Here is a 59,148-nt window from a genome sequence, read left to right as displayed (position 1 = left end):
GGAGCAGCAGGGGTGGAGGGTGATGGCCACCTTAGACCTCTGGCATGGACTGCAGACATCTGGTGGCTCCTGGCAGCCGGAGATGAACCCAGTGACCCCAGACTCCAGAAGAACTTGAGCGCAGCTACTCTAAGTCTTGGTGAGTTCTGTTCAGTTGCTTTAAAATGATTTTTTGGCTTTATCAAAGTAATTCCTGAATAGAATTTAAGTAAGTAAATGGTTCTCAAAAAGGCTTAAAACAAAAATAGTTTGTCTCCCCAACTCCATCCCATACTATACAGCCAATGACTTTGAATTATTTTAGCACTTTCTTCTGCATTTATCTCTACGTGTCTAAATAGTATTCTTACACTGCTGTCTTATTCCGTTTTGGAGTCTGGACTTATTATCAATAAGGATTTTAGTTCATTTATACTCTCTTCTCCCTAATTGATATCCACCAAATAGTTGTAAAATGTGTAGTTTGATCTAGAGGTTGGCAAACTTTCTATTAAGTAGATTGTAAAAATATATATATTTATATTAGATATATAAAATCTATATTTACATATAGATTTACATATATATATATATTTACTCCAGCTTTTGTCTAGGCTGGAGTGCAGTGGATCATAGCTTACTGTAACCTCAAACTCCTAGGCTCAACTGATCCTCCTACTGCTGCCTCCCATGTAGCTGGGACTGCAGGTGTGAGCCACCACATTCAGCTAATTTTTTTTTGTTTTTGTAGAGACGGTCTTGCCATCTTGTCAGGCTAGTGTTGAACTTCTGGCTTTAAGTGAGCCTCTTGGCCTCCCAGCATGCTGGGATTACAGGTGTGAGCCACTGCCTCTGGCTGCCAGATAGTAAATATTTCAGGCTCTACAGGTAACACCATCTCTGTTGTGACTACTCAGCCTTCTGTCATAGTGCAAAAGTAGCCATCAGTGGGGCCAGGCGCAATGGCTCACGCCTATAATCCCAGCACTTTGGGAGGCCAAAGTGGGTGGATCACCAGAGGACAGGAGTTCCAGACCAGCCTGGCCAACATGGTGAAACCCCTTTTCTACTAAAAATACAAACAACAACAACAACAAAAAACTAGCCAGGTGTGGTGGGTGCCTGTAATCCCAGCTACTCGGGAGGCTGAGACGGGAATCTCTTAAATCCAGGAGGCAGAGATTGCAGTGACCTGAGATCGTGCCATTACACTCTAGCCTGGATGACAAGAGTGAAACTCCGTCTCAAAAACAAGACAAAAATTAGCTGGGCATGGTTGTGGGTGCCTGTAATTCCAGCTAGGCAGGAGAATTGCTTGAACCCAGGAGGCGGAGGTTGCAGTGAGCCGAGATCACGCCATTGCATTCCAGCCTGGGCGACCAGCAAAACTTAAAAAAAAAAAAAAAAAAAAAGTAGCCACCAATGATATGTAAGCAGATGAGCATGGATATATTCCAGTAAAACTTCATTTATGGCCAGGCATGGTGGCTCATGTCTACAATCCCAGCACTTTGGGAGGCTGAGGCGGGTGGATCACCAGAGGTCAGGAGTTCGAGACCAGCCTGGGCAAGATGGTGAAACCCCGTCTTTACAAAAAAAATACAAAAAATTAGCTGGGCTGCCGGGTGCGTTGGCTCACACCTGTAATCCCAGCACTTTGGGAGGCTTAGGCGGCTGGATCACGAGGTCAGGAGATCGAGGCCATCCTGGCTAACATGGTGAAACCCCGTCTCTACTAAAATACAAAAAATTAGCTGGGGGTGGTGGCACGCCTCTGTAGTCCCAGCTCCTTAGGAGGCTGAGGCAGGGGAATCGCTTGAACCTGGGAGGCAGAGGTTGCAGTGGGCCGAGATTGTGCCACTGCACTCCAGCCTGGGCGACGGAGCGAGCCTCCGTCTCAAAAAAAAAAACTTGCTTCTTGGCCAAGCGTGATGGCTCACACCTGTAATCACAGCACTATGGGAGGCCCGAGGTGGGCTGATCACCTGAGGTCAGGAGTTCAAGACTAGCCTGGTCAACATGGCGAAACCCTGTCTCTATTAAAAATACAGAAAGCAGCCAGGCATTGTGGTGGGCACCTGTAATCCCAGCTACTCGGGAGGCTGAGGCAGGAGAATTACTTGAACCCGGGAGGCAGAGGTTGCAGTGAGCCAAGATCGCGCCACTGCACTCCAGCCTGGGCAACAGAGTGAGACACCTGTCTCAAAACAAAAACAAAAACCAGCTTTTCAGCCAGGTGAGGTGAATGCATCTATAGTCCCAGCTACTCAGGAGGCGGAGGCAGAAAGCTCCCTTGAGCCCCAGGAGTTTGAGGCTGCAGTGAGCCATGACTGCATTACTGCATTCCAGCCCGGGCAACAGAGTGAGACTCTATCTTTTTTTTTTTTTTTTTGAGACAGAGTCTCGCTCTGTCACCCAGGCTGGAGTGCAGTGGCACGATCTCAGCTCACTGCAAGCTCTGCCCCCCAGGTTCATGCCATTCTTCTGCCTCAGCCTCCCAAGTAGCTGGGACTACAGGCGCCTGCCAGCACGCCCGGCTAATTTTTTTGTATTTTTAGTAGAGACGGGGTTTCACTGTGTTTGCCAGGATGGTCTCGATCTCCTGACCTCGTGATCCACCCACCTCGGCCTCCCGAAGTGCTGGGATTACAGGCATGAGCCACTGCTCCCAGCCAAGACTCTATCTTTAAAAGAAAAAAAAATAAGTCGTTTTCCAAAAGCCATTTGAGGTGGATTGCAGTAAAAGTCTTCTATGGAGTGGAGAATGTTTGACACAGTAAAAGAACAGGAGTAGGAGAAAGCTGCCATGCTTTCCAGGGGGCTAAAATGTGTGGCTGAGCATCCTATTTGGCTCTGCGTGCCCAAGGTGTCCCTCTGCCCTGCTCCCAAAAAGAGGAGGGATGTGAAAAAGCAAAGGTCGGGAAGTGGGAATTGGAGGTGGTTTTCATCTTAGTACAAAAGGAAGTGTCCCCATGCTAAATATTCCAAGAAATGTTTCCCACAGGACTTACTTTTTTTTCTTTTTTTCCGAGACTGACTATCACTCTGTTGCCCAGGCTGGAGTGCAGTGGCGCAATCTTGGCTCACTGCAACCTCCGCCTCCCAGGTTCAAGCAATTCTCCTGCCTCAGCCTCCCGACTACCTGGGACTACAGGTGCGTGCCACCATGCCCAGCTAATTTTTGTATTTTTAGTGGAGACGGGGTTTCACCACATTGGCCAGGCTGGTCTCGAACTCCTGACTTCAGGATTTGCCGACCTCAGCTTCCGAAAGTGCTGAGATTACAGGCGTGAGCCACCGTGCCCAGCCTCCAATAGGACTTTGTAAAGGACATTCACTAAGTTGCACAGCAAATGTAGAAGGAAGCTTGTGAAAGGCTTTTTCTCGAAATGACCTGGGTAAAATCAGACTGTGTCATTAAAGGTCCCTGGTGTTGTGCTGTAAAATGTTACTTTTGCCAGTGGCAGGATGCTGCCCCTGCCTCCACCGTGCTGTAAGGTAGCGTGCAGCATCCATACTGATCACCTTTCCACAATCGCATAAGAGTGTGTGGACACGTGTAAGCCCTAGGCTTGGGTGGCTGGGACTTGGTCTTGCAGCCCCCTGGCCTGGGCCACATTCATCTGTCCACCCACGCGGCACAGGCCGGACTTACTCTTTCCACTGCTCCAGGCTGGGGCGGAAAGAGCCAACGGGGAGGTGGCAGGAAGCCCCCCACAGAGCAGGAAGCTGCACGGACCCCATGCTGAAGGAAGAAGTCATCGAGGGGCCACATGGGGACCAGGGTTGGGAAAGGCAGGCAGGGCTGCAGGCTCCCTAGGAGGCCAGAACTGGCCAGGGGTGCAGCAGCCGAGGCCTCTCCCTGCAGTGCCAGGCTGCGTCCTTTCCCACGCAAAGGCTAGCCTCTGTGCTGTGGAGACCAGACGGGAGGCTGGAGGGCCTTGGTGGCAGTGTAAGAGGCTGGGCCACCAGCAGGGCCCAGGTGTCTTTCTCAGTGCGCCTGGTGCTACCGAGAACCGTGCCCTGGGCAGATGGCTGAGGAGCGCTCACCTGTCCCTGTGCCCAGACACTTTCTGAGCCAGGTGGCTTCCCCTAATGCCGCTGACCAGTGGATTTAAGAAAATGTCGGCCCCTATGGCCAGGTGCAGTGGCTCATATCTGTAATCCCAGCACTTTGGGAGGCCGAGTTGGGCAGATCACTTGAGGTCAGGAGTTCAAGACCAGCCTGGCCAACATGGCGAAACCCCATCTCTACTTAAAATACAAAAAATTAGCCAGGCATGGTGTCAGGCACCTGTAATCCCAGCTACTTGGGAGGCTGAGGCAGGAGAATTGCTTGAACCCAGGTGGCAGAAGTTGCAGTGAGCTGAGATTGCGCCACTGCACTCCACCCTGGGCGACATGGCAAGACTCCATGTCAAAAAAAAACAAAAAACAAAAAAACAAAAAAACTCAGTCCCCAGCGATTTTGGGATTTGGAATTTTTGCCTATTCATGTTCAGCTCCTCTTTCTGGCCAAGGTAACAATGAGTTGCCTCCTGCAGGGTCCCTGCTGTGAAATCAGGCCATCCCGTGCTTCTTGATCAGCAGGCTGCACCTCCAGGTCAGCTGAAAGGAGCCCAGAGTATTTGAATCCCAGCCCCAACTGGCAGCGGCCTTTGCCTTGGACAGATGCCATGTCTCTGAGGTGCAGATGGGCTGGCTCTCCATTCAGGTGTCAGAGCATTTGAGTGTGTGTGGTTTTCCAAGCCCTGGGTTTGTCAATGGAGGGAAAGGTGCACAAGATGTGGTCCGTGAGCTCTTGGATCCTAGAATGCTTGGGGAAGACAGGCCAGCCTCGGAGGCTCAGCCTGTGGTCCCAGCTACCTGGGGAGGCTGAAGTGGGAGGATTGCTTGAGCCTGGGAGGTGGAGGCTGCAGTGAGCTAGGATTATGCTACTGCACTCCAACCTGGATGACAGAGTGAGACCCTATCTCAAAAAAATAAATAAATAAATGAAAGCATCCTTGGTAGTGCTGAGTGCTGTGGGGACACTGTTGCAATTGGGGATGAGTGGCCTGGGAAGGCTTCCCAAGAAATAGCATTAGGGTGAGGCCATAGGAAGTGAGGGAGGGGCTAGGCAGAGGAATGAGCAGGCACAGAGGCCTGTAGCAGCAGACTGCACAGCGGCAGGAGCGGTCCTGGCGGCGCCGGGCCTAGGAGCCATGTTGGGGTTTGGACTTGTGCTCTCTGAAGGTCTGAGAGGCCCTACTGGCTGCTGGAGGAAGACAAGGTGGGGGCAGCCAGGCTCCTTAGGAGCTCTCGGAATGGTGCAGTCCAGAGCCATAGTGTTGAAGGTGGTAAGCAGGGGTCAGAACTTGGAGGTTCGCATTTTATTTAAAGCTGTTTAGTGAGCACTTGTGAGTCACTGACACTTTGTAAACATCAGCTCGTTTACTCTGTGTGGCAATCAGGCTGAGGTGGACAGCATCTCCTGAGGAAGTAAGGTGCAGATGGGCCAGCAGTTTGCAATGGAAGAGCCCGAGGGCTTGGGGACAGGCTGGAGGAAGGGTGTGAGGCGGAGGGGAGGTAAGGAGAGCGTCAGGGTTTCTACGCCTACACGGAAGAGTGGGAGAAGAGCAGGACTCACCCAGGGAGCCGTGGGGGTGCCGCCTTGAAGAGGAATGGCTGCGAGGCCAGAGGGGACAGTGTCCAGGAGCGCAAGGGTCACTTGGCTGAGTGTGGCAAGTGGGCAAGTCAGGGACAGCTGACCCCCAATAATGCTAAAACAAAAATCAATAAGTGCGTAAATAAAACACAGTTCATTCTGGCTGTAGTGGGAGAATGGCTGGGGTCTGTGAGGCTGGCAGGGCCCAAAGGCTGGAGGACTTTGACTGCCCTAGGCAAGGATTTTGGATTTTATTATTATTTTTTTTACTGTTTTTTTTCTTTTCTTTTTTTTTTTTTTTTTGAGATGGAGTCTTGCTCTGTCTCCCAGGCTGGAGTGCAGTGGTGCCATCTTGGCTCACTGCAAGCTCCACCCCCCGCGTTCACGCCATTCTCCTGCCTCAGCCTCCCGAGTAGCTGGGACTACAGGCGCCCACCACCATGCCCAGCTACTTTTTTTTGTAGTTTTAGTAGAGACGGGGTTTCACCGTGTTAGCCAGGATGGTCTCGATCTCCTGACTTCGTGATCCACCTGCCTCAGCCTCCCAAAGTGTTGGGATTACAGGCGTGAGCCACCGCACCTGGTGTTTTGTTGTTGTTTTTTTTTTTGAGACGGAGTCTCCCTCTATCACCCAGGCTGGAGTGCAGTGGCACGATCCTGGCTCACTACAACCTCTGCCTCCCGGGTTCAAGCGATTCTCCTGCCTCAGCCTCCCAAGTAGCTGGGACTACAGGTGCCCACCACCACGCCTGGTTAATTTTTGTATTTTTAGTAGAGACAGGGTTTCACTGTGTTGGCCAGGCTGGTCTTGAACTCCTGACCTCGGGATCCACCCACCTCGGCCTCCCAAAGTGCTGGGATTACAGGAGTGAGCCACCGCATCCAGCCCCTATTTCTTTTTAAGACACGGTCATGATTCATTGCCCAGGCTGGAGTGCAGTGGCATGATCACGGCTCACTTCAGCCTCACACTCCTGGGCTCAAGCAATCTTCCTGCCTCAACCTCTTGAGTAGATGGGACTATAGGAATGCCGCACCACACCTGGCTAATTTAAATTTTTTTTTTTTTTTTTGTAGAGGTCTCACTATATTGCCTAGGCTGGTCTTGAACTCTTGGGTTCAAGCAGTCCTCCCACCTCAGACTCCCAAAGTGTTGGGATTACAGTTGTGAGCAACCATGCCCAACTAGATTTTATTTTTATTTTTATTTTTGAGACAGGGTCTCACTCTATCACCCAGGCTAGAGTACAGTGGTATGTTCACGGCTCACTGCAGCCTGGACTTCCTGGGCTAAGTAATCCTCTCACTTTAGCCTCCCTAGTAGCTGGGACTACAGGCACACACCACCATGCCCAGCTTTTTTTTTTTTTTTTTTTTTTTAATTTTTTTGTAGAGATGAAGTTTTGCCATGTTGCTCAGGCTGGTCTGAAACTCCTGGGCTCAAGCGATCTGCCTGCCTCAGCCTCCCAAAATGTGGGGATTTCAGGGGTGAGTCACCACACCTGGACCAGATTTTATTATTTAAGTTAATATTTTGTTACCATTGCTTAAAGCCACCTGGTCCTTTTCATCAGCTAGTTTCTTACAGCCAGGCACAGTGGCTCACACCTGTAATCCCAGCACTTTGGGAGGCTGAGACAGGTGAATTGCTTGAGCCCTGGAGTCTGAGACCAGCCTAGGCAACACAGTGAAACTATGTCTCTACTAAAAGTTTTGGTCTCGATCTACTGACCCCATGATCCGCCCGCCTTGGCCTTCCAAAGTGCTGGGATTACAGGCGTGAGCCACCGCGCCGGCCTAAATATTTTTTTTAAATTAGCTGGGTGTGATTGAGGCTGGGCACTGTGGCTCATGCCTGTAATCCTAGCACTCTGGGAGGCAGGTGGATTGCCTGACCTCAGGAGTTCAAGACCAGCCTGGGCAACATGGCGAATCCTCGTCTCTACTGAAAATACAAAAAAAGAAAAAAAAAAAAATTGGCCAGTTGCAGTGGCTCACGCCTGTAATCCCAGCACTTTGGGAGGCCAAGGCGGGTGGATTACTACCTAAGGTCAAGAGTTCAAGACCAGCCTGGCCAACATGGTGAAACCCTATCTCTACTAAAAAATACAAAAATTAGCAGGTGCCTGTAATACTGGGTACTCGGGAGGCTGAGACAGGAGAATTGCTTGAACCCAGGAGGTAGAGGTTGCAGTGAGCCGAGATCACGCCATTGCACTCCAGCCTGGGCAACAAGAGCGAAACTCCGTCTCAAAAAAAATTAGCTGGGTATGGTGGCACGTGCCTGTAATCCCAGCTGCTTTGGGGGCTGAGGCACGAGAATTGCTTGAACCGGAAGGCAGAGGTTGCAGTGAGCCAAGATTGTGCCACTGCACTCCAGCCTGGGCAACAGAGTAAGATTATCCAAAAAGAAAAAAAAAAAATTAGCGGGTGTGGCTACACCTGTAGTCCCAGCTATATGGGAGGCTGAAGTAGGAGGATCACTTGAGTCCAGGTGGTGGAGGCTGCAGTGAGCTATGATTGTGTGACTGCACTCCAGCCTGGGTGACAGAGCCAGACCCTGTCTCAAAAAGAAAAGGGTCATGATGCCTCCCCAACAGGATATGGTGGGGACACTCCAAGACCATGGGAGAAGAGGATACGAGCCGGAGCCATGGAAGAAGTGAACACGTAAGACTCCAGAGGCAAACTGCCCGTCTAGACAGCTCTGGCCTGCAGAGCACACCACTCCCAGGCCAGCACCGTGAGGTCCTGTTGAGCCACCCACCTCACTGTGATCATCCCCAGGTAAACCCTCGGACGTGGGCCCGGTGCCCTCCTTGCTGAGGCTGAAGCCACGTGGCCATGAAAACCTGAGCATCACAAGCCGCTCTCTGCGTTTGTGGTGTGATCAGGGCCTTCTACCACAAGCCATGTGCCCAGGCTGATCCTCTCTAATGTGGAGAGGCGGCTGCGCTGGAAAGGCCTCAGTAAGAGCAGCTGGGCCCTTGCAGACAGACATCAGGGTGTGACCCTCGGGACTGGCTCCCTGCGGCCACTGCAGCACAGGTGTTCACATCTCACAGTGGAGGCAGTGGAGACCATGCTCGCCTGCAGGCTCTCGGCGAGGCTCTGAGTCTGGCCCCTTGCGTAGCCCCTGGTGACTCCTTGGCTTCTGGAGCGGAACTCCATCCTTCACATGGCGCTTTCCTCGAGGGCCTGTGTGCGTGTCGTCTGTGGCCAAGTTCCCACTTCATAAGGACATCAGTCATATTGGATGGGGTCCCACCCTGCTCCAATGAGACCCCATCTTTTTTTTTTTTTTTTTTTTTTGAGACAGAGTCTTGCTCTGTGGCCCAGGCGGGAGTGCAGTGGCACGATCTTGGCTCACTGCAAGCTCCGCCTCCTGGGTTCACGCCATTCCCCTGCCTCAACCTCCCAAGGAGCTGGGACTACAGGCGCTCGCCACTGCACCCGGCTAATTTTTTGTATTGTTTGTGGAGACGGGGTTTCACTGTGTTAGCCAGGATGGTCTTGATCTCCTGACCTTGTGATCCGCCCTCCTCGGCCTCCCAAAGTGCTGGGATTACAGGCATGAGCCACCGTGCCCGGCTGAGACCCCATCTTAATCACACCTGCAGTGACCCTGTTTTCAAGTTAAGGCCACATTCTGAGGTATTGAAAATTAGGACTCCAATATGAATTCGGGGGGACCCAATTTAACCTGTAATATGTATATCCCAAATGCAATTTTCTCCTTTTTTCTTTTAGACAGTTGCTCTGTCACCCAGGCTGGAGTGTAGCTCTTGGCTCACTGCCTCTGCTTCCCGGGCTCCGGCAATCCTCCACCTCAGCCTCCTGAGTAGCTGGGACCACAGGCGCACACCACCACACCCAGCTAATTTTTGTATTTTTGATAGAGATGAGGTTATGCCATGTTGCCCAGACTGGTCTTGAACTCCTGAGCTCAAGAGATGCACTCACCTCAACCTCCCAAAGTGCTGGGATTACAGGTATGAGCCAGCATGCCTGGCCTCCAAATGAAATTTTCAGAAAGGCCTTTTCATAATAGTAACAGGAAACAAGTGACATAGGCATAGCCTTGATAAATGTGCCAAAAGCCCATTTGGAAATAGCACATTTGTAGGAGGCCTGAGGCAAGACTTGTGGGATTGGACGGGAATGCTCTGTTCCTGGGACCAATATCTGATGATGGAGAGTGTCCATTCTTCCCTTTAAAATTTTTATTTTAATATTTTATTTTTAAAAAGGGGTCTTGCTATGTTGCCCTGGCTGGTCTGGAAGTCCTAGGATCAAGTGGTCCTCCCACCTTGGCCTCCCAAAGTGCTGGGATTACAGATGTGAGCCACTGTGCCCAGCCCATTCTTCCCTTTTAATATATACGCTTCACATACAGGCTTTGTTTTTGCAACTCCTATCAAATCCCAACAATGTATTTGGGAGAATTTGACAAGACAGTTCTAAAGTTTATCTGAAAGAGAAGCAGCAGATCCTAAATGGCTTTCCCCAGGCCCAGCACTGGCAGATAGCACCTTTCTAACCTTCGGGTGTGAATCCAAGGGTGGTGGTGGAGCTTCAGGACACATGCACCCTCGTGTCCCTCCTCTATGTAAATGGAAGCCTTCAGTGCCAGCTCCTTTAGGTTGTAAGGACTGAACACGCTCACAGAAGTCGTGTGCACAGTGAGGTGGGGGCTGAAATGCAGCAGCTCCTCTCCCCGTGTTCTGTCCCCACCCCACCTCTCCCCCACCTCAACTTTGACCACTAGGGGACCAATTATAACATGAGATGTCAAGAATAGCTCATGTAAAGCCACCCCACCCCAGTCACCTGGTTGCTGCATAGTGTCACATTCATAGGAGTACAATTTAGTCACTAGTAATCCTTTGCGAATAATACAAACATCCAGTAATTCTTTGCTGCATAACAGGCCTTGTGCTCAAAAGGTTCTGCAGACCTTGCCTGGGTGCTCTGGCCAAGCTGCAGTCATCCCAGGGCTGGCTGGGGGCTGGGGGTTTGCCGGCATGCCTGCTGGTTGGTGCTGCTGCCAGTCCCAGCTACTCGGGAGGCGGAGGTACGGGGACGGCTTGGTCTCAGGAGCTTAAGGCTGCAGTGAGCCATGATCGTGCTACTGCACTCTGGCCTGGGCAACCAAGCAAGACTCTGTCTCAGAAAAAAAAAATAAGGGGGTGAGAGGGGCTATAAAGGCTCTGAGGTCCACGCTCTGGAGGCCCACAAAGTCTTTTCTGCATCATCTTGTTTGTCAGAGCAAGACCCAAGGGTGAGCCTAGATTCCTGAGCTGGGGAAACAGGCTCCACCTACTGGTGGTGAGAACTGTAGACAATCTGTGGTCGTTTTGAGTCCACTATAAGTAACCAAAATACCTTCAGTCTTGCTTGCATTTCTCAACATTAGTGAAAGGGGACCCAGTGCTTGGTTGTAGCAGGCGTCCTAAACTCTCCTTCTGACCTGCAGAGTTTTCATCTGCAGAATGTCCCCTCCTGGTGCACAGCATTCATGTCCCTTGTCCTCATCCCTGGTGGGTGCTCTCGCCGCCTCCTTTCTGATCCCATCCTCCTCCTTGTCCTACCAACCGTCTGTACTCACCCTGTGTATTTAGTTTATATAAATGTTAATGCCTGGCCAGCCGTGGTGGCTCACGCCTGTAATCCCAGCACTCTGGGAGGCTGAGGCGGGCGGATCACCTGAGGTCAGAAGTTCGAGACCAGCCTGGCCAACATGGTGAAACCCCGTTTCTACTAAAAATACAAAAAATTAGCTGGGCATGGTGGCGAGTGCCTGTAATCCCAACTACTCGGGAGACTGAGGCAGGAGAATTGCTTGAACCCTGGAGGCGGAGGTTGCGGTGAGCTGAGATCATACCATTGCACTCCAGTTTGGGCCACAAGAGTGAAACTCTGTCTCAAAAATAAAAAAATAAAAAATAAATGTTAACACCTGTAGTCCCAGTGCTTTGGGAGGTCAAGGCAGGAGGATCACTTGAGCACAGGAGGTCGAGGCTGCAGTGAGCTGGGATGGCACTACTGCTCCCCAGCCCAGGCAACAGAGTGAGACTCGATCTCAAAAAAAAAAAAAAAAAAAGAAAGGAAAAAAAAGACCGGGGGGGTGGTTCATGCCTGTAATCCCAGCATTTTGGGAGGCCAAGGTGAGTGGATCACTTGAGCCCAGGAGTTTGAGACCAGCCTGGTCAACATAGTGAGACTTCATTTCTACAAAAAAATAATCAGCCATGCTGTAGTCCCAGCTACTGGGGGTGCTGAGGTGGGAGGATTCCTTGAGCCCAGGATTTCCAGACCGCAGTGAGCTAGGATCAAGCCACTGAAGTTCAGCCTGGGTGACAGAGCAAGATCCTTTCTCTCTAACAAAAAATTAAAATTAAAAAATATTGGCCAGGTGTGGTGGCTCACGCCTGTAATCCCAGTACTTTGGGAGGCTGAGGCAGGTGGATCATTCGAGGTCAGGAGTTCGAGACCAGCCTGACCAACATAATGAAACCCTATCTTTACTGAAAATACAAGGATTAGCCAGACGTGGTGGTGGGCGTCTGTAGTCCAGCTACTTGAGAGGCTGAGGCAGGAGAATCACTTGAACCACCACGCCCAACCTAATTTTTTTGTTGTTGTTGTTGTTAGTAGAGACAGGGTTTCACCATGTTGGCCAGGCTCATCTTGAATTCCTGACCTCAAGTGATCCACCTGCCTCAGCCTCCCAAAGTGCTGGGATTACAGGTGTGAGCCACCGCGCCCGATCTGAAGACATTTTTGATTGGTTGATTGAGTTGGGGTCTCACTGTTGCCCAGGCTGGAGTGTGGTGGCATGATTATAGCTCACTGCAGCCTTAAACTCCCAAGCCCAAGAGATCCTCCCAGCTCAGCCTTCTGAGTATCCGGGACTACAGGTGCACACCAGCACACCCAACTCATTTTAAATGTTTTCTTTTTTTTTGAGATGGATCTTGCTCTGTCACCCAGGCTGGAGTGCAGTGGCGCAAGCTCCGCTCACTGCAAGCTCCGCCTCCCGGGTTTATGCCATTATCCAGCCTCAGCCTCCCGAGTAGCTGGGACTATAGGCACCCGCCACCACGCCCGGGTAATTTTTTGTATTTTTAGTAGAGACGGGGTTTCACCATGTTAGCCAGGATGGCCTCGATCAGGAGATCGTCCATCTTGGCCTTCCAAAGTGCCAGGATTGCAGGCGTGAGCCACCGCGCCCGGCCCCGTAGTTTCTTACATGTTCACAAAGAGACAAACTTAAAAGAGCAAAGCATTACGAACTTTAAGAGGCCAATGCAGGAGGATCACTTGTAGCTAGAATTTTGAGACGATCCAGGGCAACAAAGTGAGACTCTGTCCCTACAAAAAAATAATTTTTTTTTTTTTTTGAGACAGACTCTCGCTCTGTCGCCCAGGCTAGAGTGCAGTGGCGTGATCTTGGCTCACTGCAACCTCCGCCTCCCGGGTTCACGCCATTCTCCTGCCTCAGCCTCCCAGGTAGCTGGGATTACAGGCACTCGCGACCATGCCCAGCTAATTTTGTATTTTTAGTAGAAATGGGGTTTCACCATGTTAGCCAGGATGGTCTTGATCTCCTGACCTCGTGATCTGCCCTCCTTTGCCTCCCAAAGTGCTGGGATTACAGGCATGAGCCACCGTGGCCAGCCTCTTTTACTATTTTTTTTTTTTTTTTAAGATGGAGGCTCACACTGTTGCCCAGGCTGGAGTGCGGTGGCACGATCTCGGCTCACTGCAACCTCCGCCTCCTGGTTTTATGCGATTCTCCTGCCTCAGCCTCCTGAGTAGCTGGGATTATAGGCCACCATGCCCAGCTAATTTTTGGTATTTTTAGTAGAGGTGGGGTTTTACCATGTTGGCCAGGCTGGTCTCGAACTCCAGACCTCAGGTGATCCACCCACCTTGGCCTCCCAAAGTGCTGGGATTACAGGTGTGAACCACCGTGCTTGGCCTTTACTACTACATTTTTTTTTTTTTTTGAGATGGAGCCTCCCTCTGTCACCAGGCTGGAGTGCAGTGGTGCAATCTTGGCTCACTGTAACCTCTGCCTCTCGGGTTCGATTCCCCTGCCTCAGCCTCCCGAGTAGCTGGGACTACAGGCAAGCACCACCATACCCGGCTAACTTTTTTTTTTGTATTTTTAGTAAAGACAAGATTTCACCATCTTGGCCAAGCTGGTCTTGAACTCCTGATCTCATGATCCACCCGCCTCGGCCTCCCAAAGTGCTGGGATTACAGGCGTGAGACACCGTGCCCGGCCGTCTACTACTTCTTAAAGGGTGAGAGGTGGGAGGATCACTTGAGCCCTGAAGTGTGCGGCTGCAGTTAGCTTTGATCGTACCACTGCACTCCAGCCAGGGTGACAGCAGGACCCTGACTCTAAAAAAAAAAAAAAAGCAAAAAAAAGCATATACTATTAATACTTCCTCCTTACTATAATGTTTACTGTGGCCTTTATCAGACTAGAGAGTGCTTTTATCTCTCCCTTTTGTAAGAGCTTTTAGAATTATCAATAGATGGTCAGGTGAGGTGGCTCAGGCCTGTAATCCCAGCACTTTGGGAGGCCGAGGTGGGTGGATCACGAGGTCAGGAGTTGAAGACCAGCTTGGCCAAGATGGTGAAACCCTGTCTCTACTAAAAATACAAAAAAATTAGCTGGGCATGGTGGCGAGTGCCTGTAATGCCAGCTACTCTGGAGGCTGGAGCAGAGAATTGCTTGAACCCAGTAGGCGGAGGTTGCAGTGAGCCAAGATTGTGCCACTGCACTCCAGCCTGGGCAACAGAGTGAGACTCTGTCTCAGAAAAAAAAAAAAATTATTAATAGATGGTGACCCTCATCTTCATGTTTTCTGCATCTATTGAAGTGCGCCACTGAGATCGTGGAGTTCTTCCCTGTTTGTCCATATGGTGAACAACACTGATTTTCTGATGTTGAACAATCCCTGGAATAAACTCTGCTTGGTTTCCATGGATTTCTGTTTCCCTTTAGATTTTGTTAGTAATTTATTTTGGATTTTTGCATCCAAGTTCATAATTGTAACTGGACAAATAAAGGCAGATTTTAAAAGGACAAGTTGGGAGGCTAAGGTGGAAGGATCACTTGAGCCTGGGAGATTGAGGCTGCAGCTAGCCTCGATTGCTCCACTGTACTCCAGCCTGGTGACAGCAGGACCTGTCTCTAAACTAATAATACATAAAAGGACGAGTTTACCTACAGTCTCACCAAGCAATGAAAGAGCTTATCTTCCTCCTGTTTCCTTTACGGATCTTGCTCATGTATTTTACTTTAGCATAAATGCTAAATCAAATTCTTTTTCACTAGACATCATCATAGCTCTAGGCATACCACATAATACCCAAGCACATTTTAATCATTAAAATTGTTTCCTTTTTTTGTGGCTACTGTAACCACTTCAGCGAACCATTTAGTGCATAGTGGGTTTAAATTATTTTTTCTCCTTCCTGGGATAAATTTCCCAGGAGAAGGATAATTGGGTCAAAAGCTACGAACATATTTATGGGTTCTTTTCCACAAGAGATCGATCAGTCTGCAAGTGCCATCTGCACTGTGGGGGAACCAATCTTCAACTTGCCTGCATTTGGTATTAGTATTTTATTAACCTTTCATTGATCCAATTACGGCTCTTTGACACAGTTTTCATCAGTGATGGACTAAGTGTGATCCGGCCTGACCCGCCTCCGGCCGGCGTGAGAAGAGGCATGTGTCGGGCTACGCTCGGGCTTCCCCTGCCGCCCATTGTGATCCAGCCCACTAGGCGCTCCCTGCCGCCCATTGTGACGCCTGCCAGCCGCAGGCTGGGTCCCCGAGGCGGGCGGCATTTAGGCTCGGTCTCCACAGCCATGGCCGCGACGCAGGAGCTGCTGCTGCAGTTGCAGAAGGATAACCGAGATGGTCGCCAGCGGAAGCAGGAGCTAGAGAAGCTGATACGCGGGCTCGAGGCCGAGAGCGAGAGCCTCAACCAGCGCCTGCAGGACCTGAGCGAGCGGGAGCGGAGGTGCGCGGGGAACGCCGCTCTACCTGGCGGGCGCGCGAGGGTCGGTCCCGCAGGCAGCGCCGCGAGGTGCTTCGCAGAGTACCAGGCTGATCCGCCCGGGCCCGCATCTCTGCTCTAGGACCTTGGGAACGGGTGATCCACCCAGCGGACCCAGGTGGGGGACTCGGCCAGGACTTCCCAGTCCTCAATCATGAGCCTGCGGCTGGTCCTTCCTGGCGACTGCGGGATCCTGAGCGACCCAGTCCGCCTTGTAGCGCCAACCTCAGTTTCCCTCTGCAGCCTGCTGCGGAGGCGAAGCCAGGCAGCGCAGCCTCTGCAAAGGGAGGCGCGCGAGGCGGCGCGGGAGCGCGCGGAGCGGGTGCGCAGAAGACTGGAGGAGGCGGAGCGCCACAAGGAGGACTTGGTGAGGAAGAGTCCTGGAATGGGGCTGGACCCAGGGTGGGGTGGGGCAGGGCGGGCGGAAGGGGGCAGGATCCGGGGGTGGGGTGAGGTAGGACCGGCGGAGAGGTCGGCACCGCCCTAGGACCCTGTCCGCAGGAGCAGCACAGCAGGCAGCTGCAGGAGCAGTGGGAGGAGCTGTCGAGTCAGGTACGTGCAGGAGATGGGAGGGCCTGTCTCTTGGTTCCTCTCGGAAGTCCTGCCCTTGTCCTCGCCCTTGTTGCCTCCCCGTCCCTGTCTCCCCTGACACCCGTTCCTCCAGAAGCCCGGTAAACCCCGCCCTTACGAGCCCCGCCCCTAGCTCTTCTACTACGGAGGAGAACCGCAGAGCCAGAAGAGCACGGAGCAGCAACTCACAGCCCAGTTGGTGACGCTGCAGGTCCTTGAGCGGGACCCTGAGGTCTTTAGTAGGGGCGGAGCAGCAGCATGAGCGGGGCCGTGACCACCTGGGGGTGTGGCTTAAGGCAGGCCCTGAAGGCGTGGGCGGGGGCGGGGGAATGTGGGCGGAGCATAACCGCCTGGGGGCGGGGCTCTGAGGGCTAGAATGGGGCGGAGCGCGGAGGGGGCGTGGCCATGGCCAGCTGGGGCGTTGCTTACGACTGGTCCTGAGGACGTGGGCGGGGTCATGATCGCCTGGGGGCGGGTACTGAGGGCCGGGGGCGGGGCCCGGAGGCGCAGCGGGTTGCCGGCCTGCGGACCTCCTGACATTCCCTGGGTCCTTCTCAAGAATGAACTGGAGCTGGCGGAGACCAAATGCGCCTTGCAGGAGGAGAAGCTGCAGCAGGTGAGGGCAGAAGCGGGTTCTGTTGGAGGAGGGTAGGCTTTCGAGTGTGGATGGGGAAGGGCCTGTCGCCCCGCCGCCGCCGACTCTAACCCGGGTGTCCACACCCAGGGCGCGCTGCAGACAGCGGAGGCCTGGGCCATATTCCAGGAGCAGACCGTAGTCCTGCAGGTGCGGCCCCACTCAGACGCCAAGGTGCCTCCCGCCTCTCCTCCCCCAGACCTGGGGCGGTAAGTCTCCCAACCCACCGCCAGGACGCCTCCCCGAGGCCTCAGTCCGCACTCTCACCCGCTCCAGGAGGTGCAGGTGAAGGTGATGGAGGCTGCGGAGGAGCTGGACGCCTGGCAGAGTGGCCGGGAACTGTAAGGGAGTTGGGCCTGCGGGCGCGGCGGGGCACTGTGGGGCCGGGCCGGGCTCCCACCTGCATGCCTGTTCCCGCAGGTGTGACGGGCAGCTTCGCGGAGTGCAGTACAGCACCGAGTCGCTCATGGAGGAGATGGCCAGGGCGGACCGAGTGAGCGCCTGCGCGGGTCCGGGCGGGGTGGGCTGGAGCGGGACACCCCTCCCCATCCCCCCCGCGGTACCGCCTCCCCCTCCTCCTGGAAACCGGGCCGGCGCCGCGGGCGCAGAGGCAGCTGGATGCGGCCCTCTCTCCCCGCAGGAGACGCGGCTGTTCGGCGGTCCTCGCGCGCTGGCCATCAGGTGAGCCGGGCGGTGGGCGCGGCCGCGGTCCCCCAGGTGCCCGCCCGAGCTGCCGCCCACCTGCCCGCCTTTCGCCCCGCAGGCGGTGCGTGCTGGGCGCGCTGCAGGTGCTGCTGACGCTGCCGCTCCTCTTCCTGGGGCTGTCGCTGCTCTGGACGGTGCTGTTGGACCCCGGCGCCGTCTCCGCGTGGCTCTGGAGCCTCACCTCGGAGACGACGCTGCGCCGCCTGCGCTACACGCTGTCCCCGCTGCTGGAGCTGCGCGCTAACGGGCTGCTGCCAACCTAAGTGCAGCGCCCCGCGCCTGGCTCCAGGTGGACGCCAGGGCACCTGGCTTTATTTCTGGTGCACTCCTCTCCTGAGAGTGTAGACCAAGGTCGCCTAATAAACTCCTCAAGGGATGAAGCTCGTGGGTTCGTCGTCTGTCTCCCATGTCATATAGGAGCTTGACTGGCTTTTCAGCCTCCAAAGATTCCTTCCTTACTTACAGCTCATGGATTTAGATCCACTCCCCAGTATTGTAAACAGCATTTTTAGTTTTTCAGGATACATAATTTGCCATATTGCCAGAAACTTGTACATAGCATTTGACACTTTTTTCTTTGCCAATTTGACAAGCTGCCTTTTTCAAGTATTGTGATTTGAAATTATTTCTACTATATTTGAATTTATTTCTCCCATTTGTAACATGTTGATCCTGATTTTTCAATGCTCCCCTTTCCTTCTGTTTATTTGGGAAGTCACACTCTGTATTCTGGTATTCTTACTACTTGAGCTCAGCTCATCGCTGTCATCTTCCCCTAAACCGCCTTAAAGCATCTTAGGTCTTTTCCCTCTGATCACATGTGCTTTTTTTTTTTTTCTTTTCTTTTGAGACGGAGTCTTGCTCTGCGCCCAGGCTGGAGTGCAGTGGCATGATCTCGGCTCACTGCAAGCTCTGCCTCCCGGGTTCCAGCGATTCTCCTGCCTCAGCCTCCCAAGTAGCTGGGACTTCAGGCGCCCGCCATCATGCCCGTTTAATTTTTTGTATTTTTTGTAGAGACAGAGTTTCACGGTGTTAGCCAGGATGGTCTCGATCTCCTGACCTCGTGATCCGCCCACCTTGGCCTCCCCAAAGTGCTGGGATTACAGGCATGAGCCACCGTGCCTGGCCAACATTTTCTCCAGATATCTTACTGAGTCCTAATTTCCACTGTGGACAGAGAATACACTCTGCATGATTTTAATTCTATCTATCTCATTTACTGAGACTTGTTTTGTGGCCCAGCACAAAGCTTGTAATGAACACTGAGAAGAAAGTGTATTGTTGCTGTTGACAGAGTGATTTTTTTTTTTGAGACGGAGTCTCGCTCTGTGGCCAGGCTGGAGTACAGTGGTGTGCAATCTCGGCTCACTCCAACCTCCACCTCCTGGGTTCAAGTGATTGTCCTGCCTCAGCCTCCCGAGTAGCTGGGACTACAGATGCATTCCACCATGCCCAGCTAATTTTTGTATTTTTAGCAGAGACAGGGTTTCACCGTGTTGGCCAGGATGGTCTTGATCTCTTGACATTGTGATCCGCCTGGCTTGGCCTCCCAAAGTGCTGGGATTACAGGCATGAGCCACCGTGTCAGGCCGACAGAGTGTGTTCTAAATACCCAGCAGGTCAAGGTGAGTGACAGGCTTGTTCAGGGCTCCTGTGTTTACTTTCTTGTTGGTAGCGCCGTCAATTGTTATTGTGAAATGCCCCTTCATAAACACCCATACACATTTTGATTATGGATGGCCAGTCTTTTTTCTATCTGTTATTTTCATCTTAGATCTGTCTTCATATGTAAAGTGCTTTGGTTATAATCAGCACATAACTGGGTCTCACTTCTTCAATTCATGTTTGTAATCCCTGACTTTTAAATTGGGCTGGTAAGTCTACTATGTTTCTCCTTTTCTGCCTTCTTTTGGATTAGTATCTTTTAAAACTCCTTTTAACTTATACGCTGACTCATATTTTTTATTAAGACAGTCTCACTCTGTCATCCAGTGTGGAGTGCAATGGTGTGATCTTGGCTCACTGCAACCTCCACCTCCCGGGCTCAAGCGATCCACCTCAGCTTCCTGAGTAGCTGGGACTACAGGCTTGTGCCACAATGCCTGGATAATTGTTGTATTTTTTGTAGAGATGGGGTCTTGCCATGTTGCTCAGGCTGTCTTCAAACTGCTGGACTCCAGTAATCCACCCACCTCAGCCTCCAAAAGTGCTGGGATTACACATGTGAGCCACTGTGCCCAGCCTATATTTTTATTTGTACTGCTCAGGACTCAACTGTGCTTCCTAAAGCTGAATATTTGTGTTTTTCAACTCTGGAAATCCCATTAGAAGTTGACTGGGGCCGGGCACGGTGGCTCCAATCTCAGCACTTTGGGAGGCCGAGGCGAGCAGATCACCTGAAGCCAGGAGTTCAAGATCAGCCTGGCCAACATGATGAAACCCCTTCTCTTCTAAAAGTACAAAAATTAATTAGCTGGGTGTGGTGGCGTGCAGCTGAAATCCCAGCTACTTAGGAGGCTGAGGTAGGAGAATTGCTTGAACCTGGGAGACAGGTTGCAGTGAGCAGAGATCACGCCACTGCACTCCAGCCCGGGCGACAGAGTGAGACTCCGACTAAAAAAAAAAAGAATAAGTTGACTGCAGCTTTTCATTCAACTTTTTTTTTTTGACCCTGTTACCCAGGCTGGAGTGCAGTGGTACCATCATAGCTCACTGGAGTCTTGCTCTTCGGCTCCAGTGATCCTATCTTTCTTACCCTCCTGAGTAGCTGGGACTACAGGCATGCAACACCATGTGGCTAATTTTAAATTTTTTTGTAGAGACAGGGTCTTCCCATGTTGCTTATGCTGGTGTTGAACTCCTGGGCTCAAGCAATCCTCCCGCTTTGGCCTGCTGAAGTGCTGGGATTAGGAGCCACCCGCTTGGCTTTCCTTTCCTTCACACTGCATGGTTGGTCATTTCACTGTTCTGATCACTGATTTTCTCTTCTTACCTGCTGCTGTTTAGCTGATCTTTTGGAGTTTCTCTTTTGTTTCAGGTCTTTATTCCTATCTGCTTCAGATGCAGGGCCTCGGTGGGTGGGAGTAGATGCTTGCTGGGTCTAGTCACACAAAGATTTTGGAGTTCCATAGCACAGCACTTGAAAACAAGCAAGAGGGAAAGACTAGAGCAGTGGGAAGATGCTGCGGAGAGCCACAGACAGGCCCCCACGACAGCCCTGAGGGAGACAGTTTTGGAGCGGGCAGACAGCAGTCAGGACAAACACAATGTGTGTTTTGGTGCACCTATGCCGTGGTGAGATTATGGGAATCTCATGTTTGTTAAGCCACAACCCGTGCTCCTGGGCCCCAGCCTATGAGTGCAGCCAACACTGGGCCCCCCTCTCTAGGGGCAAATCCAGGAACTGCCCTTTGGCTGAAGGTGGACTTAGGACTTGACACAAAACCTCACAGATTCCAACACAGCACTATTTTGGGTTTTTATTTTGTTGATGTTGGTTAAATCTTATCTCTTTTTTTATACACAATACTTCATGTACCTATGAAATAAAACAGGTAGGGAATATGTCCAGTGCAAACAAAGGACTCACACCTGTGCAAATAAAACAGGTAGGGAATATGTCCAGTGCAAACAAAGGACTCACACCTGTGCACAGACAGCACCATCCACTGATTGTCGCTGCAGTCCACGGCGTTACTAAGCCTGCGCCACCCACGTGCTGCCCCAGGAGGCGCTACCAGGCTCTTCGGGCCACAGGCCTCTCCTCCACTGCATGTGGCGGCAGGGCGGGTAGGTCGCAGGGCTCCATGATTGTGGGGCAGCTTCGAGGGCACATGGGGCAGAGGCCCTCGAAGGTCCCCTCCTCAGTAGGGGATGTCATTCTGATAGTACTGGGTCATGTCGTAGGTCCGGCTCCTGAAAGGCCAAGAAGAGTGAAGGGAGATGCGAGGAGCCAGCAGGGTCTGGGGTCCCTCCCCGCAGGGAGCCCTCCCCGTCCAATCAGCCCCTTATGGCTGCGCAGCACCTGAAGGTACAAATGTCCCAGGCGTGCCCTCCCCCACCCAGTGACCACATCTCCCGCTCCAACCCAGGGGCCTCCGAGGCCACCTCATGCTCCTCAGCCAAACTGCTTCCATCCGTGGGAGCCACTGCTCTGCCACATGGGCCTCGGGCCTCTTGGCTGGTCCTGGCCAGATGCCTCCAAGGGGTCTGTACGCTCTCCTCGCACCTCTGGAGAGCCCCTTCTCGCCCTGCCCCAGCCCCTCTTGAGGTCCTGGCCGCCTGGTTTCTGTGCTTCCTATCAGCAAGAGCTCCTTCCGTGCCCAGCCTCCACAGTGCCCTTGTTAGGGTGCCGGACCCGGGCGCCACCTGGGGGCAGGTCTCAGCTTCCTCTCATGCTCTTCCGGCAGCTCCCCATGCAGAGATGGCCACGCCTGGGCCCCTCCTCCTAGTCTGGATGTGGTCTGTCCCATGGCACAGCCTTGGGTCTTACCAACCCCACGTTTAAGTGCTGCCCCCTTCGGGGATGGCTCACTTGCTGGGATCGCCATCCTCCCTTTGTTCAGGCCGGACCCCTCAAAGCCACCTCTGACTCCCACAGCAGGGAGCCTGTCAGCCCGGTGCTCTGCCTTCAGACCCTGAGCCAGCCCTCCCCAGGGCCCCCTGCACCCATCTCCTCCCACCACAGTAGTGACCAGCAGCCCGGCCTGCACCTCCAGTCACTGCCCACGAAGCAGCCCGAGGCAGGCGCAGGAAAGGAGTGGGGTCTGACTCCTCAGCCCTCCTGGGAGGAGGGAGGCCTGACACCAAACTCAGTTCTAATACTCCTGGCCTTGTGTCCCTATTGCTCCTTCGGCCTCACGAGCCCTGCCCAGGTGGGCCCGGCCTCTGCCAAGTCTTCCCCTCGGCACACCACAGCCCCCTAAACCAGCACCCCACTGCTCCTCAAGAGTTCCTGTCAAGGCTTGGGTCTTCATGAGAGGGGCGGCTTGGGGACAGCAGAATCCTCATCGCCTGGTACAGGCAAGGCCCTGCAGGTGCCCAGTGGCCACCGAGGCAGTGGGTGAAGGCAGGGGGGCAGGGCACTCACCTGTTGCTGAGGAAGCACCTCTGGATGACCTTCATGATGAAATTTGCAGTCTCGCGCTCAGTCATGTTGGGGCTAAACCTGTGCCTGGGGGAGAGGCTGTGTCAGGGCTGCCATGGGCAGGGCCGTGCTGGCTCCCTGGCCCAGTGGGAGGAGGGTCTTCCATGGGGACGGACTTCAGCTGAGAGCCACGCCCTGGAAATGTACCTTTGGGGTCCACATGTTGGAAGATGGGGTGCTGTGAAGGCCACGCCTGGCCTATCATGGGCCCTGTCCCCTTCCCAGCATCACCTGAGTGGCCCCATGGTATTAGGGGACTAAGCATTGGGGAGCTAAGCTACTGCAGCCCCAGACCTTAGGGTGGAGGTGGGGTGGGCGTAGCATCCTTGACATAAATAGAGGCCCCTGGGTGGGTCTTTGGTGTGGCCGGCACAAGCAGGGGCCCCTCACAGTTGTGGTCTAGGGGCAGAGCCTCACCCAAGAACCCTGTCTGCTCTGAGGTTCCAAGGAGATGACAACCACAGTGACAATTACACGAAAGGTACCTATCTTGGATGGAGCCTCAGCTAATGGACAACTGTCCCCCAGATGGCCTGCGTGTCCACCAAGGAACCTACTTCAAGAACTTCATTGTCTGGCCGCGAAAACAGGGCAGGCCTGTGTCCAACATGAGAGTGACCAGGGAGACGACCGCGTCCATGTAGGGCCTGGGGAGAGAGAGGAGGGAGCGGTGGGCTGAGGCCAGCCTAGGTGGTGGCCCTGCCTGTAGTCCTGTGGACTGGCTGATGCCAACAGCCTCAGGTGTGGGCTCCTGCCACCCACCTCGCCTGCCACATCTTGCACATCCCCGAGGCAACTTTCGATCTGCTGCACTCGGTCACCCGTACCGCCCAGGCAAGGGCTGCCCACACGCACTCTGGACAGGCTGAGTGTCCTGCCCTGTCCCCCACATAAGGCTGCCGGCCATGGCTTCTGCACCTGGGTGGGATGCAGACACGCTGACCTGCCTTTCTCTGCGGGGCAGTGGGGATGAACCCAGGTTGGACTGTGGCCTTGGCCAAGTGACCTGTATATGAAACTGGGACAAAGCCCATCTTTGGCACGTAGCCTGTGGGGTGGCAGGTGCTCAGGCTTTGGTGACAGGGTGGATGGGATGCCCAGAAAGGGAGAGCCCATGGCTGAAGGCGTGGGCAGGATCGTGGGGAAGGTGGTTGGAATTAGATGCCCAGAGCAAGAATTTACTGGCACAAGTGGGCAGACAGAGGTGACCAAAGGACAGGTATAGGTCAGCAGGTGGCTGCTAGCACCTACCTCACTCTCTGGAACCGGATTCCCTTCATCCTAAAGGGGACCTCAGAACGTTCCACACACCCCCTCCGCCTCCACCCTGGCCCTCACCCAGGCTCACCGCACAGCCAGGTAGCCTGGACACACATCTCCATGAACCACTTGAAGGGTGTGGCCTCCATCTTGCCCCCCATGATCATCACCATCTCATCCGTCAGCTTGATGTCGGGTTCCCAGCCGAGATTGCCGCCCGGCGAGCTTTCAAACATGAAGCCAAAGTCTGCAAAACCCCAAAGAGCTGCCTGTGACTGGGTAGGAGCCAGGGCGGGCAAGGACGAGTGGTCTGTTTTGAGGAGTGGAAAAGGACTGCAACAGGAGCACCCCCTCCACCCCCAACAGGCAGGTTGTGTTTTCTTGGGGACAGTGATGGGGTGGGTGGTGGGGCAGCAGGCAGAGAAAGAGAAGGGAGGAAGTGGAGGAAGGAGCCAAGCTGGGGCACTGAACCTGGACCAGCCCCACTCCGCCCAGCTCCAGCTTCTGACTCAGAGCAATGGCGGCTCTCGCCCCAGCTCCCTGGGGCCGGGGCCAGGCACCCTCTACAGCAGAACAGCTTGGTGGCCGACAGTTCGGACCTTGGACCCTGACACTCCTGGCAGGGTGGTCCTGGGCATTCTCCTCTCTGTGGGGTGGGGATCCCTATCCACCCCTGGGTGCCAGGGGTGAAGGGAGAGGAGGGTGGCGCTGTGGCTGGCTGACTGATGTGGATGATATGGCCCTTCTTGTCCAGCATAATGTTGCCGTTGTGTCTGTCCTTGATCTGCAGCAGGAACAGCAGGAGGCTGTAGGCGGCCATGCTTCGGATGAAGTTGTAGCGGGCCTGTGCAGAGAGCGCCCTGGGCTCAAAAAGGCCCTGGGGCCTGTGGGCATTCTCCCTGGTCCCACACCCAGGATCCCTGGGCCTGTGGGCACTCTCCCTGGCTCTGTGCCCCCACTATGGAGGCAGAGCCCGAATCAGCAAGCCAGTCTTCGGCAGCAGGAGTGACGGGCTGTCTGTGGATGTGGGGGTGCAGGCACTTCCTCCCACACTCAGAACTTAACTTTCTTCTAAGGAGTCCAGCCCAGCTCTACATTCTTTTGACTCCCAAAGTGGCTTACAGATGCCCTGGTGTTTTTTTTTTTTAAACGGAGTCTCGCTCTGTCGCCAGGCTGGAGTGCAGTGGCACGATCTTGGCTCACTGCAACCTCTGCCTCCTGGGTTCAAGAGATTCTCCTGCCTCAGCCTCCCGAGTAGCTGGGACTACAGGTGCCCACCACCATGCCCAGTTAATTTTTTTACTTTTAGTAGAGATGGGGTTTCACCATGTTGGTCAGGATGGTCTCGATCTCTTGACCTCATGATCTGCCCGCCTTGGCCTCCCAAAGTGCTGGCATTACAGGCGTGAGCACTGCGCCCGGCCAGGTGCCCTGGTTTTTTTTTTTTTTTTTTTTTTTCAGATGGAGTCTCACTCTGTTGCCCAGGCTGGAGTGCAGTGGCGCAATCTCGGCTCACAGCAACCTCTGCCTCCTGGGTTCAAGCGATTCTCCTGCCTCAGCCTCCTGAGTAGCTGGGACTGCAGGCGCGTGCCACTATGCCCAGCTAATTTTTGTATTTTTAGTAGAGACAGGGTTCACCATTTTGGCCAGGATGGTTTTGATCTCTTGACCTCGTGATCTGCCCGCCTCGGCCTCCCAAAGTGCTAGGATTACAGGCGTGAGCCACCGTGCCCAGCCCAGGTGCCCTGGTTTTAACCCTTAACAAAGGATGACTGAGGAGAGCAGGGTGTGGGTGGAGGCTGGGTATGGGTAGCTGGGGTGGGGTGGAGCACACACGACCTCCCCCGGCCTGTGGCCACCCTGGCTACCTGCTGGAAGGCCAGGGTGGACTCATCCCCGTACTGGCGTGTGAAGTAGTCATACATGCCGAAGTCTGTCTGGCGGCCCAGCTGGTCCCGGGAGGTGCAGTCGGGGATGCACTCGATCACCCCACACTAGGAGGAAAGGCCAGTTCTGAGGCCCGCCGGGTGCGAGGTGCCCAGGGCTGCCCTACTGGCTCCACTCAGGGAACTTACCCCAGGGGCAGTGGCCACCACGCGGTAGGGAAAAACAAAGAGGTCCAGGCCGACCAGCTGGAAGATGTTCTTGAAGAGGTCGATGATCTGCAGGGCCAGCATGTCCTGGGAAGCCGGGAGGCGCAGGACGCGGTCCGTTGGCGTCCTTGCACCCCAGCAGCTCTTCTGGCTCATACAGGGCAAAAGCCGAGCACCCAGAGATGGAGTGAGGTGGGGAGACCACAGCCGAGCAAGAGTCTGGAAGGCCTTCCTTTCTGACCACCGGGGGCTGGACTCAGGCTGCTGGGACCACCAGGCCCTGGGCTGAGCATGAGGCTGAGCTGTCTGGTGGGGTGTGTGAGATAAGGCACCCAACCCCTGGACAGTTCCCTCAGGTGGGCACTGGCATGGCGGGGACAGTGGGAAAGGGGCTGGAAGGAGAGGCCTCCGGGTTTTGCAGAAGCCCTAATTTACCCCGTGGCACCTGAACCATATAAGAGAAGGAAAAGATTCACATTTCTGCATATGAGATTGGACTCTGGCGGGCCTGGAGCCTTGGGGAGCAGCAAGCCCAGTCCCCAAGCCTACTCGAGGCCTGACCCTGCTTACCTGCCGGCAGTCGTCTCCCACTTTGAAGATGGCTGCCTGCCAGGAGATCTTCTGGCCGTCGGCCTCCTGTGTGCTGCACTCATCCTCGGAGTCTGAGCGGCACCGCAGACCTGCCCGCAGGGAGAGAGGCCGCTGTTAGCCTGTAGGCAGTGAGAAGCCCTCTGAGGGGGCCAGGGATGAGTCCTCTCACATGCCTGAAAGGAACCCCAGCAATCTTGGGGATCACTTCTTCAAAACCCCAAGGAGGCCAAGGAGGAGCCCAGCAGGCCCAAGGAAAGCCTTGGAACAGCAGGTGGAATCCAGGGTTGGAGTCTAAGAACATTTAGGCGTAAATGGAACTAAAAACAGAGCCCCATTTCATCTGCAGTGAAGACCCAGGTGTGCCTGGGTCAATGTTGGGTGCTGTGAGCTGGGGGGCAGGAGGAATGTGTCTGTACACTGCGGTCCTGGGAGGGCTCGGGGCCAGTGTGCAGACATGGCCATGGGAGGCAGGTCCCTGCAAGGGGTGGCAGCCCCCTCTCAACAGCTGGCCACACCGTCTGTACTGGGTTGAAGAGTGTCTCCCTAAAATTCATGTTCACCCCAAACCTTAGAATGTGTCCTTATTTGGAAACAGGGTCTTTGCAGATGTAATTAGGTTAAGACAAGGTCACAGTGGATTAGGACAGTCCCTAATCCAATGACTGATGTCCTTCAAGGGAGATCATCATGTGAAGAGGGAGGCGGAGATGGGAGTGGAGCATCTGCAGGCCAAGGTGAGCCCAGGACTGCTGGCAACACTACCAGAAGCTGAGCAGGCAAGGTGTGACCTGCCCAGAGCCTTCAGAGGGGGCACGACCCTGATGATGGACTCCAGCCTCCAGAACTGAGATTGTCCATACAGTAGCCCCGGGAAACTAACACCCCCCAACGGCCCCGGGCCCCTCAGCCTCAGGAAGGAGCCTGCTGGAGCATGCCAGCTGACTCATGGCAGACAGACCTCTGGGGTGGCACATCTGTCAGTGCATTTGAGCTCCCTGCCATCCCCCAGTGAGGGGTCTGACTGAGGGCAGACAGATGGACAGACATCATCTTTTATGGAGAGCTGTACTAAATTTAACACATGCCAGAAGAAACTGGCATTAGCAAGGAAAAGCACTGAGCTCCCAAACAAAATCAGGGTTCTTTACTGACCTTCTTTTTCAAGTTCACTAACTCCACATCGCTTCACCTTGAACTTGGCCAGATATGGGGCTTTTGCAGCACTGAAAACAACAAAAAGAATGTGGCACCCATGATGCAGCCAAGAAAAACTTCACACGCGGACGCTGTGGAAGCGGGGGATGGGTAGGGTGAGGCGCCCACCTCTACATCGGGGTCCCAGACTTGTAGTCGATGTCCAGCACAATGGCTTCGGGGTTGCTGGGCAGGTAGCAGCCTGTGCAGGGACAGAGGCAGTCACAGGGAATGCATGTGTCACCACAGGTGAGCCAGAGTCAGTTTCCAACACGGATGTTACGTGTGTGTCCACCCTGCAGGCACACCCCACCCCTGTGGAGGGGCCTCTGGTCCTTGTCCAGGGCACCACTAACTTATTATTCTGTGGCCGCTAAGGGTCCGTCCTCCTTGACTCTTCGACTCTTCCAGCCATCGACCAAATGAGTCTGCACCTTCTGGGAAATGCTCTTCCTAGAGGAGCACTGAGCTCCATCCTCACGGATACAGCCCTACTGCTTCTGGGGGTGCGTGTGAGGCCTGTCCTGCCTCCACCTGCCTGAGCAACCCTCTGAACAGCCCTCCATTCTTGGAGTCCCTTTTTTTTTTTTTTTTTTTTGGATAGAGTCTCACTCTGTCACCCAGGCTGGAGTGCAGTGGTGCGATCTTGGCTCACTGCAACCTCCGCCTCCCAGGTTCAAGCAATTCTTCTGCCTCAGCCTCCTGAGTAGCTGGGATTATAGGTGCCTGCCACCGCGCCTGGCTAATTTGTGTACTTTTAGTTGAGATGGGGTTTCACCAAGTTGGCCAGGCTGGTCTGGAACTCCTTACCTCAGGTGATCCACCCGCCTTGGCCTCCCAAAGTGCTGGGATTAAGGCATGAGCCACCGCGCCCGGCCAACATTGTTTATGTTTATTTTTTATCTCTCTGAGTTCAAGCTTCTTCAGCTCAGGGACCATGTCTTACTCATCTTTTTAACAGCTACAATACCTAATGTCATGCCTTTTCTTTTGTTTTTGCTTTTTTGAGATAGAGTCTCACTCTGTCACCCAGGCTGGAGTGCAGTGGTGCAATCTCGGCTCACTGCAACCTCCACCTCCTGGGTTCAAGTGATTCTTGTTCTCAGCCTCCCAAGTAGCTGGGATTACAGGCACACGCCACCATGCCTGGTTAATTTTTTTTTTTTGAGACCAAGTCTTGCACTGTCATCCAGGCTGGAGCGCAGTGGCGCAATCTTGGCTCACTGCAAGCTCTGCCTCCCGGGTTCACGCCATTCTCCTGCCTCAGCCTCCCGAGTAGCTGGGACTACAGGCACCCGCCACCACACCCGGCTGATTTTTTGTATTTTTGGTAGAGACGGGGTTTCACCGTGTTAGCCAGGATGGTCTTGATCTCCTGACCTCAGGTGATCCACCTGCCTTGGCCTCCCAAAGTGCTGGGATTACAGGCATGAGCCACCGCGCCCGGCCCAGGCTCCCCTTTCTCAGTGAGTGCTCAGTAAATGTGTGAAATAAGAGGACAAGGGAAAGCCTGTTTCTGGCCAAGGAACTGCCAGTCCCCAAGGGGGATGTGTGCTCCTTGAACCCTGAGAGGTGGGCTTTGAGGGGAGCCAAGCTTGGCCTTGCTGTGGGGTACAGGGAGGGGGGGGCATGCCATCTCCTCCTCTTCCTCACCTGCCCTTCTGCCTGCTCCAGGCTGTGGCTCACACTCAGGCCCCTCTGTGCTCTCCTGCTAGAGCCCTGCTGGCTTCCCTGACCTCTGGGGCAAGACTCAGCCAACACAATCTAGAGCCAGGGGCTGGGGACTTCTGTGCATGCCCCCTGCAGTACAATGCTTCCAGCTCTTTTTGCCCCTCCCCAGCAGTTGTGGCCTTCCCGATGCGGGAAAGGAGGCCCTGCATACATGTCCTGCCCTCTCTGGGAAGCCGTGCTGTTGTGTGAGCTCAACACAATGTGTTGGGAAGAAATGGTTAAACCGGGGTCCTGCAGGGCACTCCACAGCTGAGACCAGCCGCTGTGAACATCTGCACAGGACAGACAGAGTTTGGAAGACAAGTCTGTGCCAATAGTTAGAAATGCAGAGAGAGGCCGGGCACAGTGGCTCATGCCTGTAATCCTAGCACTTTGGGAGGCCGAGGCGGGCAGATCACAAGGTCAGGAGATTGAGGACATCCTGGCTAACACGGTGAAACCCTGACTCCACTAAAAATACAAAAAAATTAGCTGGGTGTGGTGGCGGGCGCCTGTAGTCCCAGCTACTCGGGAGGCTGAGGCGACAGAGCAAGACTCCATCTCAAAAAAAAAAAAAAAAAAAAAAAAAAAGAGAGAAAGAAATGGAGAGAGAGCTGCCCAGTGAAGTCTGGATTTCCATCTTCTCTTGAAAAGCTCAGCTTGAATTCCCATGTGGCCACAGCCACAGGCACCCAGGAGCGACTTCCCATGGAGGCAGTGAGGGGGTGGTGCTGATGGGTCCCAGCACACCTGAGCCGTCCCACACTGGGCCCACCATCCCCTCGTCTGTGTGACCTGCTCCTGTAATGCTGGAGCCTAGGAACCCTCTTCTAGAGTAACAGCTACTGAGGTCAGTGTCAGCCTCCAGAAAAACAGCAGGCAGCAAGAAGATGAAGGGCACCCACTGATGAGCAGCTCCCGCTCACTAGCGGCAGATTCTGGGGAGGGGAGGGGCTGGGGTCCTGGGGCACCAGGCACCATGGGCCCAAGCAGGTGTGGGGCTGGCCAAGCCACTGTGTTCACATCCTGCAGTGCCTGGAGAGGGCAGCAGCCTTCACGCCCCGCCGCCCGCCTGCAGGAAGAGGTTGGTCTGAGCCTCCAGAAGCCACCTGCTCACCCAGCTGCACCGTCACTTCAGACAGGGCCGACAGACAAGCCTTCTTTCTCTCGTCGCCTTTAGGGTAGGGCCTGAGAAACAGGAAAGAAATTCTTGCTTTGTATCCTGGAGGAACTGGCTGCTGGGGGACAGCCCAGGGCCCCTCCTGCCTGGATTGCCCTCTCTGTCCCTCTCTTCCCGGCTCTAGCTGCTCCTAGCGCAGCCACGCACCACTGGCAGCGATTCTTGCCCTGCATTCCTCATGGAGAATCCCCGACAGCCCCGGAAGGGCTGTTTTCTGACAGGCTCTGCCCCTGCTGTGTGCGGGGGTGTGTGGCTGGGGGTGGTGGGGGTAATAATGCCTGCCACCTGCTGCCACCCAGGAAACGCTAGCTCCCGTTCTTCATCTCTTGGGTTAGAAGCTGCCAGCACTGCTATTCTCAGCACCCAGCCCAGAAAAGGGCCTCAAAGTGACCAAGGTCAGAGCAGTGTAAGCACTGGAGACAGCCCAGCCGGCATGCCCAGCATTGATGACTCCAGGGTTTCATCCCTTATGAATGCACAAAGCCACCAACATCCAAGGATGGTGTCAGGTCCACATGAATGGAAGGTCTAGGAAAACGGTGACAGGAGCTGCAAAGGCAGTCTGGTTTTCCTGACAACAAGAGGATCGATCCTTCAGAGTGTGGAGAGGGCAGGGTGGCCTCAAATTGTGGAGCCATGTGCTAAATTCCACAAATCTCAGGAATGAAACTAAGCTGTGTTTCCTGAAACTGGCGTGGCCGTGCATTCTGCCATAACTTCAACAGCCCTGACTCACCCCAAGCAGTGCTTCCCCACCCACCCTGGCTGTCCATCAGAACCACCAGCGGCCCCGCTGCTAGAGACTCTCATTCATCTGGTTGGGGCCACGCACGGGTATTTTTAAAGCTTCCCAGGCAATTCTGTTAAGCTGCAGGGACTGGAACAAGATTCCAGAAGGTGGTTTCCGAAGCACTGCACTTACTTGATGACAGCCGACACGTTGGTGATCTTGTTAAAGAAATCAAATTCCCGCTGGTAAAAGTCCTTCGCTGGGCCCGATAAGGAGCCTGTGATCTCCTCTACTAACTGCTCCAGGAGGTCGCCGTTGTCAGCTGCCAAGGAAACAAAGAGGCTGAGTCTCTGTGGCTGTGGCAGAGGCCCCTCAGGAATACCAGCCCTGTTTCCCAGGCCCCAGACTGGCGGTGCCCAGAGTATGCTCTGCAGGCTTGGTGAGACCATAACAGCGGCCGTGTGCCCCTTTTGCTGTGTTGACACAGCCGACGCTGCTGGGAAGCTAAGCTGGTGCCTAAGCGGAGCTCAAGGCAGGGGCCAAGCGCACAAGTGGACGTGGAATCCTCACTGCTGCACACACTACACACGCAGGAAGAAAAAAGCCCGTGTCATTTATGAATGTCACGGGGCAAAGAATCCTCACTGCTGCACACGCAGGGAGAAAAAAGCCCGTGTCATTTATGAATGTCACAGGTGAAGCAATGAAAACTAATTCTTATTAAACTCTACCCTGAATACATGTCTTTTTTTTTTTAATAGAGGCACACAGTGGGCGGGGCTCTATATTAAATAGTGCCTCTCACTATTCAAATCCCAGGCTGAATTTAAATTCCTGGGCTCAAGAGATCCTCCTGTCTCAGTCACCTGAGTTGCTAGGACTACAGCTAGTAGGTGGGACTACAGGTGCGCATCACATCTGGCTTTTAAAGTATCCTTTGTGATGAAACGGGATGTGCACGAAGCACTCTTGCCGCATCTAAGGCAGGCGCTGTCCTGAGAAGCACCTGGAGCTTGTCTGATTTTGGAGCCTGGACTAACCTTTTTCACAGACCTTTGTTTTTACTTGAAGAAATGACTGACAGACAACATATAGCTATTCAGACTTAGGGATGTGGCAGATGTTTTCCTGAAAATGAACAAAAAATAAATCTTCCACTCAAAGGAACTGAAACATTTTTTTGGAAAACTTGGATCTGCTGCTGTGAGCTCAATAGCTTCCCTTAAAAACTCTTTCTGGGCCGGGCGCGGTGGCTCATGCCTATAGTCTCAGCACTTTGGGAGGCCGAGGTAAGTGGACCACAAGGTCAGGAAATTGAGACCATCCTGGCTAACATGGTGAAACCCCATCTCTACTAAAAATACAAAAAAATTAGCAGGCGTGGTGGCGGGCGCCTGTAGTCCCAGCTACTCGGGAGGCTGAGGCAGGAGAATGGCGTGAACCTGGGAGGCGGAGCTTGCAGTCAGCCGAGATCGTGCCACTGCACTCCAGCCTGGGCGACTAATCAAGACTCTGTCTCAAAAAAAAAAAAAAAACCCTTTCTGATAAGACCGGCAGATGTGAACAAATATGATTTTTCCACACTGTACAAAGAAATGCATCAACCTTTGAAACATGTGCATAACTCACTGGCCTGTATTTTATAAATGCCCACTGTTTGATGTTATAAAAGCTTTTGTGGGTCCAGGTGCGACGTAGACAGACTTGAACAAAACACAGCATGAGAAGTTTACTGCCAAGTTTAAGATGCCGCACTGCAATTAACCTTTTTTTTGGCGATCCTCCTGCCTTGGCCTCCCAAAGTGTTGGGATTACAAGCGTGAGCCACCATGCCCGGACTGCAAGTAATCATTAAGAAGCTAGGCTGAGCTACAAAAAATTAAAAATTAGCCAGTCATGGTGGCGTGCACCTATAGTCTCAGCTACTTGGGAGGATGAGGCAGGAGGATGGCTTAAGCCCAGGTGGTCAAGGCTGCAGTGAGCCGTGATTGCGCCACTGCACTCCTGCCTGGGAGAGGGACCCTGCCTCTAAAAAAATAAAACAGGCCGGGCGCGGTGGCTCACGCCTGTAATCCCAGCACTTTGGGAGGCCGAGGCGGGCGGATCACGAGGTCAGGAGATCGAGACCATCCTGGCTAACACGGTGAAACCCCGTCTCTACTAAAAATACAAAAAATTAGCCGGGCGTGGTAGCGGGCGCCTGTAGTCCCAGCTACTCGGGAGGCTGAGGCAGGAGAATGGCGTGAACCCGGGAGGCGGAGCTTGCAGTGAGCCGAGATCGCGCCACGGCACTCCAGCCTGGGCAACAGAGCGAGACTCCATCTCAAAAAAATAAAAAAAATAAAACAAAATAAAACAAAAGCTACCACTTCTCAAGTGTGGTGCAGTATCAAAAAGAATCTCCACAATGACCTGAGAGACTACTAACATACAACTTCCTTTTTCAACTACATTCACTTCAACTGAAACAACACTGCAACAGATCAACTGCAGAAGCGGAACGAGAATGAGAATCCAGCCGTCTTCTACAAGGAAATGCCACTCTTGTGGCTCATTTTTTAGTTTTTTGGGGAAAGTTATTTTCCCAAAAAGATGTTATTTATATTAACATGTAATGAATGGGCTTACATTTTCTGAAATTCTGTCTTAATCTCTAATCCTCATTAACATTGACAGCTAATGCTCACATTAAACAGCGCTCTTTGAGGACCTCAATAACATTTCTGACAGTGCAGGGGTCCCAGTTGTAGATGCACTGGGGTGGGAGAATTGCTTGCACCCAGGAGTTTGAGGCTGCAGTGATCTATGATTACACTATTGCACTCTAGCCTGGGCGACAGAATGAGACTGCATTTCTAAAAAAAGTAGAAAATAAAATAGAACAAAACAAATATCATAATTTTCTTGATAAAAGATGGCAGTTATCTGATCACCGGCAATGTATAGTCCTTTAGTACGGTGACAACTTGAGGGCCTGTGGGGGCAGACTGTAAGGACTGTTTGCCCTCTTCTAAGTGGAGCCAGAAAGCTGCCTTAGAAAGTCACTGCATCTGCTTTTTTCTTTCATTTTCCTGCTAGTTAGGTTGTCAGCCGTGGGTCTGCTAAAGAAAACCGTCTCAGCCAGGCAATGTGGCTCACACCTGTAATCCCAGCACTTTAGGAGGCTGAGGCGGGCGGATCAGAAGGTCAGGAGTTTGAGACCAGCCTGGCCAATATGGTGAAGCCCTGTCTCTACTAAAAAATAAAAAAATTGGCCGGGCACGGTGGCTCACGCCTGTAATCCTGGCAATTTGGGAGGCTGAGGTGGGCGGATCACAAGGTCAGGAGATTGAGACCATCCTGGCTAACACGGTGAAACCCTGTCTCTACTAAAAATACAAAAAATTAGCTGGACGTGGTAGCGAGTGCCTGTAGTCTCAGCTACTCGGGAGGCTGAAGCAGGAGAATGGCGTGAACCCGGGAGGCGGAGCTTGCAGTGAGCGGAGACTGCACCACTGCATTCCAGCCTGGACGACAGAGCGAGACTCCATCTCAAAAAAAAAAATTAAAAAAAAAGTCCGGGTGCGGTGGCTCACGCCTGTAATCCCAGCACTTTGGGAGGCCAAGGTGGGCGGATCATGAGGTCAGGAGATCGAGACCATCCTGGCTAACACGGTGAAACCCTGTCTCTACTAAAAAAATACAAAAAATTAGGCGGGCGTGGTGGCGGGCGCCTGTAGTCCCAGCTACTTGGGAGGCTGAGGCAGGAGAATGGCATGTACCCGGGAGGCAGAGCTTGCAGTGAGCCGAGATTGTGCCACTGCACTCCAGCCTGGGCGACAGATCAAGACTCTGTCTCAAAAAAAAATAAAATTAAATAAATAAATAAATAAATAAAATAAAATAAATTAGCCAGGCATGGTGGCGAGCACCTGTAGTTCCAGCTACTCAGGAGGCTGAGGCAGGAGAATCGCTTGAACCCAGGAGGCAGAGGTTGCAGTGAGCCAAGACTGTGCTACTGCACTCCAGCCTGGGCGACAGAGTGAGACTGTCTCTCAAAAAAAAAAAAAAAAAGAAAAAAAAGAAAACCCTCTTTCGTCTCTCAGAGTCTGTGCTTAGTAATCAGCTAGGTGCTGGGAGAACAGGGCATGGCCTCCTTACAGAGGTTTGCTGCTTGTTTGCGTGGCATGTTTTCATTCAGCATTCCCTTCCCTGGAATGCTTTGCCCTGTCCACCCTGCATGCCGGTGCAGCCTTTCAGACTCAGCTCAACTGTCTCTTTTCCAGAAAACCATCTCTGATTCCCCAACTCTGGATGGGCCAAGTGTCTGTCCCGGAGGAGTGCTCCCACAGTTCCCTCATATTGAAATCACCTGTCCATTTGACTGCCTCCTACAAGGCAACAACAGACCATACCCCAGTCATGTAGGTGTGCACCAGCCTCAGCCCAATCCTGGGCCGTCAGCTGCTCAGAGGGGAGTGTGAACGCAGCCGGCTGCTCAGAGGGGTGTGTGAACACAGCTGGTGCCAGTGCAAGGAAAGTGCGGTGAGTGGAGTCTGCTCAGCTGCCTCGGGTGCGTGTTTATGCTTCTCAGCTCAGGCCAGAGGAGAAGCAGAGCCAGGCATGCATCGGCCTCCAATGACCGTGCAACACAGCCAAGGCCAGGGCTCAGGGGGGTCTAACTGCTTTTCCGTCCCTACCTCTGGCACCCTCAGGGCAGCCCACGTGGCACCCCTGTCCTGCCTGCCTCCACCACGAGCAGCTGCACTGTTGAGGGTTACCTGGGGGAACAAGCTGGCTGGCGGTCAGGTACTTCTTATCTGAGAACATGGCGGTCAAAAATTTAATCATGATGCTTATGTCTTCACACAGCCGCTTCTCTCCTTGAGTAGGGAACTTTGGGGGACAGCTTCAAACAACCATAAGAGGACAAGGGCTGAGTGTCTGGAGTCAGGGACTAGAGGCCAGTCACACAAAGCAGTGAGAAGGTGATGCAGACAGTTTCTTAATGACAAAAGGTCAGCCCAAAGCCAGTCATTAGCAAGGATGATCTGGCCCATTCCCATGGGAAGGTGTGGTGGCTCGGGAGCCCTCTTATGCCCTCCTCCCTCACTGCCCACAGCAGCCCCTACAGCTTTCCACTGAAGCTGCACTTGTGGCAGATCAGGGCAAGGAAGCTGCACTCACACAACAGCACAGCCTATGGGTGCAGAGCCCCAGGCAGTGGGTGTTTGCAATTCTTCATGCAATAAGCCTTCACATTAACAGGGAAATTAAATGGACGCACTTAATCTCCTAAATCAGTTGAACTGAGGGAAAATTTGCCTACATCTCACTGGGAGGCTAGCTCTAAGTACACGGGACACATGCACAGGGCTGAAGGGTATTTAAATCCACAGGGCCAGGGATACTGAAGGAGGAGGTTGGTGAGCACAACTGGGCAACTGTGTATTCCTGTGAGTGACTTCCTGGGGGTCTGGGGCGATGGCGCACTTGGAGGGGCTGCGCCGTCCCTAGACGCTGCACAGCACATCTTGGGGGAGTACCTGAAGTAGTCAAAGGCAGTGGAGTAGATCTTCTCGCGAAGCACATTGCGGATGGTTGCATTTGGAACCACGTCGGCATGCAGGAGGGACAGCCCCAGGGTCAGCAGCCTGTGAGGGAGCCCGGGACCCCGTCAGAGCAGGAGCCTGGCCTGGGGCCAAGTTCACCTTCTGGACTCTCTTCCCTGCCCTTCCAGGAGCAGCTCACTGAAATGTGTTCCCCGTCTACAGGAAGTACCGTGATACACAGACGCCCCATGACACACTGTACACACCAGGGGCCCTGTGCTCCCCAGGAAGAGGGCCCTCACTTGAAGCGGGGCCCGATGGCCGCCATGTGCCGGTTCATGCTCCCCTTGGCCCCGCCGATGTTCAGGGACATGGAGCGCTGCAGCAGGCTGGAGAAGATCTCCACTTGGTCAGAGCTGCAGTACTTGGCGATCTCAAACCGCTGCACCAGGAACTGAGCGAAAAGAGGAAGACGCTGTGATGGTGGGACTGAGCCGGGCTAACCCTGGGGCCGTAAGAGACAGCTGAGGAGGGGTTCTGGGCTGACTGGCCGAGCTTGCCGAAGGCCTTGGGCTCGGCTACCCCCACCCCAGGAACAGTCCTGGCCCCCCAGGTGGAGCACCCCACAGCCTTGGTGGGGGAACAGGCACGTACGTCGATCCAGATGTAGTGGGGGGTCACTTCGGGGGGACAGGGTTTGGGTTGACTTGCTTCCGAGGCAGCCAGGGGGTCTGCTTCCTTTATCTCAGCAGAAAACAGGCCAAATTTCTGCTCCACCGTCATGTGCCAGGCCCCTGCCATCTCCCGCATGAACTACAGGTACAGAAGGAATGTTAGCTCCTCTGTGAAACACAAAAAGGGGCTACTGTCAAGTTTTCTCTAATTAAAAAAAGGAACACGTGCTCACTGAATAAAATTTAGAAACCAAGAAAAGTATGAAGAAAAAAATGAAGATCGCCTATAGTCCCACATCCCAGGGTCATCTGTGTCAGTGCTTGGTGTATTTTCTCCAGCCTCTCGAGGCTGCATTCTGTTCAACCCGGTTCACAGTGTGGACATTGCAGGTGTGAGGTGGCAGCACCCGGGATGTGCCTGATGCCCTGACAGGCACTGGGTAAGTGACTCTTCTCTATAACCCTGAGAACCCTCTGTGGCTGTGAGCGGGAAGACCCCTCTGTGGGCTGCTGAGCTGGCAAGGGCAGAAGAGGGTTCTGGATCCAGAGCCTGGCTCCTCCTCTCCACCCCACACAGACCCTACCCAATGCCTTCATCCCGCTAACCAGATCAGGAAAGGCCCATGGAGCCGAGGCGAGCCTGCAGCCACCATGGCCAGGCCTGGGAGCCCAGGGTCAGGCTGCTCCCACGGCCCAGTCATGCTCAGCCAGGTACCCATTCCATGGGGGGTGGGGCATGAGGGGTGCCCAAAAGGAGCAGCATGGTGCCCGGGAGACACCTGGGTGCTGCAGAGAGTAAGAGGTGCAGCTCACATGTGGAAAGCCCCCACGATTTCTGGGTGTTTTTACAAGGAGACCAAGAAACAGCATTTGGCACCTGGCCATAGAGGATTCTATCCCTCTGCTGTCCCAGCAGCACCAGCTTCTACAAGGGCTCCCAGCACCTGTGCAGAGGTGGCAACGAGGCCTAGTGAGTAGAACACACACCGCGGCTCCCTCCCCAGTACCCATCCCCTCCCTTCTTCCTCATGAGGTGGATCAGGGTGGCCACATGGCCAGTCACAGGGCTCTCAGCCAGGGTCCCTGCTGGCTGAGGTGGCCACTGTTCTCCCCGGCCACTCTAATGAGCCAGGGAGAGTGAACTGGGCAAGGCCCTGGGAACACATGCCAGGGTGAGCTTCATAAGGTCAAGGCAGCTGGCCTCTGCCTTTTGCACTCTGTCCTTGTCTTCCTTCCTGCTGGGAGGCACAGAAGCCATCTGGAGGCTGTGAGGGTGGAGACAAAGGCCACATAAGCCCAGGATGGCCAGGAGCTGACGGGAGCCTGGGGCGGGGCTCTGTCTGCTGCTTCCCTCTAAGCTGCCCATGGGGTGAGGACTCCTGGGGGACGAGGCACTAGAGCCTGCTTTCTGTTTCCTGCAGACCGATTAGTCTTATGGAAGCAGACAAGGGAGCAAAAAAATGGCGGTGGGGGGGACCCCAGAACTGCCACGGACAAGAAGCCATGGAAGAGACACACTCCCATCTATTTGTTAAACAACCACATCCTGGTGGCTGCCTCTGTGCCAGGGCCTCGTGGACTCTGGGCATGGTGCTGTGAATGAAGACAAACATGACCACACAGTCTATGGTGGGGACCACAGACAACAAGAAATAAGCTACACACACTGAGAAACACTAAGAAACAGCAGTGCGAGTGAGCGTGTGACAGACCAGGTGGCCAGGGAGAGCCCTGGCAAGGAGGGGACATCTGAGATGAGCCCTGGAGGAGACGCAGGAGTGAGGCGCAAGGCACGGCCATCTGAGAAGAGGGAATGCATGACGCAGCCTATGGTGGGAGCAGCCCAGGAGGGCAGCTTCAAAAGTGAAACTGATGGGATGTGCTGAGAATCATCCGTGGGAAGTGCAAGCAGGACCCCAGCATGGCCACAGCACAGCAAACGAGGGGAAGAGAGAGGATGGAAGTCAGGTGGGAAGGGGGCTTGCAGGTCACAGAAACAAGCCCACCTTCGAGTCTGTAGGGGGGCTCTGATTCCCCCCTGGCTTCCACCAACCGCATGTGGAGAAGGGGAAGATGCCTGGGGTTGGGGAGCAGGAGGCCAGGCCAGGGGGCAGCAGCTGGGATGCTGGGACTTGTCAAATCCTGGATAAACCTCAAAGGTGAAGGTGATGGGATGTGCTGAGAGTCATCTGTGGGATGTGCATAAGAGGGAGTCAAAGATGTCTGAGCAGAGAGAAGGACCTCGCTGGCATCTACAGTGAAGGGAGGGACCTCGCTGGCATCTACAGTGAAGGGAGGGACCTCGCTGGCATCTACAGTGAATGGAGGGACCTCACTAGCATCTACAGTGAAGGGAAGGGTCACGCTGGCATCTACAGTAAAGGGAGGGACCTCGCTGGCATCTACAGTGACAGGAGGGACCTCGCTCACATCTACAGTAAAGGGAGGGGCCACACTGGCATCTACAGTAAAGGGAGGGGCCACACTGGCATCAACAGTGAAGGGAAGAACCACCCTGGCATCAACAGTGATGGCGGATGGGCGACCAGTGCAGCGGTGTCTGGAGCTGAGGTTGGACCCATTAGTTGGGGCTGCTAATCAGTTCACCATGCAGGCCGTGGGCCAAGCCACTGAAGGGATGCACCTGGACTAGGAGTGACTGGGCTAGGTAAGCAGTGGAGCTGGCCAGAGTAGCCAGGCAGGGAGGAGGAGCCCTGGGGCATGCCAGTACTGAGAAGGCCCTGAGCTCAAGAAGGTCCCTTTATTCTGGAGGATGAAAGGGCTACAAAAATTACAAAGGCCTTAAGTCCCTGGGAAAAGCAGTTAGGCTCCCAAAACAGCTGCTTTCAAGACCCAGAACTCTGAAGGAGGCTGTGAGCAGCTTTCCCTGAGCTGATCTGTCCTCCTACCATCTGGGACCTGCTAGTGATATCTGTACTCCAACTGCCCTGCTCCCAGGGGTCAACCAACCCACTCCTATCTGAGGACCAGACAGGGAGGCCAGAGGTTCAAGGGCACCTGGACTAAGGAAGTGGAGAGGAGAGAGACGGATCTGGGCTCCAGAGCCCCAGGTACAATGTGAGGGCTGACACGTGGTCAGGAGCACTCCCAGTGCCCTGTGAAATGGGAACGGCTACAGCCCCTACTCTTTTTCTTTCTTTTTTTTTTTTTTTGAGACGGAGTTTCACTCTTGTTGCCCAGGCTGGAGTGCAATGGTGTGATCTTGGCTCACCGCAACCTCCGCCTCCTGGGTTCAAGCGATTCTCCTGCCTCAGCCTCCTAAGTAGCTGGGATTACAGACAGATGCCACCACACCCGGCTAATTTTGTATATTTAGTAGAGACACGGTTTCTCCATATTGATAAGGCTGGTCTCGATCTCCCGACCTCAGGTGATCCACCGGCCTCGGCCTCCCAAAGTGCTGGGATTACAGGCGTGAGCCACTGCGCCTGGCTGAGCAGCCCCTACTCTTAAGGCCCACCGAGGTCTGAGGCTGAAGCAGCATATGGAAAGGAATCCTGACCATAGCAGCACTGTGTCCTGACAGTCACAATTTGTGGTGAAACCAGGGCTTTCTGGTGACCCCAGAAAACATCAGTGCCGGCTCTGCCAGCACCCAGACACCTGGTACTCCGAGACTGGCAAGGGGACTGGAAGAGGGCAGTGGCCTCCAGGCTCCCTCCACACTGCCCAGTGCTGTGTGCACACAAAGGACCACGGGTCAGACAGATAGAGGCCGAGCTGTGGGGCTGTGTGCCACCCAGAAACTCCGGGGAAAGGGGCCAGTGGCGGTCCTCCCTCCCCTGCCCCTCACCGGAGTGCCAAGGGCCCAGACACCATGTGAGCAGCAGCCAGCGGAGCGGGGGCCTCCTGAGCGCGTGGCCTTCCTGGGGGTGCATCAATGCCTGGTCACCTGGGGAAGAGAAGACGAACACAGTCACCCAGACAGCCATCAGCGAAGAAGGGAGGGAAGGGCGACGAAGGGAAGCACCTGGGGGTCTCTGGCTGGGGCACCAGGGGCAGCCCAGCAGGAGACTGTGGCCACAGAGCCTGGTAGTTGGATCTGACAGCCAGGAAGAGTAAGGACCAGCGAACAGGTCTAGGGAGTTCGGTGGGTCCAATACCTGCCCCTCTAACACACACAGGAGATTAGGGACACCCAGGGGCCACCTAGGCCAGGGGGCGCTGGTGGCAGACACACAATTCTTGGCCTGCGGGTGTGGTAGCAGGAGGCCTGGGCAGGGCCCTTCCCAGGCTGGCCACATTTACATAACAAAAGGTCAAAATTGGAGCCACTTGTGCAAGGGCTATTTATAAGAACCAGTCTCAACCGCTTTTGGCTCCCCTGTTCCTTCCCTTCCTGATCTGCTCTCACCGCCTCCCTGCCCAGAGGGCCCAGCCCCCTAGCCCGCCTGGCCTGACCACATGGCCTTCCCTCTCCAGAGGTTTCACTGCCTAAGGGCTCACCCAAGCTGCAGGCCTGGCCTTTCAATACCGGCCCACCAAAGCCTTGGGCAGCTGCCGCCAGGAAACGACAGGTTCCCTCCCACCCCCAGAGCTCTGGGTCCTGCAGGAGGGGGGATCCTGAGGTGGTGGGTCCTTGCACCCCACACCTGCCAGCCTGGGCCCCCACGGAATAGAGCCGGGCTCGGGGAAGGGGCGGGCCTGCAGCGGCCCGTCCCCGTTTCCCCTTCCCCCACTCCACCCCCAGGGCCAGGGAGGCTCAGCAGGTCCCTCAGGAATGTGACCAGACCCGGGGTGCCGGCCCAGAGCTGGGAGGCCTAGGCTGCAGCTGGCCAGCTGTCTCTCCAGCCCCTAGTGCAGCTCCCCTCTGGGTGGGGGGTGTGAGGGGAGGGGTGCATGGCTGGTCCAGGACCCCACCAAAGGCCCAGCGGGCAGCAGAACCAGCTCTGTTGGTAGGAAGCCCAAGGGCGTCCACAGTTAGCAAGGGTTGGGCCCAGTGGGCTAATGCTGGGATGAGGCCAGTAGGGCAGGGGCCACTGAAACACTGGCGGGAGCAGTCGAAAAACTGGATAGAGGGTCTCGGTGGCACACTGGAGGCAATCAGATACCACCATCCAGCCCTGTGCCACTTCATCTGCTCCCCAACCACTGCCCCTCAGGACCCAGTCAACCATGGGTAGAGCGCATGCCAAACTCTGCAGCCAGGGGTCACCTGACCTTGCCAGAGGCCAGGCCAGCTACTGGATGCCACACAGGGAGTGGGTGGCAGAATAGGACTGGGGGGAACCTGAGTGCCATGGGGGTGGGAACACCCTCCGTCAGTGCCCACTGCCTGGCCCTGACAGGCACTTTACAAGCCCAAGGCTAGGACTAGGTCTCCCCACCAAGGAAGGATGGTCCCAGGCTGGGTCAGCTGTGATGTAGAACAGGGCAGGGCTCCTCCCTGAACCCTCCACTTGAGTTAGGGGGTGTCAGAGCCACCTGCAGAAAGTTCACAGCAAGCACAATGCCACCATGCGTGCCATCCACACCAGCTGGGCCAAGTCTGGGCCACATCTAGGCCGCCACTGTGTCTGCGAGCAGCAATGCAGCCTCACCCCATGGCGGGGCAGGAGGGTGGCACACGCCATCCTGCTGCGAAACGCCTACTAAGCACTGCTCTTTCCTTCTCAGCCACAGAGCTCTGCCCTACCCGCTCACCGCTGGACATGAAACAGCAAGCGCCTATCCTGGAGGGCTCCGCCTGGGGAGTGCCAGGTAACTAGAAGCACGGCTCTGGGTGCTGGCCCGGATGCTGGTGCTCAGCCCTGGAAGCAGCTGACTGCAGGCTGTGATGAGAATGCCACCTAGCACCCAGCAGCCCCTGGCAGCAGGCCCGGGCAGCACGCCTATCAGCCCCAAGGCTAGCACGCCCAGCCCTGGCCTACTGCCCATCCAGAAACGCTGGCTCCCAGGACGCCCAGGATCTGAGGCAGTAGGGCAGCAGGCCTGGGCTATCGGGGCCAGCTGGGCATTCGCCTAAGGCTGTGATCCATCCCCTCCCTAGGACAGAGCCTTCAGCGGTCCAGGGGAGAGGCAAGAAGGGTAGCACAGAAACTATCTCCCAAGTTAGGATCCCTCAGCTCCAGGATTCCCCCTGTAGGTGGACTGGCCCCAGCTGGGAAGGGCAAGAGCCCCAGCAGCTGGAGGGAGGGCCAGCTCTCTCTGCGGAATCCTGAAGGTCTGCAGGAAGGAACACAAAGCCTCGGGGTTACCTTCCCAGGCCATCTGTTAGAGCAGACACACAGCCCTGTTTACGGAACAGCCAACATGCAACTGCTCTCCTTTCCTTCCCCTCCCAGTCCCTCCCACAAAAAAGCCAGAAAGCCATGTCCCCAGACACTGAGGGCAGGCCCAGGGCCCAGGCAGGTGCTAGCGGGCTGGAACAGCACTGAGATACTCCAGCCTCTCAAGCCACTGGTGGCACATGCCCAAGCTCTGTAGAACTGGGCCAGCCACAGCAGCCCCACCCCCGCTCTGTTCGCCCTCAAAGAACTTACAGTAAGGCAGCTAGCTGCTCTGCAAGGCCCAGTCAGAGCCTACCCGGCCCAGCAAGTCCATTCTGTGGCAAGAAAAACCTTGGGGACACACATACCCAACTGCTAAATAAGATTATCTCTGGGAGCGGGATTACAGAAAAACCATAGTATCTGTATGTTATGTTCATTTCTGTAATACTCAACATTTTAAAGAGTATTACTTTTTTTTTTTTTTGATGGAGTCTCATTCTGTCCCCCAGGCTGGAGTGCCATGGCGATCTGGGCTCACTGCAAACTCTGCCTCCCAGGTTCATGCCATTCTCCTGCCTCAGTCTCCCGAGTAGCTGGGACTACAGCCGCCTGCCACCACGCCCGGCTAATTTTTTGTATTTTTAGTAGAGACGGGGTTTCACCGTGTTAGCCAGGATGGTCTCGATCTCCTGACCTTGTGATCCGCCTGCCTCAGCCTCCCAAAGTGCTGGGATTACAGGTGTGAGCCATCGTGCCCAGCCAAAAGTATTACTTTTAAAACCCTAAAAATACAAAGGGCAGAAATGATGCAGAGACACGGATGAACCTCACAGTCGTGGCACTGAGTGGAAGAAGACTTTTGCGAGAGTACAGACTGCATGACTCCATTTACATCAAGTTCTAGAACAGGCAAAACGGACTGAGGGTAAAAACCAGAGCAGAACAGGCTGTGAGGGACAGGTGAGGACTGTCCAGGATGGGGTGAGGGACAAGCGCCCACTGCCTGGCCCTGACAGGCCTATCCAGGACGGGGCATGAGGAACTCTTTGGGGTGAGGGCAGCTCTCTATCTTGCTGGGAATCTGGGTTAAGGTAAATGAAAATACAATTTTAGGCCCTTAATTGCATGTAAACTTTACTTCCAATGAAACCTCCAGACAGAGGCTTTCACAGGACATTCTCATCTCAGAAGCTCAGCACGATACCCTGGCATCACCACCAGCTAACCTTTCCTGGGCACTGTTGTATGCCCGACCATGTGCTATGTCACTGGAGCCGCAGGGCCACCCAGGAGCCTGTGCGTTCTGTCCATGTGATGAGGTGGGCTCCTCTCAATCTTCACACAGCACAGCTGAGCCTCAAACCCAGCACTCACCCTGACCTCTCACCTCCCCACAAGGTAGGAAAACCTGGGGCTGAAAGTGTGCAGGGACATGTCATCTTTAGCCTTGGGCACAGGCAACCCTTCCCACTGATGATTTCCAGATCACCCAGGGGTATTGGTTCTGCCTCAATTTTCCAACTGGCACAGAGATCAAGGGCGATGGTGAAGCAGATTGGAAGGGCAAAGACGCCACGGTGGGAACAGGTTCCTATCCCTCCCGGCTGCTCCCCAGCTGGGTGGCCCTCAGTGCATCTCCAGAGGGCAGTCAAAAGCCCCAGGCCAAGACCACCCTGCACTCTGGATCCCTCTACTCGCTCACCAAACACAGACCAGCCAAATAACCAATGGGGATGGCAGAGGCCAGGGCACTGTGCACCCCTCGCTGCCTCCTGACACTCGAAGCAGCCCCCCATTGGGGGACCCACTAGCCCATGATCCTACGTGAGCGAGGTCAGGCCACACCTGCCCGTGTGTGGAGCCTCTGGTCAGTCCACGTGGCTGCAGGGGCCTGTGGGGAGGCTGGAACAGGGTTACCTCAAGGCCTTTCTTCTAAGCACCCAGCAAAGGGCAGGAGAGTGTGCTCTGGTCAGCATCTTTCAAAGGCCAGGAGAGAGGAGGTTTTCAGATCAAAGTGATCCCTGCTGAGGCAGAAAGCAGAGAACTCCAGCCCCAATTCTGAGAGGCACTGCCCCAACCCAGCCTGGATACCCACCTTGCCTAGAACCTTGGCCTCCAAGAAGCCAGGCATTCAGAACTGCTCCAGGTGCTGGGCCTCCACATGGCTCCTTCTGGAGGCCATGACTCTGGGAGACAGGAATACATCTCACGCCCACGTCCAGGCCCACAGGCGGGGGTCAAACTCAGGGTGTGGTCTCAGCCACATGATACCCCTGCCTTCAGACTGAAACTTCTGGCTCACGCCCAGCCAGGAGGGAGGCCTGGGGAGAAGGGTGAAGACCAGGAAAGGGCGCCACCCCAAGCAGGCCATCCCGCCTAGCCCTCCTAGGATCCTTCTCATCCACCTTCCTCCCTGGAAGCTATCCTTTACTACCAAGAAAGGGGCTTCCTGCAGGAGGCCTGGAGCTATGCTGGAGGACTGAGGAGAAGCTCCCCCCAGCCCACTCCCAAGGAGCAGCACCTTAATCACCTCCCAGCCTAAACAAAAGTAACAGTGAAATGAGAACCCTCCAGCTGACGCCAAGACAGCTGAGAGTGAGCAGGGCCGCCCACGGCCCGCCCGAGCTCCACTGTCAGGTGGGAGGGACAAGCATGCCAGGCTGAGAAGCCATGCGAGGCAGGGCAGGGCCACCAGGCAACTTCCACAACCCAGAGGTCTAAGTACATCTGACCAGGGTCAGAGAGAGCCCCAGACTTGCTGCCACTGCTCCCAAACTTCAGTCTAAGGTCAGCATCGGCCCTGGTTCCAGACCAACCCCCAACTATAGTCACCTCATACTTCAGGTGTGGCCGGGACAGATGCAGCTGCAACGGGTGGCCCTGTGTGAGCTCAGCCTCTTCTCAGGAGCCCCTAAGCCATGGGAGAGACTGCCTGGAAGGCACAAGGCAGCCAGGCAGGAGGCAGCCAGTATCCAGAAGTGCCCCAAGGCCCAGCCCCTGGACACACCAACCAGCCCTACACAGTCACAAGCCCAGGACTTTGTTCATCCTATCCCCATGGCCTGGAGTCCTCCCTGAGGAAGGCTTGGTAGACAAGAGATAGCTCCAAGGGGCGAAGGCTGCAGCTCGCCCACCGCCACAGCCCTGTATGAGATGGCAGCCTACATGTGGGCAGGTCTGATCTCCTCAATCTTCCCACAGGCCCAGTGAGCGGGGCGTTATCTCTGCAGTTTCAGATAAGAAATTAAAGGTTCTTGGGGGTTAAGCAACTTGCCTAGGGTCACAAGAGCATGTAGGTAGCAGAGTGAGGACCTAAAGCCTGACTCCAGAGTTGTAGTCTGATGACCCCCCCCCCAACGCAGACAGGGCCAGGGATGCCACTCACACATGGCTTCCAACTGCCAAGCTGCTTGGGGGAGCTAGAGGAGGCACCGCCCTCCATGCACTGGTGTGCCAGGAGCAGGGACTCCAGTCTGCACCTCCACCCTCACTCCCCCACCCCCCAGCACCACCTGCCTATCCACAGCAGGGCCTCACCTGGGTGTATTCTCCCAAACTCACTGTGAGGGCATGGGGTCTGCCCAGCTCCTCCACCAGAAGTGACAAGGTGGAGCCCCCATGCAGCCTGCTTTGGAGGCCCAGGTTGTGCTTGCTGCTCCTCTGGGAACACCCCCACCCTCCATGACCTCCTTCCCTGTCCCTTCAGGCATGGGCTGGTGGTGGGTGGGGCTCACTGCTCTGGGCAAGCCCAGCCATGTAATCCAGCCCAGACCTGGATGCCAGCCAGCAGCTCCTGGCTCTCCTCCCAGACCATCCTCCTGGAAAGCAACAGGCTCCACAAATGCCAGGAGCCCAGCTCTCTCCAACGCAGCTTCTACAAAATAAACACTCGGGTTCCACTCAACACATTGGTGATGCAGCGATTGGGACCTGAGGCTGGCCTCCTCCTCCTCTGCTCCTCAGGCCAGCCCTGTGGCCTAAAGTGAGGGAGGTAGCATCCACCCCAGCCCAGTGACTTTCCCAAGCCCGTCCTGAAATGCCCATGGGACCTACTGATGACCTCGTACTGCCCACAGCAGGGCCAAGCCCTGCATGGTCCGAGCCACCCGCCCATGTGTACTGTCCCTTCTGAGGTGAGGAAGCCCGGGCTAACACCCCAGCACAAGGAAAAGGCTGGAATCGGCTGCTGAGAGGAGAGCTGGACCGAAAGTGCCTCCAAACTGTGCTTCCCCCAGAAGGTACAGCCTCAGTCCCCTCCCTCTCCTCATCACTTCCGGGTTTGGAGCCTGCAAGGAATGAGGCCAGGAAGACCTTGGAGACCTGCAGCTGATTTCCCCTGCAGTGCTGGCACCAAGGAGGGCCCCAGGCCTGGCACAGTCTGGCTGACAGTTCTGAGACAGGATATTGGAGAGAGGCAGGGGAACATTGCTTTAAGAAGCAGAATAACGGCCAGGTGCGGTCTGTAATCCCAGCACTCCGGGAGGCTGACATGGGTGGATCATGAGGTCAGGAGATCAAGACCATCCTGGCTAACACTGTGAAACCCCATCTCTACTAAAAATACAAAAAATTAGCTGGGTGTGGTGGCACGCGCCTGTAGTTCCGCTACTCCGGAGGCTGAGGCAGAATTGCTTGAGCCTGGGAGGCGGAGCTTGCAGTGAGCCGAGATCGCGCCATTGCACTCCAGCCTGGGTGACAGAGTGAGACTCTGTCTCAAAAAAAAAGAAGCAGAATAACAATTTAAGGTTGTGATAGTGACTACGAATGCTGTGCTCACCTCCAAACTCCATCCCAACACCACCCTGCCCCCTAAGAGGGGCCTGAGCATGGGGTAAAAGGCTCGCTGACAGCCACAGAGCAGGAGCCCACGCAAGACCACCAGAGGATGTGCAGCTGCTGTTCCTAGTAGGTGAGGAAAAAGCAGGAATCTGGCAGCCACGTATGTCAGGAGGCAAAACAGGCCCTGTGCTGGTTTCTGCAGTCCTCTCCAGCCCACTTCCCTGCTCTTCTTGCTCACTGGCCATGACCCAAGAAACAGCAGCAGCACCACCAGGGATCTTGTTAGACATGCAGAGGCTCAGACTCCATCCAGCCCTAACCACCAGAACCCTGGGGGCTCAAACGCACAGTCAAGTCTGAGAAGGGCTAGGTTAGAACCTTTTTTTCCTTCTTTTGTTTTTACCTGGACACCACTGATTGGAAAGCTCTCTACGGCCTGAAAGCCAAGCGCTCCACAAGTAGTAAACGCTCAAGGGATGGGCATCAAGTGGAAGGAGAAAGCCCCCAAAATGAAGATACATGTCCCATGTACACAGGCTCACAGGCTGGTGGATACAAACGGTAGACCTAGAATGTGCCACACCAAGGCTGAGCGTGTTACCACAGGTACCAGAATGGTGACCACGCTGGAGGGTTCCACAAACCCTGATCAAAGAAGCAGGCGTGAGTGGCGGGCAGAGAACACAGCTGTGTGTGGCAGGGAGGGAGGACAAGCAGTGGCAGCACAGCAGACAACAGGTGGAAATTCTACATGCAAGGCACTAAATGGGCGAGGAAAGCCTGGGCCGCCCAGGTGGAAGGGACTATCGTGATCATCTCTCTCACCCTAGGGACACCTTAAAAGGAGGTAACTGAGCCCCAAAGGGAGGCACCCAGCACAGCTGAATCACAGAGCTGCAGCCATCCAACCCACAGCTCCAGGAGGGACTCTCCAACTTCACAATTTCAAAATCAACCCTAGCAGCTAACAATTTCTTAATGCCAAGTAAAGACTAGAATTAGAAACAAACAGAAACCCTATCATCTTCTACCATCATTACTTCACAAAAGAAAACATTTCAATGATCGAAGAGCAGGAAGAACTACTGGCAGTCCTGCACCTATGCAGTTCTCCAGGCCTGGCAAAGGCTCTGAGGCAACCAGCATGAAGGAGCCACTGCACCGTCTGTACGCAACACCGCCTGACCCCCGGGCTGGGACAAGACTGAGATGACATGCTGAAAGGGAATCAGAAAAAACAAAAACACAAAAATTCAACAACAGATACTAAAGACGGGATTTTGACTAGCCAAACAAAGACTAAAAGAGTATCTCCCAGGGATGAAAGGAAAATGGGGATGTTTTTAAACAAGACCAGGACTGTTCCAGAAAGAATAAGAACGTCAAAGCCCATCAGGAAAAAGGTAACACCAAATGTTGGCCAGGCAGTAAGGCAACCAGAAGTCTCACATACTTTATAATTTTTTATTTTTTTGAGAGAGAGTCTTGCTCTGTCACCCAAGCTGGAGTGCAGTGGCGAGATGGCTCACTGCAACCTTCGCCTCCCAGGTTCAAGCAATTCTCCTGCCTCAGCCTCCCGAGTAGCTGCGATTACAGAAGCGCAGTGCGCCACCACCCGCAGATAATTTTTGTATTTTTCGTAGAGATGGGGTTTCACCATGTTGGCCAGGCTGGTCTCCAACTCCTGGCCTCAAGTGATCTGCCCATCTCAGCCTCCCAAAGTACTGAGATTACAGGCATAAGCCACCGCACCTGGCCAGAAAACTCACATGGTTTAGAAAACCCTTGGATGGCACAATCTAAAACTGTGGGCCCAAGGCCGTGGGTGGTGGCTCACGCCTGTAATCTCAGCACTTTGTGAGGCCAAGGTGGGTGGATCGCCTGAGGTCAGGAGTTTGAGACCAGCCTGGCAAACATGGTGAAACCCCGTCTCTACTAAAAATACAAAAATTAGTCAGGCATGGTGGCAGGCTCCTGTAATCCCAACTATTTGGGAGGCTGAGGCAGGAGAATCACTTGAACCCAGAAGGCAGAGCTTGCAGTGAGCTGAGACTGCGCCACTGCACTCCAGCCTGGGCAACAAGAGCCAACTTCGTCTCTAAATAAATAAAGCAAACAAGCTAGCTAGCTAGCTAGCTGTGGGCCCAAAAACTCACCCAAGGTATACGCCAACAAGAATGCACACGTATGCACACCAAACAGGCAGGCACACTCATGAAGGCCCAACAATGGAAAACAACTATGCCCACCCTGAGAAGGGACAGCTGCAGGTATAAAAGACTATGATCCAGCAGTGCACAGGACAGAACGTTTAGGTTGAACTGTATGAATTTACCTTTTAGGGGTAAAAAAACAGCTGACTGCTGATAATTTCACATGGTTTGACTTACAAACAATGCAGATGAATCTCTCAAATATACTTTTGAGCAAAGATGCCAGAGCCAAAAAGACTATTACAGTTCCATTTGCATACATTCAAAAGCAGGCAGCACTAATCTTATGGGTGGGGGTTGAGAGTGACTAAAAGCTTCAGGATACGTGAGGGGCTTCCAGGGTTGTGTTTCTCACTCTGGATGCTAGTTACAAGGGCATAATCATTTGTGAAGAACTCTTGGAGCTGTGCACACTTCTTACGTAGGCTGTCCTTGAATTCAATACAGTGCACAGAAACCTTCAGAAGGGAAGCAGAGATCAACTTCATCCTGATCAGCAAGTAGACTCAGTCCAGGCAGCAACCTCTCCTGGACCCCCAACCAATAACAACAACACAGGAAGCAAAATATTGGCAGGACAGCTGGCAACGCGGCAATGTCCAGGATGGAGTGCCCATCCTAGAGGAGGGAGCTCACACAAGCCAGCCAGGAGCCCACAGGAAACAGAGAGACTACTGTAAATCCTTATTAAGAGCAGACTCATGTCTGCTATCTAAAAGATAAAAACCTGATGTTTTTAAGTTGTCCTAAGGTCCAATTGACTTTTTTTTTTTTTTTGAGACAGAGTTTTCCTCTTGTTGCCCAGGCTAGAGTGCCATGGTGCAATCTCGGCTCACCGCAACCTCCGCCTCCCGGGTTCAAGCGACTGTCCTGCCTCAGCCTCCCGAGTAGCTGGGATTCCAAGTGTGCACCACCATACCTGGCTAATTTTGTATTTTTAGTAGAGACGGGGTTTCTCCATGTTGGTCAGGCTGGCCTGGAACTCCCGACCTCAGGTGATCCACCCGCCTCGGCCTCCCAAAGTGCTGGGATTATAGGCGTGAGCCACCACACCCAGCCCCAGTTGACACTTCTAAAGGAGAAGGGGTTCTGCAAATCCTGAAAGGCAAGCCCAGGAGAAACAGGAAATCTGGGAGCACGGCAAGCGAGGTTCAAACAGGACACCAAATAATTCCCAGCAACCGCCTCCAGCAGGTCCTGGTGGCGGCCAGGTAGGGCAGGAGCCGGCTGGGCATATCAAAGGGAGGAAGCCAAGAAGAAAATGGGCGAGACTCTCAGGGATTTGGGGTCAAAGGAAGCCGCTGGGAGAAGGAAACAGCCCACTTACTCCTTCATAGGTAATCAACACACAAACCCCCCAGTGCCTCAAATGGCTCAGGAGCTACAGCCAAAGATCAAGGATCAAGTTATTTTACTCCAAATAAGAAAAAAAAAAAAAAAAAAAAGTTATATATTCGGCATCCATTGGAAGTTTTGTGATTGTTTGGAGACAGGGTCTTGCTCTGTGGCCCAGGCTGGAGTGCAGTGGCACGATCATAGCTCTTATTTCTGGGCTCAAGGGATCCTCCCGTCTCAGCCTTTTGAGTAGCTGGAACTAAAGGTGCATGCCACGATGCCCAACCAATTTTTAAAATTTTTTGTAGAGATGAGGTCTCACTATGTTTTCCAGACTGGTCTCAAACTCCTGGGCTCAAGTGATCCTCCTGCCTCAGCCTTCCAAAATGTTGGGATTACAGGTGTGAGCCACTGTGCCAGGCCTTAAAAAGCAATTTTTACAGATAAAATAGGACAATTGCTATGGAAAATATTACAATCTATGGTCCTGTGCCTGAAAAGCCTCCAAGTGTGATACTTTATAGAGAAGAGGTCTCTCCTGTCCAGTAGGTAACTTGAAAGTGTCTAAGAGACAAGTGCCCAAGAACTCAAAGAATGAGAGAGGGATCCATTCAAACTCAGGGAGAAAAATGCTCACAAAGTTTCACTGTACTTCTAAACTGAGTCTCAGTGGTGCATTAAGGAACTGGATTTAGAGACAGAAAACAAAATAAACTGGCACTTCTCTGCCTCAAGAAGCATAGCTTGGGGGTGAAAAGTCAGCTACTTAGAAGGCAGCAAAAACAAAACCCAGAAACCCACCCAAATGCTCACTGCCAGCAGGACAGGTGATTATGTGTGCATGGCGCCACCTTGGACACTGAAATGGAGAGTGGGAACGCAGGAACTGCTGCTCCTGGTGTCCCAAGAGTACAGGACACCCAGCTCCCAGCGAACTGAGCCAAAATCATTCGCAGTTTCAGGATCCAGACAAAGGTGGGAAACCGACAAAAGCCAGCGAATGGCTGACCCGCAATTCAGAAGACTGCTGGCCTCTAGAGGGAAGTGGGAATAAGCCAGGGAGAAGTGCACGGGGTGTCCCAGGAACTTGGGAGGCTATTTCTTATGTGGCCATGAGGGAACAACGGTGTCACGCTTAGTGGGACACCCATGATTCAACCAATAGTGGGTTTACCACTACTTATCTCTCTATTCTTTAAGATTTGTGCACACACATATATACGTGTAATTTACCTTTGTTTTTTTTTGTTTGTTTGTTTTTGTTTTGAGTCTTCCTCTGTCGCCCAGGCTGGAGTGCAGTGGCACAATCTCGGCTCACTGCGACCTCTGCTGCCCGGGTTCAAGCGATTGTCCTGCCTCAGCCTCCCGAGTAGCTGGGGATTACAGGCACCCATCACCACACCCAGTAATTTTTGTGGTAGAGACAGGGTTTCACCATCTTGGCCAGGCTGGTCTCAAACTCCTGACCTCAAGTGATCCGCCTGCCTCGGCCTCCCAAAGTGCTGGGATTACAGGTGTGAGCCACCATGCCCGGCCTATTTACACCTTTGTAAATAACTTCTTAGAGTTCAATGGCTAAGTCTACTAAGGAAGCTGAGCCTGCTCTGTGCAGAAGTCTCAAAAGAAAGGAAAGTCGGGTGTGGTGGTTCATGCCTTTAATCTGAGCACTTTGGGAGATTGAGGCAGGAGGATCGCTTGAGCCCAGGAGTTCAAGACCAGCCTGGGCAACACGGCAAGACCCTGTCTCATTTAAAAAACAAACAAACAAACAAAAAACAGAGAGAGAGAAAGAGAGAAAAGAAAGAGAAAAAAGAAAGAGGAAAGAGACCTCCCTGGAAATCCCAATCCAGGGAGGAGCCAAGAGGCTAAAGCTGAGGTGCACTCACAGAGCACCTCCCTTTTACCACCCGAGAGATCACCTGGTCCACAGCCGTCAAACTCAGCAAGGCCACACAGTTGGGCAGCTATGACAACAATGCACAAATGAGGGCTTTAGAGGACTCAGTTCCCACAAGAGATAACCCAGAAAATATCACCCTGTCCTAATCATACAAAGCAAAAGAACCTGGGGCCTCCACACCTGGGGTAGCAGGTATGCTTCACTCAACAGAAGTTGTCCGGGAGGGAGAAATCCCAGGCAACCTCCCAAGGTCTACAGGAGAAAGAAGGGCAGAATCAGAGCCACTCTAAGTGAAAATATCAGCGTTTAGAACACAATCAACCCCCTGCAACCCCTCCAGCCAACCCTCGCCTAGTCCCTGTACCCTCCAATTCAGAGTCCAATAACCCTGAGTTATCTTTCTCAACACCCATCTCATCAAGCCACTCCCCTGCTTAAAGCTTTCAATGGGCCGGGCATCGTGGCTCACACCTTTAATCCCAGCACTTTGGGAGGCCCAGGCGGGCAGATCATCTGATGTCTGGAGTTTGAGACCAGCCTGACCAACATGGAGAAACCCCATCTCTATTAAAAATACAAAATCAGCTGGGCATGGTGGCGCATGCCTGTAATCCCAGCTACTCAGGAGGCTGAGGCAGGAGAATCACTTGAACCCAGGAGGAGGAAGTTGCAGTGAGCCAAGATCGCGCCATTGCACTCCAGCCTGGGCAACAAGAGTGAAACTCTATCTCAAAATACAAAAAAAAAATTAAAAAAAAAAAAAAGCTTTCAATAAATTCCTGATGCCTAGTATAAAGTCCATGCTCAGGCCTGGCATGCAAAGCACTTCCCACAGGGGCATCAAGCCCACCTCATCCCTTCCACAGACACACCTGAGAGCTCCTGCAGGCCGTGCCCTACTCTGGGAGGAGCCTGCCCCCACACAACTCCCTCCTCTGTGAAGCCAGAACTGCCTCTGTTGTCCCCCCGCTTCCAACATCAGCACCAGCTGCCAAGCTGCTTCCCTCCTGCCTACCCCCACCACCCCACAGACCAGTACCCAAAGTTAGACCCTGTGTCCCAAGCAGCCACAGCAGCAGGCATGCAGCGGGCACTCATAAACATTCATTAGGTGAGCAAATGCTGGTCAGAGCCAATGCTGAGAAGAGACAGAGTGAAACAACATGTGAAAGATAAGGAGGCACGTGGTGAAGATGGAAATGTCCAGTACCCTCCTTGCCACTGGTTCTAAAATTGTGTTGTTTACATTCTTAAATAGTCAGGGCTCCTAACGAGCATCTGCTTATGTGGCTTCTATATTACTGTTTTGTGGGGTTTTTTCTGAGACAAAGTCCTGCTCTGTCACCCAAGCTGAAGTGCGGTGGTACAATCATAGCTCACTGCAACCTCGAACTCCTGGCTTCAAGCCATCCTGCAGCCTCAGCCTCCCAAAGTGCTGGGATTACAGGTGTGAGCCACTGCATCTGGGCTGTTGCTGTATTTGATGTTACCATGTACTACAGTAGTGCCCTCTTATTCAGTTTTTTTTTTTTTTTCTGAGACGGAGTCTCGCTCTGTGGCCCAGGGTGGAGTGCAGTGGCGTGATCTCGGCTCACTGCAAGCTCTGCCTCCCGGGTTCACGCCATTCTCCTGCCTCAGCCTCCCGAGTAGCTGGGACTACAAGCGCCCGCCACCACGCCTGGCTAATTTCTTTTTGTATTTTTAGTAGAGACGGGGTTTCACCGTGTTAGCCAGGATGGTCTCGATCTCCTGACCTCGTGATCCGCCCGCCTCGGCCTCCCAAAGTGCTGGGATTACAGGCGTGAGCCACCACGCCCGGTCGCTTTATTCAGTTTCACTTTCCTCAGCTTGTTATCCTTGGTCAACTGCGGGTAGAAAATAGGTGAGTAAATATGTTAAAAGAAAGAGCATATCCACATAACTTTTATTATAATATATTGTTATAACTGTCCTATTTAATTATTTCCTCAGTATGCTTAATTCATGAAATAAATTTTAGCATAGGCATGTACATACAGAAAAAACATCACGTATATAGGGTTCAGCACTACCCATGGTTCCAGGCCTCCACTGGAGGTTTTGGAACATACCCCCACAGGTAAGGGGAGACTACTGTACACATCACTGTTCTACTTACTGTATTAGAAATTTTTTTTTTTTTTTTTTTTTTGAGACGGAGTCCCGCTCTGTTACCCAGGCTGGAGTGCAGTGGCGTGATCTCAGCTTTCTGCAAGCTCCGCCTCCCGGGTTCACACCATTCTCCTGTCTCGGCCTCCTTAGTAGCTGGGACTACAGGTGTCCGCCACTGCGCCCAGCTAATTTTTTGTATTTTTAGTAGAGATGGGGTTTCACTGTGGTCTCGATCTCCTGACCTCGTGATCTGCCGCCTCAGCCTCCCAAAGTGCTGAGATTACAGGCGTAAGCCACCGCGCCAGGCCAAAAAAAATTTTTTTTAAAGGCTGAGCACGGTGGCTCATGCCTGTAGTCCCAGCACTTTGGGAGGCTGAGGTAGGTGGATCACCTGAGGTCTGGAGTTCGAGACCAGCCTGGCCAACATGGTGAAACCCCATCTCTACTAAAAATACAAAAAATTAGCCAAGCGTGGTGGCAGGTGCCTGTAATTCCAGCTACTTGGGAGGCTGAAGCAGGAGAATGGCTTTACCCCGGGGGAGGGTGTGGGGTGGAGGTTGCGGGGTGGAGGTTGCAGTGAGACAAGATTGTGCCATTGCATTCCAGCCCGGGCAACAAGAGCGAAACTCTGTCTTAAAAAAAAAAAAAAAATAGGCTGGACGCAGTGGCTCATGCCTGTAATCCTAGCACTTTGGGAGGCCGAGGCGGGTCGATCACCTGAGGTCAGGAGTTTGAGACCAGCCTGGCCAACACGGTGAAATACAAAAATTAGCCAAATGTGTTGGTGCATGCCTGTAATCCCAGCTACTGGGGAGGCTGAGGCAGGAGAATCACTTGAACCTGGGGGAAGCAGACGTTGCAGTGAGCCAAGATCACGCCATTGCACTCCAGCCTGGACAAGAGCAAAACTCCCTCTCAAAAAAAAATAACAACAACATTTAAAAAAATACAAAAATTAGCTGGGCGTGGTGACAGGTGCCTGTAATCCCAGCTACTCAGGAGGCTGAGGCAGCAGAATCCCTTGAACCCAGGAGACGGAGGTTGCAGTAAGGAGAGATTGTGCCACTGCACTCCAGCCTGGGTGATAAGAGTGAGACTCTATCTCAAAAACAAACAAAAAAGGGCTGGGCACGGTAGTTCACACTTGCAATCCCAGCACTCTGGGAGGCCGAGGCGGGCGGATCACGAGGTCAAGAGAGCCACACCATCCTGGCCAACAGGTGAAACCCCATCTCTACCAAAAAATATATATATACATACAAAAATTAGCTAGGTGTGGTGGCGCACACCTGTAGTCCCAGCTAGCCGGAAGGCCGAGGCAGGCGAATCACTTGAACCCGGGAGGTGGGAGTTGCAGTGAGCAGAGATCGCGCCACTGCACTCTAGCCTGGCGACAGAGCGAGACTATCTCAAAAAAAAAAAAAAAAAAGAAAAGAAAAAAAGAAGGATAGCGTTGCTTTACACTTTTATAAATCTCTTTAATGTCTAGCCTAATAGAAGAAGCTGGATTCTCATATCTCCTGCATTCAGTCTGTTAGGATATGTGGTTTTGATTAAAGTCTTTAAAGAAATTTGGCCTTACACAGAAAGAAGGAAGGAGTATTTTAATAACTTTTTCAGAAAACTGTCTATTCTTCATTGATATTACACTAAAGCTCGACATATGAGTTTCTTAAAAGTTGCTATGGGCCAGGCGCGGTGGCTCACGCCTGCAATCCCAGCACTTTGGGAGGCTGAGGCAGGTGGATCACTTGAGGTCAGGAGTTCAAGACCAGTCTCGCTAACGTGGTGAAATCCCGTCTCTACTAAAAATACAAAAATTAGCCAGGTGTGGTGGCAAGCGCCTGTAATCCCAGCTACTCAGGAGGCTGAAGCAGGAGAATTGCGCAACTGCACTCCAGACTAGCAACAGAGCAAGACTCCATTTCAAGGAAAAACATAAATAAAAGTTGCTATGTAGGCCAGGTACGGTGGCTCACATCTGTAATCCCAGCACTTTGGGAGGCTGAGGTGGGCGATCACAAGGTCAGGAGTTTGAGAGCAGCCTGCCCAACATGGAGATACCCAGTCTCTACTAAAAATACAAAAATTAGCCGGGTGTGGTGGCACGTGCCTATAATCTCAGCTACTTGGGAGGCTGAGGCAATAGAATTGCTTGAACCCGGGAAGCAGAGGTTGCAGTGACCCAAGATCGTGCCACTGTACTCCAGCCTGGGCAACAGAGACTCGATCTCAAAAAAAAAAAAACAAAAAAACAAAGTTGCTATGTAGGCTGGGCACAGTGGCTCAACACCTGTAATCCCAACACTTTAGGAGGTCGTGGTAGGAGGACTGCCTGAGCCTAGGAGTTCAAGACCAGGAAGATCCCATCTCTGGAAAAAAAAAAAAATAGCTGGGGTGTGGTGGCGCATGACTGTGGTCCTAACTACTCGGGAGGCTTATGCAGGAGGATCATTTGAGCCCAGAAGGTGAGGCTGCACTGAGCCGTGATTACATCATCACTGCACTCCAGCCTAAGCAACTGAGAGAGACCACATCGCCAAAAAAAATTAAAAATAAAAAAAAAAAAATTGTAAAGCCTCATGCCGGGCATGGTGGCTAATACCTGTAATCCCAGCACTTTGGGAGGCCAGGGTGGGTGGATCACCTGAGGTCAGGAGTTCAAGACCAGCCTGGCCAACATGGCGAAACCCAGACTTTATTAAAACTAGAAAAAATTACACCAGGCGCGGTGGCTAATGCCTGTAATCCCAGCACTTCGGGAGGCCGAGGCGGGCAGATCACGAGCTCAGAAGTTCGAGACCAGCCTGACCAACATGGTGAAACCAC

General features: G+C 53.6%; 3 protein-coding genes across 5 annotated transcripts; 2 read left to right on the top strand and 1 right to left on the bottom strand.

Annotated features, from left to right (window-relative positions):
• The first annotated feature begins 600 nt into the window (after positions 1–600).
• LOC117977439 (transmembrane protein 191A) lies at positions 601–15,059 on the top strand. 2 transcript variants are annotated; one of them, XM_063603238.1, is made up of 4 exons: positions 601–5,251; positions 8,227–8,296; positions 9,381–9,618; positions 13,804–15,059. In XM_063603238.1, exon 4 carries the CDS (start codon positions 14,564–14,566, stop codon positions 15,035–15,037), a length of 474 nt encoding a protein of 157 aa, XP_063459308.1. In that variant the 5' UTR covers positions 601–5,251; positions 8,227–8,296; positions 9,381–9,618; positions 13,804–14,563; the 3' UTR covers positions 15,038–15,059. The 2 variants fall into 2 exon arrangements, with proteins under 2 accessions (XP_063459308.1, XP_063459307.1); XM_063603237.1 differs by having other exon boundaries at positions 8,227–8,413; positions 9,377–15,059.
• A 140-nt stretch (positions 15,060–15,199) lies between these two features.
• Positions 15,200–18,000, top strand: LOC100976362 (transmembrane protein 191B). Of its 2 annotated transcripts, XM_034948781.3 has the most exons (11): positions 15,233–15,675; positions 15,794–15,829; positions 15,955–16,078; positions 16,213–16,263; positions 16,415–16,513; positions 16,841–16,897; positions 17,006–17,065; positions 17,192–17,256; positions 17,336–17,408; positions 17,556–17,596; positions 17,679–18,000. In XM_034948781.3, exons 1-11 carry the CDS (start codon positions 15,380–15,382, stop codon positions 17,881–17,883), a joined length of 1,107 nt encoding a protein of 368 aa, XP_034804672.1. In that variant the 5' UTR covers positions 15,233–15,379; the 3' UTR covers positions 17,884–18,000. The 2 variants fall into 2 exon arrangements, with proteins under 2 accessions (XP_034804678.1, XP_034804672.1); XM_034948787.4 differs by lacking the exons at positions 15,794–15,829; positions 17,192–17,256 and having other exon boundaries at positions 15,200–15,675; positions 16,415–16,492; positions 17,006–17,124.
• A 3,073-nt stretch (positions 18,001–21,073) lies between these two features.
• LOC100984317 (putative phosphatidylinositol 4-kinase alpha-like protein P2) lies at positions 21,074–47,427 on the bottom strand. The gene is given in 20 exon segments (XM_055105840.2): positions 21,074–21,535; positions 22,710–22,793; positions 23,324–23,413; positions 24,105–24,273; positions 24,750–24,870; positions 25,895–26,020; positions 26,102–26,206; positions 26,690–26,799; positions 27,863–27,933; positions 28,034–28,106; positions 30,732–30,802; positions 31,717–31,846; positions 36,285–36,412; positions 37,050–37,157; positions 37,358–37,509; positions 37,710–37,844; positions 37,846–37,868; positions 41,544–41,642; positions 46,058–46,146; positions 46,795–47,427. Coding segments are annotated over 20 exon segments (1,941 nt in total). The 5' UTR covers positions 46,800–47,427; the 3' UTR covers positions 21,074–21,483.
• Between the last annotated feature and the right edge of the window lie 11,721 nt (positions 47,428–59,148).

This window comes from Pan paniscus, chromosome 23, assembly GCF_029289425.2.
Source record: "Pan paniscus chromosome 23, NHGRI_mPanPan1-v2.0_pri, whole genome shotgun sequence".
NCBI classification, from domain to species: Eukaryota; Metazoa; Chordata; class Mammalia; order Primates; family Hominidae; genus Pan; species Pan paniscus.
This window is presented reverse-complemented; position numbering and strand designations above follow the sequence as displayed.

Excerpts from the sequence above, each read along its gene's own strand:
- LOC117977439 (XM_063603238.1), top strand. The coding sequence starts at position 14,564 with ATGGTGAACAACACTGATTTTCTGATGTTGAACAATCCCTGGAATAAA.
- LOC100976362 (XM_034948781.3), top strand. The coding sequence starts at position 15,380 with ATGTGTCGGGCTACGCTCGGGCTTCCCCTGCCGCCCATTGTGATCCAG. Across the intron at positions 15,676-15,793 it reads CTGAGCGAGCGGGAGCGGAG|GACCTTGGGAACGGGTGATC; the intron begins GTGCGCGGGGAA and ends TCTCTGCTCTAG. Across the intron at positions 17,409-17,555 it reads AGATGGCCAGGGCGGACCGA|GAGACGCGGCTGTTCGGCGG; the intron begins GTGAGCGCCTGC and ends CTCTCCCCGCAG.